Below are 72,089 nucleotides of genomic sequence, written 5' to 3'. Positions count from 1 at the left end.
GGTAGTTCGCCGCACGTGAAGCACACGTCACCTTCGTCGAGGGAGTCAAAGCAGTACTCGTGCGGAGAGATCCACATTCCCGGCTCCTCGTCCAGATAGCCAGCCTTGTGGAAAGCGTACCGGATCAGGTTCTTGAATCGGGGTGCGCTGAACTGGTAGAGTGAAAACGACTGTAGTGCCAGGAATCGATCGCGATGCCAGATATCCATGACACTGTCCATGGCCAGTGTGTCGGTCACAAAGCGTACAAAGGACTTGTACTGACGGAAGAAATGCACATCTAAAGGCTGAATCTTTCCAGTGCAACCACCAGGAATCAGTCTCTTGTGCAACGCAACGTCGGCAGGCTTCAGTGCGTTCGATAGATTGTCGTCCTTGTTCAGAGTCCACGAGTCCAATAGCAAAACGATCTTCTTCCGATCATCAGGCATGCTTGGCCAGAACACTTGCTCGTAGAAGTCCTTAAGGTCGTCCCTGTTCATGTTGGACGTTTTGCCAGCAAATGATTTGATGTTCGGTGGATCTGCAGGCTTGTTTCCCGGAAACTTTCCACTTGGTTCCGACACCAGTACATACATCGGCCGCAGAATCTCTCCGGCCATGGTGATCACGGGCATGATCATGTAGCTGTGGGTTGTTGCGCTCATGGATCCCACAACCGCTCGCACGACTGTTGTTCCTTTGGTACGGAGAGTGCGAGTACTCTGCAACAACTTCTTGAAGCTACTCTGATCTGCATTGGCAACCTGCGTTGGTGGGATGCTTTCGCTTGCAATGAGCTCGCGAGTCGCTAATACGAAAGCATCAGCCTGCTGCTGCAAGTCCAACTCTTTCAGTTGCCAGGTCCTGCCGACCCTGTGGGTGATTGCACGGTCCACGATGTTGTTGCGCTTCTTGAATCTGTACACCCACGACGGTGATGCCTTGAACTTGAGACTCTTGTTAGGGTCCAGTTCATTAGCTGTTTGCCTAGCCCAAATTCGCAACGTTCGATCGTGAATGATAGCAGTGTGCTGTTTCTCCGCGAACATGCCCCGAACTGCCTCATTGATCTCTGCCATCAGCGTCTTCTTGTCATCTTTGCCTTGTGTTGCCCCAAAGTGACGTAGCACGCCAATGTTCCGAATATACCTGAACTGATTCTGCAGAGTCGAGTGGGTAGCACGACCGGTCTTTGTGTTCCAAGGCCTACCTGTTTTTGGATTTACCGTCCAGTAGGCATAGGCTTTTGCCTTGTACTCGCGCCACTGCTCTGGTGTCATTTTGGAGTCTTCTGGAGGCTGATCCTGGAACTTCGGCTTCTTCACAGGAGAGGGCAGGTATTCTGACGCTGATGAGCCAGATGCGGAAGACGTATGAGACTGCTGCGATGACGAAGGCATCTCTGCATCCTCCTGCTCTTGGTCTTCCTCGTCTCCAAAATCCATGTCTCCGTCCCCCTGGTCACCATCACTGTCACCGAAGCCGAGCGTACGAATCTCTTCAACGACTTCCATCCCGCTGGTCAAAAGAGACTTGATGTGTGCCACCATCCTTTGCTCTTCCAAATTTGGATTGCGCTCATTTGTCCCGATCTCGGCCACCAGAGCCCAAACGACCACTTTCGGATCCATCTTACAACGCATACCTAAAAAACACAAAAACAACACAAATGTTAGCACAGAGTACAAATGCAAGACGAATTAGCATGAAATAATACGACTGCTACAACACAAATGTTAGCACAGAGTTCAAATGCAAGACGAATTAGCATGAAATAATACGACTGCTATGGTTACTCTCATAAACCCCATGTTAATGTTTGACGCTCCATAAGTCCTGAACGCGGCAACGTCTGACCGTCGCACTGTGTAGTTATCCTATTTAGGACTAGTGCTTTCCGAAAATGTATAGTTTAGCGTCAGACCGGCAGCAACGATGTGAAGTGTTACTTGTGAGCACTCGTGACATGGTTGGTCTCTAAATCGACGTCTCTCGGTACATCACTGATTGAATCTTGATTCATATCGCTGAATCCTTACAACTACGGTTATAACTGCCTGTAATGTTCTCACTATGCGTGGTCTGCCACTAAGCTGCCGGTTCCTCTAGGATTGATACTTCCCGTTTCCTTGTAACGCTGTATAATTCGTAGACAAATTGATCGCTGATTATCAGGAGTTTCAGGGAGATGAAGACCTGTGGTAGTGGCATGCCCACTTTGTGTAGCGCTATAATTGGAACACGATTTTCATAGTGACTCCACTCCATCGTTACATGTTCCCTCTACCATTCATCTCACCGCATAATGAAGAGTTCGATAACTAGATGATAACACTCATTCATACCCAATATTGCCAAACGGCGGACAAAATCTCTGACAATATTATGAAATAACTAGGTATACAATGTGTGTGTGTGTGTGTGTGTGTGTGTGTGTGTGTGTGTGTGTGTGTGTGTGTGTGTGTGTGTGTGTGTGTGTGTGTAGCGTGTGCGTGTTCCAGCGATTCATTCCCGTTGTGCCTACTTCCCGTTCTGCCTACAGACCCTCCAGCACTTTAAAGAAAATATTTTTAATTATCTTATCTCTAGGCAGAACGGTAATTCCCGTTGTGCCTACTTCCCGTTGTGCCTACTCTTTCGAGACGGGGAATTATGTGCAGGGAGGAATTTTTGTAGGGAACATTTCTTTAGTATTTCTAAAAGCTTCTGTAAAAACAACCACCACCTCTACAAGTTTCATCATACATGGAAAATTGGTTGACTCAGTTGCAAGAATGTTAGACATTGTATGTGAAACAAACATTAAAAAAAAAAAAAAAAAAAAAAAAAAAAGATCTAATATCAAGCAATTTCAGAACAAAATTTTATTTGGGTTTCCAGTAGTTTACCTCCAGCATGCTAAGACTTGCAGTACTAAAAAATGCCACAGTTCACATCCCCAAGACATGTCTGGCCAACTATTAAACAAACAACGCAAGAGGATGCATAAGGCGGCCTTTAAAAAGAGTGTTTGTCTCCATTATATCTCTTTCCTCGAATTGATTGATTCAGTTGCCAGTAACCCGTTTGACATTGTATCTGAAACGAACACGAAACAGACTTACTTCGGGCTAATATCAATTCATTTCACAACCGAATTTTAATCGGTTTTCCAGTAGTTTATCTCCAGCATACTAAGGCTTGCAGTACTAAAAAGTGCCACAATTCACATCCTCAAGACATGTTCGGCCATACATTAAACAAACAATGCAAGAGGATGCATAAGGCGGCCCTTTTGAAAAAAAAGAGCCTTTGTCTTTTACATCACTGCTCCTTCTTTGGCATTACCTTAACAGGTAATTTGTCTTCTAACACGATTCTATACTACATGCAATGTTACATATACTTATATTGTCAATGTAAATACTACATATCGTCAATGTTAATACCATATATCGTTAATATAGCCAATATATTTAAAACATCTCACCATCACTGTTCTAAATGCAAACAGTATGCAACTGCATCTGTGTAAGCCACCAAGTCTATTACATGTGATTCCAGACGTGCCTTCAATGATTTTATTTTTTGTTCAATTCGCTTATATTTCAGCTTTGGTTCCTTCGGCTTTTTTCCTACCTCCAACATCAGCATACAAGCTTCATTCTCACTCTGTTCTTGCTGCAACAGCTGTACAAATGTAAAAATATTTGGATGTTCTCTTGTCAGTTTTCTGTTTAATTTAGAGTGCCAGCCCTCTACAACATTATTTGTTCTTCCCTCAACATTATCATATTGGTTCCATATATCTCTGGAAAAGAGAGAAACATTAATTACATAAAACAAATCAAAGCTTGACAATAGACATTCAACAACGATTGGAAGTTGCATGTTAACGTCTGTCGTAGATAACGTTAAGGATAACGTCTGTTGTTTGTTGTTAGTAACACGGTAAATTTATAAGTATTCAGTTTTGTAATCATTACACTAGTATAGAGTTAATTTCAGATCTCTGGTATGAGCAGATTAAAATTTCGTATTGGCATGCAGATCTCAGAAATGATTTTTTATGGAATGAGAATAATAATTACGCTTACCACACTCCATTAAAGACACTATGCACCATTTCATATCCAGACACTTCTGAGCTCACAATTGTAGAACACATAGGCAATACAACAATGACAAACGAAACTAATGGAAAAACATAAAGGACTAAAATGACCGAATGAGTAGGCCTATATATGAAATACTAATCACTGCTAACGTAGATTTCGTTTCCCAAACGAAAACCACATATATTTGAAAAAAAAAATCAAACGAAAAACAGATAGTGAAATAGCGTAGAAAATAAGGTAACTACTATATCGTACTTACTTTGTGAAAATGGCGTCTGCATCGTCCAGCCATGTTTCGACTAAATAGTCATGAAACTTCTCTGCGTTTTGTACTTCCGGGGCATTTTCCTGGAGATGCAGGAACATGTCACCCACTTGCTCCACTGGCACAAGTGGTAGTGCAGCAGCACGTCTTATCCACTTCCTGACCTCTTTGTCTTCTTCATAAAAAGTGGACAACCCCAATGACTGAACTTTCCTCCATAAACATTGGGTGTAATGGAAGAAACACCCACGAATGGCTGCATCCGGAAAAACACCAGTAACGGCATTGATTACCGCTCTTTCAAAGTCTATAATCACTGTAGTAGGATTAAAGGAAAGACCATTTGCAGAAGCCGCATCTTTAATGAGAAGCAGCATCCTACGATAGTCTTCCTCTTTCTTAGAAGGCAATAAACAAAATAGAAACGGAAAAGTCTGCCCCAAATATGTCCCATGTATGGTGTACAGCTGCTGATATATACGGGGAGCTGCTTTAAAAGTACCATCCATCCAAACTGTCTTTGTGGTTGAAAGCTTCCGTAAATTTCCGGTTGTCCCAAAGACCTGCAGAATATAATATTAATATTTAGCTCCCCTAATATATTGATAATTATTAGTGTATTAGCTAATTAACATATTAACAAACTTATTAAATTCAAACAAAATATATATTTAATATTGAATTTTCTGACATGCTGCAAGCTTGAAGTGTGATGACCAGCATACTTAATTCTAGCTAAAAATTTAAGGATGCATACTTGAATGTTAAAGTTATCTAAAGCTCGTGCCCAGAATATAATACAATTGAAATCCCTTATTTGAATCAGTTGATTGTATTAGTACACCTCTGGCTCCAAAACTAAACTTTGAGGATCCTATTAAGTAAATTCAAACTAGATGATATTAATTAATGTCTGTAAACTTAACACTGCTAACATTAAGTACTTTACGAAAGTTATTGTAATTAAAATTGAATAATAATAAATTCAGTTACCAATAATCGATCAGAATCAACACCATCATCAATTAAGAGAAATTCCTCTCCTGTTAATGTCTGTCTCCACCTGCCCTCTAACCTAATACAATTTCTTGTTGTGGGAAGTTCAGGCCTTTCTGCGCTTCTACAGTTATACAGGGTATGTTTAATTCCCTCAAATGTTGGCAAAGCGGCTGCAACCTCTTCCTGTATCCCTTCCTTTGCAATCACTTCTCTGAAGATAGAAACAAATGAAATAAATAAAAAAAAAATACATGAATAGTTTCGTTAAAATTTACCTGCAAAATACATTCATCTGACTAGTGCAATAAGCTTGAAGTCAAAACTTGTAAACTGAGATTATTTGTACTGCTAACTTGAACTTGTATCACACGACTAGCGAGATACTAGGCCACTACCTTCAAGAAACTGACTTCAGTTTACCCAGATCAACTATTTGGTGTCTCTTAACGTAATGTTAAAAAACGAAAGAAAAAAGTAGTTAATTTTTAACTAGAAGATAGAACTAACCAATAAAATAACTACTCATTTAAAAAGAAAATTTAGTCTTACCTGTAAACTTTTGGAACTGCATCTACAGGATTCTCGGACACTTTACACTTCATCCTGTCTATTAAGCATCTTGCTTCAATTTTGCTCCTTTCTGTTTCATGAGAGTGTACTCCACTCTTTGATAAAACATCGTCACCCAAAACAACAACTGTCGCTTTGCACCCACGTGTACATTTCCAATATGTCTTTTCTTTACTACGTCTATTAATCCGGTATAAGAACCCTTCGTACGCGAGCACTTTCCCCCCGTATTTCGAACTGACAAATTCTGCCATTCTGTGCTGCTTACTATTCCTATTGATACTTATAAAGTGACAGATTAAAAATTTGAATTGAATTTTATACAGATTACTGTCTCGATCTCAGAACTTTCACTTTTCGAAGCCGTCAGGTGTTCTGAACGCTGATTGGCTACCGGTGAACACAGTAGCCAATCACCTTCAAGAGTACCAAACTGAAACAAAATCTTATAAATCCCTTTCCCTCCCCGATTATCTGACCTTTTGATTTGAGTTGAAACTCTACAAAAACATTCAATTACGATATTTGTATTTTGTATTCCTGCTATTTACATTGACAATATAAATATGAAAATAGAAGTATGTATGATATTATGGCATATAGTATAGAATCACGTATAGAAGACAAATCAGCTGATAAGGTGATGCCGAAAAAGTAATTTTAATGTAGGAGACTAAGACCCTTTCTTAAGGGCCCCCTTATGCATCCTGTTGCATTAGCCCTATTTGTTTAATATATGGCCATCAAACATGTCTTAAGGATGTGAACTGTGGCACATTTTACGTACTATGAGTCGTAGCACGTTGGAGATGAAATACTGGAAAACCGAATAAATTTTTTTTGTGAAATGACTTGATATTAGACCGAAGAAACTTCGTTTTATGTTCGTTTTCGTTTCAGTTTCAATGTCAAACTGTTTTTTTTTTTTTTTTTTTTTCAACTGAATCAATTTTCCATTTTCCTGTAGGAATTAAAAAGAAATAATATTCATATTTACTAAAGTAGATGCAAACAACCCTGCTAATAACAGAATTATATCCCAGCAATTTTTCCCAGAAGAAAAAGTAGAATAACATCTAAAATTTATGATGAAACTTGAAGAAATAGTTATTCTTCTTACATAATTTCTTAGAATTACGAAACAGATTATTGCGAATGCAAGACAAAACCCATGGAAAATTTCTGATAAAACTGACAAAATTCAAGGAACAGAATCATAGTTGCAGTTTAATAAAGAGATTTTTTTTTTCAGCGGCCATGCATCTAAAATGTTATATATAATTCTTCACTTTATTGAAATAACATTTTCTAAATACTGAAAACCCAACGAAACACATAAGACTGTTATAGTAATCAGATGCGTAGCTAGAGGGGAACGAGCGGGGCTGTTGCCCTGAGCGCTAATAGTAGGGGTCGCCGAAAAAGCAAGAAGAAAGAAAAAATATGGGAAGTCAGTAAACGACGCGTCGCCCTGAAAACGTATTGGCGTCCGATTAAATCAATATTGTTAGTTTGCAAAGAAATAGATATGATAAAAATTTTCTTGCTTGCTCCGCTCGCAACATAAACGTTTCAATAAGAATCACAACAAGCTTTTACTTATTACGTTAAAAAGTTATTATATATGATTTGTTAGTGTCAGTGTGATAAGCAAGGTGCCTAGTAATGAATTATAGTCTACACAGGAGTGTTTTCAAAATCAGAAACGGTCAAAGTATGAAATACGTGTTCGGCGTTTTGTTGGTGATGAGTTTGCTTAGATAATCACGCTTCTCTACCCAATCGGATTACTCACGACGGTGAGAATGAAAACTCTGAGAAATTCGCAAAGAAGGCTCCTTCTGAATTTCCATTACATTTCACAGAATATTTTTACCGTAAAATAATCGAAATTAAAATGCTATTTGTGTGGTCACATACAGAATAAAATCACAGATATTTACGACTAGCAGCGTTCACCCCGCTTCGCTGCGGTCACCCCGGAACGCAATAAACTTTGTTACTTAGATAATTTTTACTTTTTCGCTTTCAAGTGATATGATAAAAACCATAGAAGATTGCAGTAAATGTTAACATTATATCGCCTGTCATTTATGTTAACCCGCCCCGCTTCGCTGCGGTCACCCCGCAACGCAATAAACTTTATTACTTAGATAATTTTTACTTTTTCGCTTTCAAGTGATATGATAAAAACCATAGTAGATTGCAGTAAATGTTAACATTATATCGCCTGTCATTTATGTTAACCCGCCGAGTGACACGATCATGCGGGTTGCATATAAATACGTTTATTTTTACCTATGATGAACTAACAAAGGATTTGTACGTTATGGACACTTGAATGGTCAATTATCTCAAGACACTGGTAATTAAAAATTAAAGTGATATGATAAAAACCATCTAGGGTCCAAATCCTAATAACCCCCCAAAAATGAAAGAAATTGGTTCAGCCGTATTAGCGTGATGAGGGAACAAAGGATTTGTGCGTTCTCTTTTATATATAAGATTATTAGGAAGGCTGGAACCACGTGTAATAGGCTTGATGGCTTACATAGATGTGGTTGCATACTGTTTACATTTTGAACAACGATTATGAGATCTTTATTTAAATTACATTGGGTATATTGACGATATGTGGTATTTAGTATTTACATTGACAGTATAAATGAAATGAAATGAAATTTTTAAGTTTTACGTCCTACGGTAATGCTGGCTAGGCTAAAGGAGACGGTGATGATGAGAAATGAATGAAATAGTGGAAAGTAGGAGAAAACGGTAGAACACCGAGAAAACCAACGCACACGGTGTTTGTCCACCACAAAGCTCACCTGGCTCGAGCTGGGATCGAACCATGGACCCCATGCACCAGAGGTGAACGCTCTACCCCTGAGCCATTGCGGTCCCATTTTTTTCTTTTTTTACAATATAAGTACGACATATTGCGTGTAATACAGAATCATGTATAGAGGACAAAGCACCTGATCATATATAGAGGTGATGCCGGAAAAAGATCTGTGATGTAGAAGACAAAGGCTTTTTTTAGAAAAAGAAAAGAGACCGAATTATGCATCTTCTTGCATTGTTTGTTTAATATATGGCCAAATATATTTTGAGGATGTGAACTGTAGCACCTATTACGTACTGCGAGCCTTAGAATGTTGGAGATGAACTACTGGAAAACTGAATAAAATTTTGTTGTGAAATGACTTGATATTAGACCGAAATAAGTTTATTTTCTTGTAACTGAATCAATTAATTTTCCATTTCTCTGTAAGTATTAAAAAAACACATCTCTACTAAAGTAGACGTGAATAACGCTGCTAATAACAAAACTGTACCTAGTCATTTTTTCTGAGAAGAGCAAGTAAGATAACATTTAAAATATATGATGAAATTTAAAGGAATAGTTATTCTTCTTACAGAATCTATTAGAATTACTAAAGAAAAAATCCCTAGAAAAGATCCCTCCCTGCACAGAATTCCCCGTCTCGAAAGAGTAGGCAGAACGGGAAGTAGGCACAACGGGAATTACCGTTCTGCCTACAGATAAGATCATTAAAAATATTTTCTACAAAGTGCTGGAGGGCCTGTAGGCATAACGGGAAGTAGGCACAACGGGAAGACACCGTTCCAGCACAATAATCTTTATATATATATATATATATATATATATATATATATATATATATATATATATATATATATATATATATATATATATATATATATATATATATATAAGTGAATGTATTTGTGAATGTATGTGTGTGTGTGTTCCAGCATAACTCTAGAATGTCTGGAGCAATTTTAAGCAAACTTGGTATGCGTATTACTTACAATCTAGAAAATAATTAGTATTGTCACGGTTAAAAAAAAAAAAAAAAAAAAAAAAACTAGCACACTCAGCGGAAGTGTGAGGGGGAAGACATAAAAATGATCGAAAATAACGCATATTAGTGTTGAATCCATAGTTTTCAGAATCCATCAGCTGATTGGTGATAATTCTGACCAGGGCCGGTTCTAGACATTTCGTAAATGTAAGCAAACAATATTTCGGCGCCCACACCTAAATGATAATAAAAGATTAGAAGGTTATAATGGACAAAAATTCTTTAAATAATTGTTACAATTGCAAATTGCTTCAATATTTGTAGTCTTCCTGTGAATTTTAACGAAAAATGGCGGAATTATAACTAATTGACGTTGGATGAATACTGAACAATGTTCAAATTTTAATAATTAATAGAATTTTTATTAAATAAGCACAAAACACACTATGATATATACTTAAGATGTATTTTGACAAATACAATTGAAAAACTCATGAGCTTCAAGTCAAATGTTAACACAGGTTTGATTTTGACAAAGAGGTATGCTCTTATGCTTCATTAAAAGCATTTTTACACAATACTTTCTAGTGATACAATTATGATAATTCGCTTAATTTCTCGTTTCTTTGTTACTGAAAAGTTCATGTTATAAAGACACTTTTCTAGCTTCTGATTTGGCAAAATCTCTTATTACTGCATTCGTATCAATTTCATTGAGTATGTCATTTTGAATGGCCATCAAAGCTAGTCCATTTAATCGTTCTTGAGGTATAGTTGATCTCAAATTATTCTTCATTAATTTTACCATAGAAAAACTTTGTTCATTACTGGCCGCTGACACTGGGAGAGTGAGAGGTATTCTTAAACTTACTAAAATGTTTGAAAATTAATCCACATATCCACTTTTTCATGGTGAAAGAAAAAGCTTTGGCAGGAGCGATACAGGAGGTCAAAATAGGTCTAAATATTTGGAGCTCGCTGAAGACATCATTTCCATCAAAGTCACATTCCTCTTCACCACTCAACATAGTTTCAAGATTCATACGTGTTTTCTTCAAAGCCCCTTTATCCTATGTTTGCAGATGGTGTATTTGGTATAGAAATTCAAAGCATTTACTGTGGTTTTCCGTAAGTTGGAATTATTCTTTCGGTAATGTGTTTGCTTTGTCCAGCATAACATTTAAAAAGTTGACTTTAAAAGATGTTTTGCTGCCTCAATAGGTTCATCCTCACTTTTATATGCTTTGGATGGATTTGGGTTTCCTTTTCAAACTCAGTACTGATTCCCATTTTCTCTGCAAGCTTTGTTGCGTCTATAATTACACCATTCATTCCATCATCAGACCTATTTTTTTTTTAAGAATTCCTTGAACACTTTAGATGAAATTCATTGAACTTTCTAGATCGGAGGTGACATTTTGTAACATTTCACTAACCGTGTTAATTTTAAACAGTATCTCATGGCAGATGACTATACAGCAAAGAAATTTGAAACTCTGCATTTTTTTTAAAAATAATTTCCAAAGCAGTGTTTCTGCCAAAGGCGTCAAATTTTTCGTCTTGGAAGGCTTCATACACAGCATCAAGAAATTTGCCTTGGACAGTACCTTAATGGTAATATGGCTTAAATTCTACTCTCCCAGTGTGTGCTGCTGAGAGGTTTTTACTGTCAATGTTGGTGAATGTTTAGTTAGAATGCACCAGCGGTAATTTGATGCTGAAAAGAAGTTGTACATTTGCTGAATTTTACGGATAAAAAAGTCTACTGAAAGGGGGCGGGACAAAGCATCGTTTACTACTAAATTTAGGGAACGGTTCCCACATGGGAGAAAAGAGACCCGAGAGTTAAGGTCAGTATTCCCTTTTGAACTTCACTATGCTTTCCTTTCATATTCGAGCTATTGTCAAGGTGTGCAATCAGGTATGATTGAATATTATTTTACATTTTCAAGCTTTTTTTACACTGTCTTGAATCTTGGTAAGCAGAAGTCCGATAAATTTCGTTTTGCATTGTTTTACTTAAGTAATGTACACGTGTTTCGTCGGTAGAGACCCTCCTCACATTTAAACATAATATTGTCAAATTTTGCAGTGTGTGTTCTACCAGTTAAAAAAAATCCATTGTTACTTTTGTTAAGAGTTTCATTTGTACTTCTAAACGTCAAACTTTGAGTGTCAAGAAATTGAACAATACAAAGTATGCGTTTCGGAACTTGATACCAATGTTCTGTTTCGTCTTGAACAAGGCGTTTATTCTCTTTATCATTTGTTTTATCCAAACGTAATCGTATGCTCATCTCACGCCATAATAGACAATCCGCCATTTTGAATTTTACATTTTGGTATCCGATTCCTACATAGCGACGTCGAGTGTCTCTATATACCCAATTTCAGATCCATAGATTGAATTTGGTAATTTGAGTCCGCCATGTTGGATGCGCCATCTTGATTTGTAAGCTTTGATATCAGATTCGCATTGACCTACCTTTCAAACCTTTATATACCACGTCTCAAAAGAATTACATCAATAGCTTCCTATTTTGTCGATGTTTTCTGCAGTTTCAGAGCGTGACTTGTTCTGATCTTCAAATGGTCGCCACGCCCCCTACAGGCCCCATTCAAGTGAATTATTTCACTTTTGAGGTATACTTAGTGTGACCTTTCCAACGACCCCCGCGTACCACTTTATGTACTTCCCTAGTTAGAGATTAAATTAAATACATAGTAATATACTCAAAACACACAAAAATAATATCTGATTGCCTGTTATTTCTTTCTTTCAGGATAACGAACTTGAAATGCTGAAGCCTACGCTAGTTTGGATTTATATACTGATTTCTGCAAATACCACAAAAATTAATTTCAATTTTCCAGACGAAAAAAATCGGATAGCCATCATCAAATATTGTTTTCAAATATTACAAGAGAAACTGACAAATTTTAGACTGATTCTAATTTTGAACAATATTACAAATAATGAGCTGTTACTAATAACTATACAGAAGGAACTCAATACGCCTGTATCAATTTATACTAATGCACATAGTGTTGTTGAGCGGCATGTAGGGAAAAACTTTGATCCACATACGTCAACTATTAAGGCAGACTTAGTTTTACTCATGTCAGAAAATCTTCAAATTACTGAATGTGTACTTAAACAGATAGGGCAACATATTATCCCATCCTGGAATACAAGAGCTACATTTATTGTATTGCTTGATAATGAAATAAGTACAGAAGATGATCTGAGATCCTTCTTTGACACTGCGTGGAAACACAAAATACTCAACATATTTGTGGTAGTCAAATCAACATACTTTAATCAATTCTATCAGCATAATATAAATCTATTCATTCTATCGTATAATCCTTTCCACACGAACGAGAATCTGTATGCAGAAACTGTAGAAGACAGAAATGTATACTCTAGAAAGTATCATTTCAGAGATACGCTGAAGAATTTGGAGGGATATCCACTGTTAGTATCCAGAGTAAATTCTATGCCACGTGTTGGACTTACCAAAGGTTCTAATGGTCATTTGATCTATCAGGGATATACTGGTCTAGTATTTCAAACCATTAGTCACTTCATGAACTTCACAACAATCCTTGCTGTTGATTACGAAGGAGCCAAGTACGGACTCAAATTATCCAACGGAACCTGGACTTTCCTCATGGGAGATCTCGTGTATAACAAAGTCGATGTGGGATTAGCATCCTTATTCTTTTACGAAGATCGTTTTGTGTCAGTTGATTTTGTGCATTGGTTACTTCCAGCAGAATTGTGTTTTTTAGTACGGAAAGCAGAACGGATTCCACAGTGGATGTCTTTCTTTATTGTATTCAATTATAAAACGTGGTTATCCATTTTGTCACTTTTCGCATTCAATACAGCACTCATGAAGTGTATTCCACAAATAGGAGTTATGTCTCTCAGAAATAATACCGAGCTTTCAAAATGCTTAGCGGTAGTGCTATCTGTCCTTTTACAAATTTCAGTCAGTCAACCAAAAAATACTGAATTGAGGATGATATTCTTTCTTTGGGTGTATTTTAGCTTGATATTAAATGCCTTGTATCAAGGATCGATTGTGAGTATGTTAACGACGCCTCATTACTACAAGGAAATAGATACCTTGAAGCAACTTCAAGATAATATTAAGATCATAACGGGTACTCCATCCGTAAGAAAATTCTTGAAACAATCTGATCTATTAGACTTATATCAAAAGTATGAAGCTTCTTATAGCTATAAAACTAACATGTATCGCGTTGCATTTGAAGATGGTGTTGGCTTATTATCAAACAGAATGAAACTTAAATATTTAACAAAAGAGTTGTATTCATATTCAGCAGGCAATCTATTCCACATTGTTAAGGAACCTCTTCTATTCGCTCTCTCTGGATTTGCACTACCTAAAGGTTCACCCTACTTGACCAAATTTAATTTTGTTATCCAACAGTCATGGTCTTCCGGCCTTTTAATGAAGTGGCATAGAGATACGATGTGCTTCAAAATTAACTGTGAATCATCATCTGACAAATCACCAGCTCCAATTGAACTCAAACATCTTAGAAGTGCATTTTATGTTTTACCAGCTGGTTATGCTTTAAGCTTCACTGTTTTTATTGTTGAGATACTTAAATTGAAATTTCATTCATACTTAGAAATACATAGTATTGTATGAATGTTTACAATGACTCGATATCAACCAATAGTGAACTTAGGAAGTTTTACGTAGAGGCCACTAAAATTTTGACAGGTCCGTTCGGGTTTATATATATTATTATAATATTATATATTATAATATATATATATATATATATATATATATATATATATATAATAATATTATATATATATATATAATATATAGCCTATATAATATATATATAATATATATATATATATATATATATATATATATATATATATATATATATATATATATATATATATATATATATATATAATACGTAGGCCCTACATTCACTAAGTTTCATACAGCACAAGGCCAATTCACTGAAACTGAACAACATGAATAAAAGATCACGGAAAGAAAAAGATTAAAAAATAAAAGAATACCAAATAAACTAACAAAACAAACACAAAACAGAATGTTCACCTCTCAATATACAATACTATCATCAGTTGACTTCTAATATTTCGTTCAGAAGTAAAAATGTTACGACCTTTTGAAACAGTATTGTAATCATACGCTTTGCGCTAGTCTATAAAACAAGAAGCGCTTAACAATTGATAATCTTGGTGTCTCGTAAGCTTGCAAACTGACGGAGTAAATTTGCCATGGAGGAACCCGAAAGTTGATCCGCGATGGTAAGAATTCAGAATCAATTTTACCATTAATAATCTTATATAGATGAAGTAAATCAACAGTGTGGCGTCGTTTGTCAGGGGTACAAAGTTTCATTAAAGACGTTAATTCCTGTCTCGCGTCACCACGTAACTCTGGAATTCTTGGGAACCTGTATGGCAAGAAAGAAGTTTAGAACGGAGTTGTTAAATAGATTAGATTAGTCTTCTATACAGATGAACATTATTCAATGATCGGGGAGATTATATATATTAGCATTAGATAGATCCTGGGTTCGAAACCCAGCCATCATTCTTATTAAGATTTTCTTAGGATTTCTAGGTAAGGTGTGGTGATGGACAGTATACATAGACATTACAGACATTATGTAAATCCTATTATACAGTATATAGACAGTTTATTTTCTTAAGATATAAAATCTTAAACGACTGTTACTTTTGTTTCACTTAAACCAAGTGAAAATACCTTTCAACATAAAAGAAGTACACAATAGTTTTATAACGAAGATATGTTCCAAACTCACTTTAGTAAACTATTTGTTACTAATAGTTGATTTAAATGTTGGTACTTCATCGGTAATCAGTATTCCTGGTTTCCTTTAGCTTCGTCAGTGATATTAACTAAATAACTGTTAGTTAAATAGAAATAAATGTGCTTATTCAATGTGTTTTTTTTTTTTCGAACTACTCATAATCATAATGCCTGTAGGTAACATTCTCTTGAACCTTGATTAGCCTAAGTTTTGTCTCGTTCAATAGATTTAATTTACCTAGATATATACAGTACAATTTGAAATGACATTGGGTTTAACCATGCTTCCTAGTCTAACGCATTTGTCATAGTTGAAACGTTTGTCTTCCCTTGTTCCTTTCCAATACCGTGCCGTGGGGAGGGCGAGCAGGGCAAAGGCCCCGGGCGCCGAAGCAAGGGGGCGCAAAATTTGGGAGACAAAATGAAAGATATATATAATGGAGGAAAAAAGTGTTCAAAATCAAGGAAAAGCAGAATTTATTTTTGAAAATTTTCTTACGCTTCGCGCCAGCCATAGTGGCGCTTCGCGGATGGTTTGTCGATCTCACTTATATGTAAGGAGGAGGGCGCCGTCGTATACTCTCGCCCTGGCCGCTGATTTTCCACGGCACAGCATTGTTCGTTTTTCTCCATTTCTTTTATTGCAAGAATGTATTCTTGAGAATGTGCAACCTAAGTACTCATTATTTGATTTATAAAAGCTGTAAATTGTTTATGTAAGTAAATCTGTAAAATGAGATAATTATAAGGATCTGTTGTGGGAAAAGAATACATTAAATAAATTGCATATTATCATTTTCTGTATTATTTACTTTTAGTTTTTCATTGTAAAGAGTAAATTACGGCTTTCGTTTAGCCTTTGCTGTTTTGCACGAGAAAAGGTTCTCTTTTGTGTTACAATGTATAATAAATATTCAATCACAACCTCGACCCATTTGGTTACCTGTACACATTTATGACAAAATTATGTTGATGGCACCCGTTATATATCGACGTTATGGGTAAGCAGGATAACATAATTATACAATGAACGGGGCTCCGCCCTTTTTCAAATTTTGTAGCCGAATTTTGGCAGCTGATGGTTTTGAAATTATTTTGTTGTATCCTAATAATGTTCATGGTGTATATGTTCATGTATTTTCTGACATCAAGCGACAGCCTATTGCTTTAATCGACGTATTTATCGGGTGTATTATCTAATTCCAATTGCACATATTGCATTCTAACCAGTAGCTTACACAGGAATTTATGTCGGGAGGGGTGCAAACTCAATATGAGGGTATTTTATATTAAAATTCCTAAAATTGTCCCTAAAATTAGGCTAAATTTACATAAAAGTCAAAATTTCGGGGGTCAAGACCCCCCAGGATCCACCCCTGCGTACGTCCCTGATTCGAACTATATAACTAGGTGAATGAAATATGAACTAGCCTTGATTAGCTAAGCGTCGGAACGGGTAGCTGGGTGTGATTGGGCAGATACTGTCGGTAGGTGGGGCTGCCGAAAGTCAGGAACCAGAATCGCCGGTTTATCACATGCTTCGTTTAGTAGCCCTCACGGTGAAGAGAAAAGCGTGCCAGTGACTGTTGTGCAACGCATCATTATCAAGTTCCTCACCCAGGAAAACGTCAAACCAGCCGAAATTTACCGCAGACTGCAGGCTCAGTTCGAGAATGATACCCTTTCGTGGGCAAGAGTGAAGGTGTTGTGCAACAAATTGAAGCAAGGCCGTGAATGTGTTGCAAATGAAGTTCACCCGCGTAGCCCTCGCACTAGTGTGTGATCCTATCGGTGGATTTCTTATACGAACGACCATCAAAATAACCTATGACTGCGGCCTTCAGGATCAAGTTAAGCTGCAGTATCGACGCAAAAGACAAGGCTGTCCCATCCGCCAGGTGTTGATCCTTCACGACAACGCCATACCCGACACAGCAGATGTTACGCAGCAGAAACTGGAGGCAATAACACACTGGAAAACGCTGTACATCCACCGTACAGCCCAGACTTATATTCATGTGATTTTTACCTGTTTGGACCTCTCAAAGAAGCACTTGGGGGCGAGCGATTTGCGACCAACTATTAAATGGAAACATTCGTGCGCAATTGGTTGGCTACCTGCTCAGCTTCATTCTACGGGAACGGCATAAAAACCTACTGAAAAGTTGGAAAAAATGTATATGTAAAGGTTGTGGCAATGTCTGTTTCCTACAATATATATATATATATATATATATATATATATATATATATATATATATATATATATATATACCCACTCAGTTAAATAAAGCAAATGAGGCCGAAGGAGCGTTCGACTCGATCCAACAGCTACCCTCAACCAATCGTAGACCGCCACGTTGCTCACAGGACATCATGACCTGGAAAACGGATGGAAATGGAAAACGGTTAGTTCGAACAAGTTGAGGGAAGAGCTAGAGGCGAGTGCTTCACACACGGGGATAAAAAGTAAGCAAAAACGTATTTGTGTTTCCGACATTTCTGCTGATAAGGGGCAAAAACAACAGTTTATCAATTTATACAATATTAAGATTTCCTTTTATTTATTTATTTATTTATTTATTCACAAAGTATTGATTTTGGTTATTCGTATGAGTTGGAAATAGAAAATCGGTACTTAAACTCTTAAATAAAAATAATGAAATACATGTTTGAACATTTTTGAAAATTCTGCTCCTAAGAGCGAACATTCAAATTTCCCTTTCCTTATTGAGAAAGTATCCAACGTGAGGACGGATTTACATATGTTGGAGGTATGAAAATCGGTATATAAACTGCTAATTAAATATAAAGGAACACGTATTTAAATGTTTTTTGAAAAAATACACATCTTAAAGGTGGAATTTTGCAACTTGAATTATTATATGAAAGAGAGCAAATAATTCACTCATATGTACCCAGGTCATACTAATATATCTAGAAGCATGAGATTTGGATAAAAACGCATTTTGTTACGAGAGCAATGAATAAGAAAGGATTTTTAGAGAGAATTACATACGCTAAAGGATGTAGGGAATTTAAGTATTTTGTTCAGAGTAATGTACCACATGGATTCCTGAAGTTAAGAAAATGGCACTCGGTATGTAAATTCCTCATTAAAAATAAGCTAACATGTTTTCCAGGCTTTAGGAAAATAATCATTTCAAGGAGAAAAGGTCTTCTCTTTCATCATTGAAAGCAACATTGTCTCTTGTTCATGATCGCAACATTGGAAGACGTAATGTAACGAGTGAAGATTAGAATTGAATTTTGGAGCATACTTAGTGCTTATCTTAACCTATACTTCAATCACCACTTTGATTAAAGGGTGTATCTTAAAGAAATACAGAATTAATGTGAGCGATAGGGTATCTCACTAGCACCTCAAGTGAGAAAAATGAAACTGCATTACAAATAATCTGATACATGACCCAGCATTTTCCAAATTCCGCTTTCAAGTGCAAGGGAGATGTTTTCGCCGAACGTTGTCTTGTGTTTGTAATAGGATCATGGAAAACAGCTTTACTATTTGAAATGAATTTTGGAACACAGTTATTGCCGACCGTAAGGGTTTTTTATCATGTCACATTAATAGAAGTATCCTAAGAGTATACGGGAGACCAAAATTTATGCCAAAGAGTATTTTATGGATGTTTACAGTTAAGTTTTCATTAAACAGTGCAGTGCGTATTCTAAGAGAAGAAAGAAGTTTAAATCTTTTTCATAAACTTATTCTCCCAGTGTGAAGAACGAGCATTTTAAAATTCTTATTCACGAATTTTCTCGTTGAAAATGGCCTGAAACTAAGAGAAGCATTACTCTATTATTGTTTACTTCTTTCTAGAATATGGTACAAGGAAAATCAAAAATAAATCAAGGACCAAAGGATATAGTATACGTAAGACCGTCTGAGTTCCAGAAGAAGCTGGACGCTCATACTTTTAGGGATTATTCATTGAGTATCTACGAACTTAGAAAGGGGGTAACAAGCCCACTTTCATTTACTTATCCACTGATACGAAAATAAGAAAGAACGTACCTATTTGCCCTTGTACTTTATATGCTATAGCGCATTACATTATATGCAACAAGGATTTTGGTCTGCATCATGATATAAATTTAAAAATATTTAACATTTTTCGAATCGAAATCAACAAAATTTATTCTAGAAAGTAAAAATAGAATGTTAAGCACATATAATGAAGACAACGCAGTGATTTAATTTGGTAACGTATAAATATATAATATGAAGTATCCTCGCGCACGGAAGACAGGGAGTTCTCATGTGTACTATTACCGGACCAAATAGAATAGCACTAACCAGGTTGTGGCTTGAGCTATGTAAATCTGATAGGGGTTGATGAGAGAACAATATAAAGAAGTGCAGAGGTTTTATTAAACGCCTGCAAGAACATGGGTTTAGAAGTAAATGCAGAGAAAATTAAATAAATGAAAATTCGCCGTGACCGTAATACTGCAAATTACGAATGCATTAAAGTATAAAATAATAGTTTCAACAAAGATGATACTTTAAAATATCTAGGATCAATATTAACAGACCAAACCCATATCCACGAAGAAATCAAATGTCTACTGAAAGCAGAGAATTCGTGTTATTCAGTCCATGATCTTTTGTCGAAGAATTCTGCCGAAGAATTTGAAGCTTAAAATACAGAAAACAATAATTATGCCTGTTGTACTGTAAGTTTGCTAAACATGGTCGCTTATTGTAAGGATAGAACGCTTATTTTTAGGGAAAGTCCTTGAAAATTAAATTCTAAGACGAATATTAGGCACCAAGACAGACGGGAATAGGAAATAGCGGAAAACTCATAACAAGGAACTGCATAATTTATATGGTTTACCTAACATTGTTACGGTCATTAAGTCTGGGATACTCAAGTGGGCAAGTCATTCAGCCAATGTGGAATTAAGTAGAAACCCTTTCAAAATTTTAACTGGAAACTCAATCGTAAAAAGAGCATTAGGAAGACAGTGACGTACACGCAGGAACTTATTTCGGGAGGGGTCCAAACTCAATATGAGGGTATTTTATACTAAAAATCCTGAAATTGCCCCTAAAATTAAGCTAAATTTACACAAAAGTCGAAATTTCGGGGGGGGGCCGGACCCCCACGTCCCTGTAGAAAGATCTAGGTGCAGATGAGAGGACAATATTAAGGTGGATTTCACAGAAATAGAAATACAAAGAGGAAACTGAATTCAGTTGAGTAAGCATAAAAGTCAATGGTGAATTATTGTAAATGTGGCATTAAAACTCCTTCTTCCATAGACCATAGTTAGTTAGTTAGTTGTGGTGCATTTCAAGCCTCCCTAATTCAAGTACAGCATGTATTTTCTGTATCCAGCTTAAATAAGGTGGTAACAAACATATTAATCAGACTACCACACACAAAGAAAATGTTCTCACTTCTTCACTCGTTTCCGGTCACAAGTTCAATTAGGGAAATGGTAAGAGTGCCGTGGCAGACTAGAGGCTTGGGGTTAGGTTACTCCTAATGTTCCGTGGCAAACAGTAGGAGGGACACCAGAGAACTGGTACTGGTCCGCTGGTTTCTGCCGAATTTATAGGCCTCCAGGCGGCGGTTGCGCTGCTTCTCCAGTATCGTCTGCTTTGTAGGACGGGCCAGAAGTTCTTTGTCTGCTGGTTATAGCAGACCCACGTGGTGCGTAGTACCTTGACGTAAAACCATGCGGTAGTGTTTGTAAACACAAGCGTAAAGCATTGTTTGTACACAATACCACATGGGATATTACAATATACATATATTATCAGAAAGTGAGTGCAGTTAAGGAGAGATAATACCATGACTGTGCATGGGTAATAGCAAACTAATTAATTACGATTTTCATTATTGTTATTTTTTGTAAAGGGTGCAAATAGTATGTGAGTCACTTTAGAAACTTTAATCCTCTGGGTCTGTGGTCTAAATGTGCATAGGACCACCCCATAGCCATATGGTGTACAGGACCGAGACATGCACGTGTAGATGTTTGGAGGTCCATCTTCGCTTTCATGGGTATAAAGTTACCAAAAATTTCAAAATTTGTAGGTTTCTGATCTAATGTATCTCCTTTAATGAGGTTTTATCACGTTATGGTTGAGTATGACGGTCCACTGTCTTTCATACGACAGGGACACATTGATGCACACCTCTAAAATTTCGACAGAGGGATGTATAGGCCTCACCTTTAAATTCTGAAAATTACTAAACTTTAAAATTTGGTATGGTAACGTATAATCAAGGTAATATATCTTTGTAAAAATCAGTGGTTCATCTCGTTCGCTTTCATGGGGAAAAAATTGCCAAAATATAAATTTAGAAGATTTTGACTTCATAGGTCCTCTTGGATTATGGTTTATTACGTTATGGATGAGTATATAGCCCCCATTGTCTTTCCTTCGATATGAGTACAATTGCGCCCTTATGAAATTTCGGGAGGAATGTGTACCCCACCTTATTAAAATTTAGGATAGTATAGGACCATGATAAAGTTTGGTTGCTTCATATTGTTCCCTTTTATGCAAAAAATATTGTCAAAAATTAATTTTTGGAACTTTCTGTCCTCTTTGATAAAGTCAAGATCATTTTGTATTTTAACAGATATGTATAGTACTTTAGATTATTGCTAAATAATAATAATAATATTTCGTTATATGGAATTATAATGGAAGGCCTAGGTATTAACACAGTGGAAGGTCAATTGGTTTGATTCTGGTTTTATCTTTTGAGAAGGCAGGTCAAATTTCCTGTACAAACGCATATGACGTTATCCTTAGATTCATGTCCCGTATAGTCATGAAGTTGAAAAGGATCGTAAAACTTTAAGTTATCCATACGATTTTTCATTAGGTTTGTGTCCTTCTTTTATTGCCTATATTAAACTACTTAAACGTCTCCTTTTACTATTTTGACAACACTAAAATATTTTTTTACCTGAATGAATCGATTCACTTGGTCGAAGGAAATACATTTTCCTGTTGAAAAATAAGTTGTTGTTTTTTTTTTAATCCGAAAACAGAATTTCGATTCAAACTTTTTTACAAAATTTTTTGTTAAAAATTTTCGATTGAAAACTTTTATTTTTTTTTAATTCTGAAACAATTTTTGAACAAAATTTTAGTTTTCAGAAAAATTGTTTCTAAAATTTTAGTGCTGATTTTTTTTTTTTGTAGTGAAAATTTGGTTTTAAAATTTTCTGAATTAAAAATTTGAGCATTTTTTCCAATTTCGAAATTTCGTAAAACAACGGAGTTTAGATTACAAAATTTTTTGTTTATGAAATTTCACTGCATATGTAATTTTTACCGGTAACTGTGATTTCAAAAAATTAATTCTAAATTCGGTACATGTAAAATTTTACCAATGAAATCGGTTTTTAAAAAATGATTATGAATTTCGGGATGTGAAATAAAATACAGAATTTGTTCAATGAGCATGTTTTACCAAAATGTTTTTCTTCATGTTAGCGTATCCTCATCGCCAAAAGTACCTTTACATCGCCGTGACGGCTATGTGACTGCGCAGTACCCAAAGAAGGAATGGTTGCATAAGAATATGTGATTCATTTTGAAGAGTTTTTATTTTTACTAGGTATAGGGAGGAAAGACACAGATTTGAAGCATCAGTGCATTGTCATCTCTGAAAAGATTCGTATTCTCAGTTTTTCAATTTATTGTCTTGTTTGTCAAGTTAAACACCACAACATCTATTACTGATAGCATAGATCGGCTTACTTTCTAAAATTGCCTCTGTAGCCTATTTGTCAAAATGAAATTGATTACGCTGAACATGAATATATTTCGCTGTCGTAAAGCAAAGGCCGTAATAAATGTAAATAAGGTTCTTATTATCATATAAAACATAGAAGTATTTATGTTCTGACGCCTGATTAGTGCCATACTAAAAAGTTCGCCTAACATATGTTTCGTGCTGTAGTCAAACCTTTAGTATAAAGCTGATCTTACTCAAAACGACTCTGCATAAGGTGGAGAGTGAATAGACCAGTAAATCAGATGGTCTGGTGGGATTGCTAATCTTATTATTTTAGTAGTACCTTGGTGATTTTCTGTCTTTGATCTGGTGGGGAAATGTAGTAACATACTGGCAGCACTGGAAGAATGTGGAAGTAGCGACGGAAGTTTATTATTAGAGGTAAATAATTTTGTTATTGTACAAGGAGTATAAGATGAAATAAAGTATTGCGACACTGATATTAGTTCGTGCAAATTGAGAATATCCGGGCAAATTATTGTGGCTATAAAAATAGTGTTTCCTTGCAAAATATCGGCATTTAATTGTATTCTATTAAAGACGTTACGCACTCCTGGTAACTTGCATTTCATGATTCATTGGAGCTGGAGAGAGCAAATGGGAAAGACGATAATGTCAATCCAGTTGCTGTTTGCGTTCAAAGCAAAGTTTTTCTTTTTTTTTTATCTATTATAGTGTACAGGGGTTAAGCTCCCCAGGTAGCTCCTCAAAATTGCAAAATTTACGAGGAAATTGATAGTTATACGGTATAACATTTAAGTATCATAGAAATGATACATGCAAAGGGTATCATGGCACGGTGATTAATTACAGGGAAAATGAACTGTATATTATGAACTATGTGAAAATGAAATCTGGCATTACTTGAGCAGACGGTTCTACCAAATGTTCACACATTTATTGCATTTTAAGGTTTCATTTTGCAGAACATGCACTAAATGAGGAGCTAGTGCATAAACCACAAACAAACTTGTGCTAGGTGGTCACTGAAAATCACAAATGCTATGTAACAGAATCAGGCCAGGAGCACAGTAGGATTGCCCCAGCAGAGCGAGGGGGTGCGTTAATAGGGAACAGGCGCGTCAGCGACTGGGGGCATGCGCATAAACTAGGTTAATGGAAGGATACATAATATGTCCGCAATAATTTTCACTTTAAAAACTGTTAGATAATAGTAATAATTCTTATTTTCAAAATGGCTTCACTGGTTTCCCAGGTAGAACTGGCCCGCTGCGAGAAGAAGTTAGTCTGTTTTGAACTTTTACTTCTCTTCCATACTTCGCACAGTTGATTTTAGGTTTTAACATACCTGCAAAAACTTTATATGACGTTCTTTATCACACAATTCTCTGTAATAAAATCGTATGTTTGCATGATATCCATCACAAATGTCCATTGCTAACACAAATAGAACATTCCTGCCGTTTATTTCTACCTTCTTCGCATTCTTGTATTCTTGCGCTTCAGTAAATAGTTACAGTTAGAATACGTTCACTACCATTCAAAATGTATGTCAATATGATATCTAATGACAAAAATTACTTATATTCACACTCTACTTCTTTTACGAAAAGCGTTTCACATTGTATTTTACCTATAAATTTTGTTTTCGGTAGAACCGTCTGCTCGAGTGCACCCAATCTTCCAGTTTAACGTCTCACAATTATGCCCTTTTCAGGCTAAGGTAAACGGATAATGAAAGGAAATGAATTGATGGAATAATCGGTGAAATGAGAGTGTGGGAAGAGATGGGAGTGCCCGAGAAAATAGACACGATGTTGTCCACAAACTAACATATTCGACGATCGAACCAGAAACCCCATGCACCAGAGGGAACCGATCTACAACAGCCACCATGGCTCCCTTCGACTATAGAAGGTGTGTAGTGATACCGTGTTAGGTAAACTGATAATAGAGCATGTGCCAGTGTTCCAAACCCACTGTCTTAGTAACTAGCGTAGGAAGTTTGTAATGAGATAGGCGAGAGAAACGTGCCGGTTGATTCTAGTGACACTTGAGAGAGCCACACAACTTATCGGCCATAAATTGCTATCCTATTTTAGGTGGGCATAACTTTGTAAAACAAAAAAGGAAATACGTGTAGCATTTAGTATCTCCCCCCAAATCCATCGACGGCTCCCAAGCTGGCACTGTGACTCACAGTGAGCTGTTCTAAATGTTCTCATATATGCGTGTACCCATAATCGTTTACGCGCCTGTTCGCTGCCGCTAGGTCCCCCCTGGTGCGCTCTTGCCTCACTGGGCTCAATAGCATTTGTCCTTTTTCAGTGGCCAACTAGTTGGTTCGCGTTTTATGCCGTACCTCCACACTGTATTTGTACTCGTCGTAATTACAAATGATATATAGTAATCGCTACTAAGTGAGCCAAAGTCACTACCAAGTGGTCTGAGGGAGAAGCTAAATAATACAGATTTCGCAGTAAGATTGTATGAATAATCAAAATATATTGATGTATCATGTGAAATCAGTATAGAAAGTGATTCCAGAAGTGCCTCAAAGCTGTATCACACGCAAGGCATGTGTTTCTATTAAATGTTTTTCCACTATCCTCAATTATGAATATACCACCGTCGCTGTCGAAATTTCGGGGGGGGGCCGGACCCCCACGTCCCTGTAGAAAGATCTAGGTGCAGATGAGAGGACAATATTAAGGTGGATTTCACAGAAATAGAAATACAAAGAGGAAACTGAATTCAGTTGAGTAAGCATAAAAGTCAATGGTGAATTATTGTAAATGTGGCATTAAAACTCCTTCTTCCATAGACCATAGTTAGTTAGTTAGTTGTGGTGCATTTCAAGCCTCCCTAATTCAAGTACAGCATGTATTTTCTGTATCCAGCTTAAATAAGGTGGTAACAAACATATTAATCAGACTACCACACACAAAGAAAATGTTCTCACTTCTTCACTCGTTTCCGGTCACAAGTTCAATTAGGGAAATGGTAAGAGTGCCGTGGCAGACTAGAGGCTTGGGGTTAGGTTACTCCTAATGTTCCGTGGCAAACAGTAGGAGGGACACCAGAGAACTGGTACTGGTCCGCTGGTTTCTGCCGAATTTATAGGCCTCCAGGCGGCGGTTGCGCTGCTTCTCCAGTATCGTCTGCTTTGTAGGACGGGCCAGAAGTTCTTTGTCTGCTGGTTATAGCAGACCCACGTGGTGCGTAGTACCTTGACGTAAAACCATGCGGTAGTGTTTGTAAACACAAGCGTAAAGCATTGTTTGTACACAATACCACATGGGATATTACAATATACATATATTATCAGAAAGTGAGTGCAGTTAAGGAGAGATAATACCATGACTGTGCATGGGTAATAGCAAACTAATTAATTACGATTTTCATTATTGTTATTTTTTGTAAAGGGTGCAAATAGTATGTGAGTCACTTTAGAAACTTTAATCCTCTGGGTCTGTGGTCTAAATGTGCATAGGACCACCCCATAGCCATATGGTGTACAGGACCGAGACATGCACGTGTAGATGTTTGGAGGTCCATCTTCGCTTTCATGGGTATAAAGTTACCAAAAATTTCAAAATTTGTAGGTTTCTGATCTAATGTATCTCCTTTAATGAGGTTTTATCACGTTATGGTTGAGTATGACGGTCCACTGTCTTTCATACGACAGGGACACATTGATGCACACCTCTAAAATTTCGACAGAGGGATGTATAGGCCTCACCTTTAAATTCTGAAAATTACTAAACTTTAAAATTTGGTATGGTAACGTATAATCAAGGTAATATATCTTTGTAAAAATCAGTGGTTCATCTCGTTCGCTTTCATGGGGAAAAAATTGCCAAAATATAAATTTAGAAGATTTTGACTTCATAGGTCCTCTTGGATTATGGTTTATTACGTTATGGATGAGTATATAGCCCCCATTGTCTTTCCTTCGATATGAGTACAATTGCGCCCTTATGAAATTTCGGGAGGAATGTGTACCCCACCTTATTAAAATTTAGGATAGTATAGGACCATGATAAAGTTTGGTTGCTTCATATTGTTCCCTTTTATGCAAAAAATATTGTCAAAAATTAATTTTTGGAACTTTCTGTCCTCTTTGATAAAGTCAAGATCATTTTGTATTTTAACAGATATGTATAGTACTTTAGATTATTGCTAAATAATAATAATAATATTTCGTTATATGGAATTATAATGGAAGGCCTAGGTATTAACACAGTGGAAGGTCAATTGGTTTGATTCTGGTTTTATCTTTTGAGAAGGCAGGTCAAATTTCCTGTACAAACGCATATGACGTTATCCTTAGATTCATGTCCCGTATAGTCATGAAGTTGAAAAGGATCGTAAAACTTTAAGTTATCCATACGATTTTTCATTAGGTTTGTGTCCTTCTTTTATTGCCTATATTAAACTACTTAAACGTCTCCTTTTACTATTTTGACAACACTAAAATATTTTTTTACCTGAATGAATCGATTCACTTGGTCGAAGGAAATACATTTTCCTGTTGAAAAATAAGTTGTTGTTTTTTTTTTAATCCGAAAACAGAATTTCGATTCAAACTTTTTTACAAAATTTTTTGTTAAAAATTTTCGATTGAAAACTTTTATTTTTTTTTAATTCTGAAACAATTTTTGAACAAAATTTTAGTTTTCAGAAAAATTGTTTCTAAAATTTTAGTGCTGATTTTTTTTTTTTGTAGTGAAAATTTGGTTTTAAAATTTTCTGAATTAAAAATTTGAGCATTTTTTCCAATTTCGAAATTTCGTAAAACAACGGAGTTTAGATTACAAAATTTTTTGTTTATGAAATTTCACTGCATATGTAATTTTTACCGGTAACTGTGATTTCAAAAAATTAATTCTAAATTCGGTACATGTAAAATTTTACCAATGAAATCGGTTTTTAAAAAATGATTATGAATTTCGGGATGTGAAATAAAATACAGAATTTGTTCAATGAGCATGTTTTACCAAAATGTTTTTCTTCATGTTAGCGTATCCTCATCGCCAAAAGTACCTTTACATCGCCGTGACGGCTATGTGACTGCGCAGTACCCAAAGAAGGAATGGTTGCATAAGAATATGTGATTCATTTTGAAGAGTTTTTATTTTTACTAGGTATAGGGAGGAAAGACACAGATTTGAAGCATCAGTGCATTGTCATCTCTGAAAAGATTCGTATTCTCAGTTTTTCAATTTATTGTCTTGTTTGTCAAGTTAAACACCACAACATCTATTACTGATAGCATAGATCGGCTTACTTTCTAAAATTGCCTCTGTAGCCTATTTGTCAAAATGAAATTGATTACGCTGAACATGAATATATTTCGCTGTCGTAAAGCAAAGGCCGTAATAAATGTAAATAAGGTTCTTATTATCATATAAAACATAGAAGTATTTATGTTCTGACGCCTGATTAGTGCCATACTAAAAAGTTCGCCTAACATATGTTTCGTGCTGTAGTCAAACCTTTAGTATAAAGCTGATCTTACTCAAAACGACTCTGCATAAGGTGGAGAGTGAATAGACCAGTAAATCAGATGGTCTGGTGGGATTGCTAATCTTATTATTTTAGTAGTACCTTGGTGATTTTCTGTCTTTGATCTGGTGGGGAAATGTAGTAACATACTGGCAGCACTGGAAGAATGTGGAAGTAGCGACGGAAGTTTATTATTAGAGGTAAATAATTTTGTTATTGTACAAGGAGTATAAGATGAAATAAAGTATTGCGACACTGATATTAGTTCGTGCAAATTGAGAATATCCGGGCAAATTATTGTGGCTATAAAAATAGTGTTTCCTTGCAAAATATCGGCATTTAATTGTATTCTATTAAAGACGTTACGCACTCCTGGTAACTTGCATTTCATGATTCATTGGAGCTGGAGAGAGCAAATGGGAAAGACGATAATGTCAATCCAGTTGCTGTTTGCGTTCAAAGCAAAGTTTTTCTTTTTTTTTTATCTATTATAGTGTACAGGGGTTAAGCTCCCCAGGTAGCTCCTCAAAATTGCAAAATTTACGAGGAAATTGATAGTTATACGGTATAACATTTAAGTATCATAGAAATGATACATGCAAAGGGTATCATGGCACGGTGATTAATTACAGGGAAAATGAACTGTATATTATGAACTATGTGAAAATGAAATCTGGCATTACTTGAGCAGACGGTTCTACCAAATGTTCACACATTTATTGCATTTTAAGGTTTCATTTTGCAGAACATGCACTAAATGAGGAGCTAGTGCATAAACCACAAACAAACTTGTGCTAGGTGGTCACTGAAAATCACAAATGCTATGTAACAGAATCAGGCCAGGAGCACAGTAGGATTGCCCCAGCAGAGCGAGGGGGTGCGTTAATAGGGAACAGGCGCGTCAGCGACTGGGGGCATGCGCATAAACTAGGTTAATGGAAGGATACATAATATGTCCGCAATAATTTTCACTTTAAAAACTGTTAGATAATAGTAATAATTCTTATTTTCAAAATGGCTTCACTGGTTTCCCAGGTAGAACTGGCCCGCTGCGAGAAGAAGTTAGTCTGTTTTGAACTTTTACTTCTCTTCCATACTTCGCACAGTTGATTTTAGGTTTTAACATACCTGCAAAAACTTTATATGACGTTCTTTATCACACAATTCTCTGTAATAAAATCGTATGTTTGCATGATATCCATCACAAATGTCCATTGCTAACACAAATAGAACATTCCTGCCGTTTATTTCTACCTTCTTCGCATTCTTGTATTCTTGCGCTTCAGTAAATAGTTACAGTTAGAATACGTTCACTACCATTCAAAATGTATGTCAATATGATATCTAATGACAAAAATTACTTATATTCACACTCTACTTCTTTTACGAAAAGCGTTTCACATTGTATTTTACCTATAAATTTTGTTTTCGGTAGAACCGTCTGCTCGAGTGCACCCAATCTTCCAGTTTAACGTCTCACAATTATGCCCTTTTCAGGCTAAGGTAAACGGATAATGAAAGGAAATGAATTGATGGAATAATCGGTGAAATGAGAGTGTGGGAAGAGATGGGAGTGCCCGAGAAAATAGACACGATGTTGTCCACAAACTAACATATTCGACGATCGAACCAGAAACCCCATGCACCAGAGGGAACCGATCTACAACAGCCACCATGGCTCCCTTCGACTATAGAAGGTGTGTAGTGATACCGTGTTAGGTAAACTGATAATAGAGCATGTGCCAGTGTTCCAAACCCACTGTCTTAGTAACTAGCGTAGGAAGTTTGTAATGAGATAGGCGAGAGAAACGTGCCGGTTGATTCTAGTGACACTTGAGAGAGCCACACAACTTATCGGCCATAAATTGCTATCCTATTTTAGGTGGGCATAACTTTGTAAAACAAAAAAGGAAATACGTGTAGCATTTAGTATCTCCCCCCAAATCCATCGACGGCTCCCAAGCTGGCACTGTGACTCACAGTGAGCTGTTCTAAATGTTCTCATATATGCGTGTACCCATAATCGTTTACGCGCCTGTTCGCTGCCGCTAGGTCCCCCCTGGTGCGCTCTTGCCTCACTGGGCTCAATAGCATTTGTCCTTTTTCAGTGGCCAACTAGTTGGTTCGCGTTTTATGCCGTACCTCCACACTGTATTTGTACTCGTCGTAATTACAAATGATATATAGTAATCGCTACTAAGTGAGCCAAAGTCACTACCAAGTGGTCTGAGGGAGAAGCTAAATAATACAGATTTCGCAGTAAGATTGTATGAATAATCAAAATATATTGATGTATCATGTGAAATCAGTATAGAAAGTGATTCCAGAAGTGCCTCAAAGCTGTATCACACGCAAGGCATGTGTTTCTATTAAATGTTTTTCCACTATCCTCAATTATGAATATACCACCGTCGCTGATGCACATGCTTCTGACGGAATCATCCCCCACACAGGCCTCCTTGCTTCTCTCTTGCTCCGACTGTTTTTAGGTTTGTTCGTCTTTTATACAATGTAGTTTGTAATGTCCACACGATGTATTTCAAATCTAGTGGTAGTGTCGAAGTTATCGTCCCTCACAGTAATAAGATAACAAACTAAGTTTATGATCCTACTCCATATTTTCGTTATTTCTTAATAAGACAGAGTTTACAACACTGAACAGTTGATTAGTGTAGGGCAAAATTAAAGATAATTCTGGGAAGGCAGACAAAATCCAAGCAAGAGTATCATGTGCGTAGCTGTGGTATATGCCTGTGAACACCCAAATTAAAATATATGTTTGTTTGTTTCTTTTTTCAGTTGTTCTGCGTTATAAAGTTTTATCTGTAATGCTTCAATTTATTGAAATAACATTTTATTTACTTTTAAAGAACTCAAAATCTAATAAAACATGTAAAATGTCACAGTAAGAGTGCAGATGAGCTTTAATTACTTAGAAAAATATTGTGGCTACTGCTAGGACAACAAATAACATCGAAGCAGCTCAAAATTTAAAAGATATAATTTAGATTTAAAAAAAAAAAAAAAAAAATTACTTCCCTACCCTGAAAATATTTACATAATTTACACTTGTCAAAATAACCAGTAACATAAATTTTCATTCAATTTGTCTAGATAAATTTTCACATTTCGATTTTCTAAATAACACTTACATTGTTTAATTCACACTCATTATTATATTATTAAAACACACTTCAGTAGCATTTAAACATAATAAATGATGGGTGGCGACGGGTATAAAAAATTAAAAAAAAAAAAAACTATCATTACCATATTCACATTTTGATCTTCATAGGTACATCTATATTTTACTTATTTAGAATATATACGCGAAACACGAGAACTACAAAAAACTCAGCATTCTACAACTACCATATATATTTCACATTTTGATCAGTATGTCCGTTTTTTTAAGTTGGTCCGAAAACATGTTTGACGTCGTTGATCATCGCCATTTCGCAATCCATCACAATAGTCAGAGCATCAACTATTATATTCAGAGAATCACACTTGTCGACAATTGCTGATAGAAATTCATTGTAAGTTTCTTGTGTCGCATTCGACAGAAATCCATACACACGCGTCACAGCTGTCTCGCCTATTGAAACCCGGATGATATGCAACTGACGAAATATTGCAGGAGCCATTGCGAAGTTTCTATCCATAAACCATGTGTCCGATAACGCGAGAAGCCTCAAACATTCTTCAGGAGCGCAAAACACTACTCTTCTTGTGGCAGCAGGCCCATTATCGTGGATAAGGAATGGCATGGAATTAATTCCCCCAGTTGTTGTCCAATCACCTTCTAAAACCAGGTCGTGTATTGTAGCTGGTTCTCTTGGAAGTGTCCCTCTCTTGTGCCTTCGAAGATTTCTCTGAATAGAAGAAAGTTTACCAATATGAGGCATTACGTCCTTTTACATGCACTACAAACTATTTGCGCTGACTTCATTTGGTCTAAACGTTGAGTTCATAGCCTTCATTCGTAACTTACAGGCTGCAATAGCTTCTTCGTTGCTGGGATGATTATGTTGGAGCGTGGACAAAATCCAAGAGAATAAAATCCAAAGAACAGTATCATGTGCCTATGAACACTCTAATTAAATTGTATGTTTGTTTGTTTCTTCAATTGTCATGCATTCTAAAGTTTTATCTGTAATTCTTCAATTTATTGAAATAACATTTCATTTATTTTGAAGAATTTAAAATCCAATAAAACATGTAAGATTATCACAGTAAGAGTGCAGATGAGCTTTAATTACTTATCACATCCATATGAAAGTATGAAAACTATGCATGTGTGTACAAATATATAGTAAAAGCATGTATTAACATCTTAATTTTATTAGATATAAAATACACTTAAGAGAGTCAGCATATTGTTGTAAGACCATTCATTGGAGTATTTTAATTTCACCTTTATGAGGTGGCATACAAAAGTCTTGATTTGTTTGTTGGCAGTGTTTTATGGATATATTTTTTAAAAAAATTCTGATATACTGATCAATTTTGGTCAAGAATGATCAAAATGTGAAATATGTACTGTAGTTGTAGAATCTGCTTTTTTTTTTTTTGTTTTTTTTAGTTCTCGTGTTCCGCGTATGTATTCTAAATAAGTAAAATATAGATGTACCTATGAAGATCACAATGTGAATATGGTAATGATAGAATGCTGAGTTTTTTTACCCATTGCCATCCACCATTTATGTTTAATTGCTATTGATTTTTTTTTTTTTTTTTTTTTTTTTTTTTTTTTTTTTTAATAATGTAATGATGGTTGAATTAAATAATGTAAAGGTGTTATCTAGAAAATCGAAGTGTGAAAATAAGTCTAGACAAACTAAATGAAAATGTATATGTTATTGGTTATTTTAATAAGTGTAACTGATGTAAATACTTTGAGGTTAGAGAAGTAAATTTGCTTTTATCTAAATTAAATCTTTTTAATTTTATTTCTGCTTTAATTCTCTTTGAAGAAAATAGAGTCACATGTTCTATTTTTAAGACTGGGCTACTTTGCTGTTATTTATTATCTCTGATTTAGCAAGTCAGTGCTTTCATTTTCTGGTTGACTTATGTGAATACACTCTTTTTAGTCAAGATATTTTTGATCACTCTAAATTGGATCCACCTTGGCATGCCCTAGCAGTAGACAGAATGTTTTATGAGTAATTAAAGCTCATCTGGGATATAGTATACGTAAGACCGTCTGAATTCCAGAAGAAGCTGGACGCTCATACTTTTAGGGATTATTCATTGAGTATCTACGAACTTAGAAAGGGGGTAACAAACCCACTTTCATTTACTTATCCACTGATACGAAAATAAGAAAGAACGTACCTATTTGCCCTTGTACTTTATATGCTATAGCGCATTACATTATATGCAACAAGGATTTTGGTCTGCATCATGATACAAATTTAAAAATATTTAACATTTTTCGAATCGAAATCAACAAAATTTATTCTAGAAAGTAAAAATAGAATGTTAAGCACACATAATGAAGACAACGCAGTGATTTAATTTGGTAACGTATAAATATATAATATGAAGTATCCTCGCGCACGGAAGATAGGGGGTTCTCATGTATACTATTACCCTCATCTGCACCCTTAGTGTGCCAATATTACATCTTTTATTGGATTTTCAATTCTTGAAAAGTAAATGAAATGTTATTTCAATAAATTGAAGAATTACAGATAAAACTTTAGAATGCATGACAATTGAAGATAGAAGCAAACATACACTTTAATTAGGGTGTTTACAGGAACATACAACAGCTACGCACATGATACTGTTGCTTGGATTTTCTCCGTGCCTCACAGTTGATAGGTAGGCCAACTAGTTTTGTACAGTAATACAATATGGATGATAACGTAGGTAGTGAAGAATAAAGGAAGCAGAAAAATAGACATTTGTGGAATACAGTTACAACTGAAGTACGAAAATAAAACAGGAGTAATTGTGAGTAAGCTGTTTTAACATAACCACAAGTAATTAGTAAAGTAACATTTAAAACAGCTTTATGTTCCTCAGATCAGCGGAACCGTAGCCGTGTTGAGTGCAATCTTCATATCTTTTTTGTGTATATTTTTGTATTCTGAAGTGTTCCATTTTTACGTGGAGTTTTATAAAATGCCAAGCTGAAACCATTATTTTAGAATACTTTTCTTGCTTTAAATGATACCCTAATACTTCATTGGTTTTAATTTCTGTTCTATGCTACTTTAGTACAGCGTAGTGACATTTACGGAATATGAATTTTTGTCATTTCGAAATGGACTCTGGTTACATTACAAAATGATCATTAAGGGTGTAATTGTATGTGTGAGTGGTGCGCGTTAATTTTAGAAGAGCTTAACTGTTATAAGGTATAAGTACAGCGTCCGGACATATGCCATAAAAACTAGAGTACAAAGAACAAACCAACTTGTGCTTGGTTATCACTGAAAACTGCAAATACTATCTAACCTGAGCAGAGTAGGTAGGCCCTAGGGGTTGCGTCCCTGGGAAGCAGGCGCGTTATCGACGGTGAGTATATCTGTATACTACGATGTCACCCCCCCCCCCACACACACACACACACCAAAATAAAAAGTTTTACATATTTTGCTCATATTTTAACAGCACATCATAGCTTTCCACCATTTCAAGTCACTGTTGTCGGAGATACTAGCATTGTTCTCAGCTCTTAACTAATGCCTTCAGTGCTACATATTACATACTTAAAAGGAAGTTTTAATTTGTTCTTCTGCAACGTTAATACTTACACAACAGGTAAAATCCACGTATTTCATCACTTGTTACGACCTGCTGTTCTCAGCTGAAGTAATACATTTCGTACGTAAATTTTACAAATTCGTATTCTACTATAATAGAATAGGATGTTAATTTCTAGACGCATGACTAAATAATTGTGTACAGATTGATAACATGCGTAAAAACTGATATATCATAAAAACAATTAGTCACGCGAAGACCTCCTACCAACCTGGACTATAGGGCTTCCAGTAAGAGAAAGTCTCTGACAGTTCGCAGCGGCGTTGCCACTGCTCACATCTTAGTGCTTTGGGATCGAGCGAAAAGACGTCAAAAATAAATACACTTATGTACCTACACAAATAGGCGCTTCACATCATCTAGACTATGAAATTGTTACGGCAGAATGAAAAACGTGTATGTACAATACGCGATTATATTATTCCCAAAATGAAAAGATAAAGCCTAAGGAGGTAATCAAATATAATAATAACCATCGCCACACAGCCTATTGTTATTGTTTAAAACAAAAAGCGTCTCAACATTTTCCGTCAATTTTATCTTGGAAAAAATATTTCGAAATGAATATATAACATTCATATATTGGCTGCTAATGCTTATGAGTAGGAAAGGTGCAGACAAGGTAGAGGAAATATTAGGCCACAGACTTTTATCAATTGGTAGTGTCCCATGATTTGCCTAGTGAGAATAAGAGAAAATCGCTGGAACCCAGTCACGATGGCTAGCCCTGATTTTGAACCCAGAACCTCCCGAATGGTAAGTCAATACTTTACTACTGAGCCACGGGCGCTCGGTGTAAAAAATCCTTTTGCTACTGAATTACCTTCTTGAAACATCTGTGTCGGATGGGATGTTTCTTTCTCGAATAATATTCATAAATACGCCGTCGAATCGCATCCTCTTAAAAGACGTCCAGAGCGGTTTTTGGTACACGGTTTTGGTCGCGTCCTCCCGGACGTTCGGAGCACCTGTGCAATATGAAAGTCGAGATTGTCTGGATATTTCTCCCTTGTTATTCTTTTCACCGTTGTGATTTTGAAAGCAGCGTCAGCTCTTTCAACTACTTCCGTTAGTGGAAAAAAAGGAACTATTATGACTTTCGTGCTCCAAATATGTCCGCAAATTAAATACCAACTCTCGACATTGGTTGTTCAAGGTAGCATCTGTGCCAAATTTACTTTATTATTATTATTATTATAGACTACTGGAAAATAGATAAGCGAAAGCAAAACTAATACAAACCCGATAAGACACTGAAAATGGAAATACATACAAAAACACGCCAGTGGGGGGGGGGAATTAGTCTCACACCAAACACTGGTAGATAATCACAAAGTAACATAGCCAATTAAAATAATATTGTACAAATATTTGAGTATTTAATTTAACAACACAAGCTAGACAGCTATATCTTTTTCACTTCACTTTCAGAACTTATCAACTTGAAGACTTAGACGTAAATGACAGCGAGAAAGACAGATCTCAAAACCGGCAACGTTGTAACACATGTTTTGTTGTTTTTCATAAAAACCAGCTCTTACCAAAGTGTTGCCATAGACACAATAAACATACTAATTCTAGAATCAGATGGCACACGACTTCGTACTTAACTGAAAATGAGTGTATTTTATTGTACTGAAATCAGTCAATAGCAAATTGTAGCTGTTCTCTAAATTATCATTGTACATTTATTTCAGCAATATATATTTTTTGAAAAAATACAGTCTATTTTGATGAGTTTCGCTTTTTTCCTGTGTTGAGGTCGTGTCAAGAAGAGAAAGGAGGTGGAAAGAACAAGTAGCGGGATGACCAGTTGAATTTGAGGGATGGTCCGGAAACGCGGTTTGGTATTGTTTCCAAAGCCCCACTGCTGGGTTATTTCTCTTCCACTCTTCTCCTCTTCCCTCCTTCTGAATGAAAGCTTATTTTAAGGAAAGTTTGTTTCCAAGGAAGTCATAATGGCAGCCAGGTAGCAGATTGATGCATTGGTTCTTCATCTTTGGAAGATGTGGAATTGAGTTCCAGTACTGTCGTGTACACTGGCGCAACTCCCAGGGTGGATGGGGGCGCGGACAAAATCCAAGCGGATAAAATCCAAGGAACAGTATCATGTGAGTAGTGCCTGTGAACACCCTAATTAAGTTGTACGTTTGTTTCTTTCTTCAATTGTCATGCATTCTAAAGTTTTATCTGTAATTCTTCAATTTATTCCGGTGGGAGGTAACGAAAAAACACCTCAGCATTCTAACATTACCATATTCATATTTTGATCTTGATAGGTACATTTGAATTAAATTTTTATAAAAGAAATCATACAACACTACAAAAGCACTACGTGTGTGTATGGATTTCTGTCGAACCAGACACAAGAGACCTACAATGAGCTTCTATCAGCTACTGTTGATAACTGATTCTCTGGATATAATAGTTGACCCTCTGACTATTGTGATGGACTTCGAAATGGCGATGATGAACGCCGTCAAACATGTTTTCGTACCAAGTGTAAATGTGAAGGGCTGTTTCTACCATTTATTGCAGTCTGTGTGGAGGAAAATTCAGGAATTAGGCTTAGCAATGTGATACCGGGAAGAAGAACTTGATAAAACTTACATGAGGGGAACTTTTCGTCCAACTTAGCAGCCGAGTGATAATAGCCGACTGAGGATTAGGAGAGTACCAGCACCATACCCGCCAGCTGTATGAAATGTTCATGAGCAGACAGTACAGGGTGTGTCAAGGACAAATAACTTCTGTGAAGCATGGAACAACGGCTTTCAGCGATTGATTAGACATAAGCATCCATCAATGTGGAGTGCAATCCAAGGTATTAGGAAGGATCAAGTTCTGGCAGCCACAGTGATAGAGCAGGCAAAATTTGGGGAACCACCAAAGAAAAGGGTAAAAAAGTCAAAAGTTTATTTTCAAAGAAGAATTCAGAATTTGTGCACTAGACTAATTGGCAATAAACTAAGTGTGAGTGATTTTCTGAAAAGTGCATCACGTTGTATACATTTAGATTGAAGCGTACTTGGTATGTGATTGACGTACATTAAGTTGTAAAACTATGTATTTTCATTTTATTTATATTATACATGTAATAAGCATATAAAAGCCTCTTTGGTAGTGTTGTATGATTTCTTTTATAAAAATTTAATTCAAATGTACCTATCAAGATCAAAGCCTTTTTTGTAGTGTTGTATGATTTCTTTTATAAAAATTTAATTCAAATGTACCTATCAAGATCAAAGCCTTTTTTGTAGTGTTGTATGATTTCTGTTATAAAAATTTAATTCAAATGTACCTATCAAGATCAAAGCCTTTTTTGTAGTGTTGTATGATTTCTTTTATAAAAATTTAATTCAAATGTACCTATCAAGATCAAAGCCTTTTTTGTAGTGTTGTATGATTTCTGTTATAAAAATTTAATTCAAATGTACCTATCAAGATCAAAGCCTTTTTTGTAGTGTTGTATGATTTCTTTTATAGAAATTTAATTCAAATGTACCTATGAAGATCAAAGCCTTTTTTGTAGTGTTGTATGATTTCTGTTATAAAAATTTAATTCAAATGTACCTATGAAGATCAAAGCCTTTTTTGTAGTGTTGTATGATTTCTTTTATAAAAATTTAATTCAAATGTACCTATGAAGATCAAAGCCTTTTTTGTAGTGTTGTATGATTTCTTTTATAAAAATTTAATTCAAATGTACCTATCAAGATCAAAGCCTTTTTTGTAGTGTTGTATGATTTCTTTTATAAAAATTTAATTCAAATGTACCTATCAAGATCAAAGCCGTTTTTGTAGTGTTGTATGATTTCTGTTATAAAAATTTAATTCAAATGTACCTATCAAGATCAAAGCCTTTTTTGTAGTGTTGTATGATTTCTTTTATAAAAATTTAATTCAAATGTACCTATCAAGATCAAAGCCTTTTTTGTAGTGTTGTATGATTTCTGTTATAAAAATTTAATTCAAATGTACCTATCAAGATCAAAGCCTTTTTTGTAGTGTTGTATGATTTCTTTTATAAAAATTTAATTCAAATGTACCTATCAAGATCAAAGCCTTTTTTGTAGTGTTGTATGATTTCTTTTATAAAAATTTAATTCAAATGTACCTATCAAGATCAAAGCCTTTTTTGTAGTGTTGTATGATTTCTTTTATAAAAATTTAATTCAAATGTACCTATCAAGATCAAAGCCTTTTTTGTAGTGTTGTATGATTTCTTTTATAAAAATTTAATTCAAATGTACCTATCAAGATCAAAGCCTTTTTTGTAGTGTTGTATGATTTCTTTTATAAAAATTTAATTCAAATGTACCTATCAAGATCAAAGCCTTTTTTGTAGTGTTGTATGATTTCTGTTATAAAAATTTAATTCAAATGTACCTATCAAGATCAAAGCCTTTTTTGTAGTGTTGTATGATTTCTGTTATAAAAATTTAATTCAAATGTACCTATCAAGATCAAAGCCTTTTTTGTAGTGTTGTATGATTTCTGTTATAAAAATTTAATTCAAATGTACCTATCAAGATCAAAGCCTTTTTTGTAGTGTTGTATGATTTCTTTTATAAAAATTTAATTCAAATGTACCTATCAAGATCAAAGCCTTTTTTGTAGTGTTGTATGATTTCTGTTATAAAAATTTAATTCAAATGTACCTATCAAGATCAAAGCCTTTTTTGTAGTGTTGTATGATTTCTGTTATAAAAATTTAATTCAAATGTACCTATCAAGATCAAAGCCTTTTTTGTAGTGTTGTATGATTTCTTTTATAAAAATTTAATTCAAATGTACCTATCAAGATCAAAGCCTTTTTTGTAGTGTTGTATGATTTCTGTTATAAAAATTTAATTCAAATGTACCTATCAAGATCAAAGCCTTTTTTGTAGTGTTGTATGATTTCTGTTATAAAAATTTAATTCAAATGTACCTATCAAGATCAAAGCCTTTTTTGTAGTGTTGTATGATTTCTGTTATAAAAATTTAATTCAAATGTACCTATCAAGATCAAAGCCTTTTTTGTAGTGTTGTATGATTTCTGTTATAAAAATTTAATTCAAATGTACCTATCAAGATCAAAGCCTTTTTTGTAGTGTTGTATGATTTCTGTTATAAAAATTTAATTCAAATGTACCTATCAAGATCAAAGCCTTTTTTGTAGTGTTGTATGATTTCTGTTATAAAAATTTAATTCAAATGTACCTATCAAGATCAAAGCCTTTTTTGTAGTGTTGTATGATTTCTGTTATAAAAATTTAATTCAAATGTACCTATCAAGATCAAAGCCTTTTTTGTAGTGTTGTATGATTTCTTTTATAAAAATTTAATTCAAATGTACCTATCAAGATCAAAGCCTTTTTTGTAGTGTTGTATGATTTCTGTTATAAAAATTTAATTCAAATGTACCTATCAAGATCAAAGCCTTTTTTGTAGTGTTGTATGATTTCTGTTATAAAAATTTAATTCAAATGTACCTATCAAGATCAAAGCCTTTTTTGTAGTGTTGTATGATTTCTTTTATAAAAATTTAATTCAAATGTACCTATCAAGATCAAAGCCTTTTTTGTAGTGTTGTATGATTTCTTTTATAAAAATTTAATTCAAATGTACCTATCAAGATCAAAGCCTTTTTTGTAGTGTTGTATGATTTCTTTTATAAAAATTTAATTCAAATGTACCTATCAAGATCAAAGCCTTTTTTGTAGTGTTGTATGATTTCTTTTATAAAAATTTAATTCAAATGTACCTATCAAGATCAAAGCCTTTTTTGTAGTGTTGTATGATTTCTGTTATAAAAATTTAATTCAAATGTACCTATCAAGATCAAAGCCTTTTTTGTAGTGTTGTATGATTTCTGTTATAAAAATTTAATTCAAATGTACCTATCAAGATCAAAATATGAATATGGTAATGTTAGAATGCTGAGGGTTTTTTGTTTTGCCCGTTGCCTCACACCGGAATAAATTGAAGAATTACAGATAAAACTTTAGAATGCATGACAATTGAAGAAAGAAACAAACGTACAATTTAATTAGGGTGTTCACATGCACTACTCACATGATAATGTTCCTTGGATTTTGTCCGCATTGCCAGAATTTAGCTTGGATTTTGTCCTACACTCGGGTGGATGAGGGGGACGATGCCAAAAAGAATGGATTCGACATTAATATCTGTCATTTTTGATTGTTTTTATGTTACCACTCCATTTTTCACAGTAATAGCTTGGACCAAATCCACTGTACTACTTGCATGCCTCTACTCCGGCTCCATCAGTCCCCAAGAGATAATGACAACTAATCACTTGTGCAAGTGTAAAATCTCTAATGGGATAACAGCTTGTTCTTGAGGCAATAGAAACTTATATTTGTGGCATACAATCTACGTATGTTTGTGGACCTATTGTTAACGTTCATACTATAGAATGGGACAGGGTAAAGGTGTTTATTTTATTTTATTTCCCTAGAAAACGCTGTTTGTAGTCATACATCATGTTCGCCGGGGTATTTGATGTTGCAGCCAAAATATAGTAAATGATGGCGTAGTATGAATATCTACATTTCTCCGAAATATATTTGTGCGCATGAATTCTTGTTAGTCCCTGAAAATAGGAAGTTTGGCAGCAGTGCATTCGAGAGGGAGAGTCGGAGTATTAAAGCATTATCAAGACACCTCGCTCTTTGCTGTTCGAAATATTCGCCTCCTATTTTGTTACTTTGAGAAAAAAAAAATACTACCTTAGCAAATGCAGAGAACTTTATTCTAGTTAAAGAACAAACACACACACTTTTCGACCAAAAGAAAGAAAAGTCGTAAAAGGCAAAGGGAGTTGCTTCGGTGTTCGATCGCTATCAATACAAACAAAAGGAATTTTTATAGTTGCTTCGATAGTCGTGTGTAGTAAATTCCCTTTTTGTGTTCGGATTCAAAATTTTTGAATCTTGTTCGAATCCCACAAGAGCATTTCAATCCGCCTTTCTTGGTTTACAGTTTTTGATTTTATGACTTTTTTTTTCTGTCTTCAGGTATTCAAAGTTTAGAAAGTCGACAATTAATCATCTCTTGTATCTATCGACTTCCCAAACACTAAGAAAACAAATAAATTTGGACATTTTTCTTTTTTTCTCTCTCTCTCTTTTTAAGGGTACATAGATGGTACTAAATTATACCAAAATGGGCTAAAATATTTATTCTTCGCAGTGTACTAATTGACGGGAACTGCGAGGAATTTCCCCTGACAAAAGCCCACGTCAAGAAAATTCATCTCTCTAGAATTTTTCGAATGTTCCTGAGGATAGCAACTGAGTTCAATTTTTATTTTATTGACGGAAGTGCTACAATTAGGAACAAATCTCGTTAACGGGATGATCTACCTGTTCTCGGCACAAAAATTTTTATATTGGACCTTATGGGGAGAACATGGCTACCGAATTTCCTCAGTTTCTAAGGAACTAGGTATCTCTAATGGGAAAGAAAATTTTTGCAGCATTCTACAGAATTTTATTAACGGGTTGAAATACTTAAATTGTAACATATATTTGTCTGCTAGTTTAGCAGGAATAAATTATTAAAAAATAAATAAATTAGTTTCTTTTTATACAAATTATAATATGTCTAACTTTGGAACCAATTATGGTAGAAAGATAACTTTTTTTTTTGTTTTATTCCTTGAGAAGAAACGACTCTAATAGTTTTAATCACAACCATATCTGATACGCCAATTAAAAAATTGTATTTTAATATAAGTATTAAAGTCCACCTATCAAAGTTTGACGAGGGTAAGTCACGCCCCACTCTAAGCTTGGCCGCGGAAAGGGCGGGGGTTGGTGAAATGGAGGGGGAAGGGGGTGGATGTCTGAATGAAACAGGTTCTCGACCAGTTTCTGAGATTACCTGTCAGCTGCCAAATAATGTTAGCTTTATAGAGTTTGTCTCCCTCAATGGTTCCATACTAAAAGACTGGACGATGTGGTGTGAAGTATCCTCTTTTCCCCGTTACCTCTGGAAGTTCATCAAGATGAATTCTAGAGTGCGCGGGAAGAACAGTATATATCAGAAAACGCTGTTATTTTGGGAATTTTTTTCCTTTCCGGACAAATGTTATAGCATACAGTAGTGGCGAAAGGAAGGGGGGCAGAGGGGTGCCCCCACAGGATTCCGACAATGTAAAGTCCTGGCCCCAAAATATAGGTGTCCGTAAAAAAATGTCCCCTAAGTTCTTTTTAAAATAATGTCTTGGGAATATATTTCAAATTAGAGGTGTTTTCCTGGTAGCCGTCATTTTCCAATATGGCCGCCGCCCTACGTAAATCTCTCTCTTTCTCTCTCTCTCTCTCTCTCTCTCTATATATATATATATAGGCATATGTATATATAGAGAGAGATCGTGAACCAAGGCGCTTAGAAAGATAATTTTGGTGACAAACTATAGGTTTCTGAGGCCGATGAATTTAAATATGGCATTGTTTATTGCCACTTAGAAACCTTACAACCTGGCAACACTGTTGTCTAACGATTAACTGTACAAAGTTACAAATGCGTATATGCTCGCATTACTCTAGGATGTAGCGTACTTCCTTAGGACTAACCGAAACCTACTTTTTCTGGTAGCTTTCATCACGACAAGACATATTTTACATGGTAACATGAGAGAACATTTGTCTAAATCCAATATGGCAGCCAATATGATGGCTAATTACTAGGCAATCAAGTAATGGACGTATTCAAATGCCTGTCGGTCCTAGTTGGCCTAGAGCCTAGAGAATGGGAGAAAGAGGCAGGATACGGTCTCATTGAAGAAGCGTCTCCTGAGGGGGCGAGGGAAATTTAAAATACTCCATTTTTTTTTAATGAAAAACACGGTTTTGCGTCCTTGTCCGCAGACAACACTGCACACCAAATGCTCTATAAGACGTTCTCTAAATAGCCCTGTTAGATCCAACCTGTATTGAGTGTAAACCGTGCATTTTCACGGGGGAACAGCGGAGCAAAAGCCCTGTTTTTTGTGATATTTCTAGTTTCTCGTGCTTACTTCGCTAAGATTAAGCACTGTAAGCCAATCTCCAATTATCCTATAGCATTGTTAATTTCAGATCATTCCCTCCGGAGGCACCACGCACAGGGGGGAAAGCGACTAAAAATTGCGTGCTCCACAGAAATTTCTGCGAAGATCTCAAGCACCCGAGGGTAAATTTCGTAGCTCTTGGGAGAATTTCCTACCTCCAAACGTCGGTTCGCGGGCCGGATCTGACACGCCGAGTTCTTTTATACAACCCGCGAAATTGTCCGTTATTGAATTATCCGATAATTATTTCTTGTGAAAATGTCATATATTACCTTTTACAGCCCGTGACGACAGTAAGATTTCTGTGATTCAGCCAATCCCTGTTCCCACTTGCAAATGCCTGATTTATAGCATTTACGCTATTAGTAAGCGCTACTGAGGTCAATAAGAGTTGAATTAGATTTTTGCGAGGGGCGCATTGTTATAGCATGTTTTCTAACGCACAAAGGGATGTTCTGAATGGGTGCTGCTATGTGTATGTTTAGCCAATGGAGCCATTTGTATCTTCGTGGCTTTGCACTCTAACTCCAAATAATAATAATAATAATAATAACAATGTAACTTTTGCCTCCTGAAAATAACCAGATGGTAAAGTTATGGTCGATACATTTTTGGCATTCGAAGGCATTTTAGAATGCTTGTCTATCATCTGGCTATCAAAAATAATGATCACCATTTTCTCTACATATTTTCTTACTGGGTAGAAACACCTCCTCGGAAGAGAGAGAGAGAGATAGAAAAAAAAAGAGAGAGAAAGTGGCCGAACTTGGGCTATTGAACATGAGGACAGAATGTTTACATTCGCATTGACACCTGCTGTGAAAACGGTCCCTTCATATCTCTCGGGACGAAAACAGAAGAAAAGGGTGGGCGTGGATGCCTTACCCTCGTCAAACTTCCTGATAGGTGGACTTTAATACTTATATTAAAATACTATTTTTTAATTGGCGTATCAGATATGGTTGTGATTAAAACTATTAGAGTCGTTTCTTCTCAAGGAATAAAACAGAAAAAAAAAAGTTGATCTTTCTACCATAATTGGTTCCAAAGTTAGACATATTATAATTTGTATAAAAAGAAACTAATTTATTTATTTTTAATAATTTATTCCTGCTAAACTAGCAGACAAATATATGTTACAATTTAAGTATTTCAACCCGTTAATAAACTTCTGTAGAATGCTGCAAAAATTTTCTTTCCCATTAGAGATACCTAGTTCCTTAGAAACTGAGGAAATTCGGTAGCCATGTTCTCCCCATAAGGTCCAATATAAAAAATTTTTGTGCCGAGAAAAGGTAGATCATCCCGTTAAGGGGATTGATTTACCAAAACTTTATGTATTTACCCTGTTTGTGTGTCCGTCCAAAAAAAAAAAAAAAAAAAAAAAAAACTGCTTGTTGGATCATTAGCAAATTTAGCCAGGATATAAAGAGTCGAAGTTAGGAATCTAATTCGCGTAGGGAGATAATATTCAAACCGGAATAAACGATTACCAATTTTTACGTTGATCACTATAGAACGAAAAAGGTAACAGACAGGGTTGGCTGGTTTAAATCAAGGTGGTTTAAACCAAGGTTTAAACCAGCTGGTTTTTTCAAAAAAACCAACTGGTTTAAACCAAAAAACAAAAAATTGTTCGTAAAAGTGTAAGTGTTTGTAAAATCTTGATGAACACACATTTGTGGGTTATCACGTTTCACTCCCGTATATTACACAGGCCTACAGAAAAAAAATTTTTTCTTGGTGCCTAAAATTTTAGAGCTGATTTTAACTATGTGTGGGGCGCTGAATCCAATAATGTAAGCAGTTTTTTTCTATCAGCTCTACTTTGGTAGATACAGGCTACTGTACCAGTAGTGTTATTTACGTTACAATGTATGTGGAAGAAATATTACAATCCAAAATAAATATGTAAATTATAAATGATGTAACCACTATTTCTGCATGCTTCTTGCAATAGTATACAAAATAAGCAAAAGAAATACAAATATTCTCGTAATAACAAGTTTGAATATGATCTTATAAACTCTGCAACTCAAATAAATCCTACTGTGCTCTATAGAGATTTCTATTTGGAAGAACGGCGCTCTTTTCTCATTAGTGCTGTTATCTGTCGGTACTAAACGGAAACTAGTCATATAGTAGTTCCAGGAACGTCCACTAGATTGCATTGGTATTCTACTTGGCTAGTGGATCGTAGTTGTTGTCTTGCAGGTGGAGTGACATGTTGGAACATGTGAGTTTTGTTCTGAAATCATAACTTGTATCGCGTATACTAAGGCTTTATATTTAACATCCGTGTTAGTGGCCTGAACATAAAATGAGTTCAAGTCGAAGAAGTTGTGTTAACCATCCTGATGTGTTTTGCTACATATGTGGTGAGTACACATTTAAAGACAATAGAAAACATATCAGTGACTTTGTAAAAAAAAGCATATCATGCATATTTTGGTGTACGCCTAGGGGACCAAGATAAAACGTGGGCTCCACATATTGTGTGTAAAATGTGTACTGAACACTTGCGACAGTGGACAACTGGAAAAAGAAAAAGTCTTAAGTTTGGTGTTCCAATGGTTTGGAGGGAACCCACAAATCATGTTGATGACTGTTATTTCTGCCTGGTAAATGTTACGGGTATGAATAGAAATAACCGGAACAAGTGGACATATCCTGATCTGCCTTCAGCAAGACGTCCAGTTGTTCATTCCGATGAAATACCAATCCCAACGTTTCACCACTTGCCAGAGCTTTGTGAGACTGAAAACGAACGTAGTGAACATTCTTGTGACATGGATGATGGAAGTGACAGTGATTATGAGGGAATGTCAACAATTCCTCAACAGTTTAATCAAGATGAGCTAAATGATCTAGTTAGGGACCTTAATCTTTCAAAAGAATCGTCTGAATTACTTGCTTCCAGATTGAAGGAGAAAAACGTACTAGAACAAGGAACGAAAATCACATTCTACCGAACAAGGGAAAAGGAGTTTTTACCATTTTTCACTGAAGACACAAATCTCGTATTCTGTCACGATGTTAGAGGTCTCCTAGAACACATGGGTCTTCCAGAATACAATCCAGATGATTGGCGCCTGTTTATTGATAGCTCCAAGCGAAGTTTAAAATGCGTCCTTCTACACAATGGCAATAAATATGGCTCAATTCCAATCGCTCATTCAACACGACTGAAAGAAGAATATGAAGCAATTGCTTTGGTTATGGAAAAAATTAAATATCAGGACCATCAGTGGGTGATTTGTGTGGATTTAAAGATGGTGAACTTTCTTCTTGGACAGCAAAGTGGCTACACAAAATATCCTTGTTTTCTATGTCTGTGGGATAGCAGAGACAAAGCAAACCATTGGTCAAAAAAAGAGTGGCCGCAGAGAGACGACATGGTTGTTGGTAAGAAAAATATTATTAAATGCCTATTGTTGAGTGTGACAAAATCATTTTGCCACCTCTACATCTCAAGCTCGGTTTGATGAAGCAGTTTGTAAAGGCGCTAAATAAGGACGGGCCGTGCTTTGCTTACATGGGAAACAAGCTACCTCAGATCAGCACAGAAAAATTAAAAGCTGGAATATTTGATGGTCCCCAAATAAGACAACTCATGAAAGATCCGGCTTTCGTGGAGTCCATGAATGAGACTGAACGTAGAGTTTGGACCTCATTTGTAGAAGTTATCAAGAATTTCCTTGGCAATAATAAAGCTGATAACTATGTTGAGCTAGTGAACCAGATGCTTAATGCATTCCAAAAACTTGGATGTAATATGAGTATCAAAATTCATTACCTGCACAGCCATTTGGACCGTTTCCCAGACAACGTAGGCAGTCTGAGTGAAGAACAAGGTGAAAGATTTCACCAAGATATTAAAACAATGGAGGACCGCTACCAAGGAAGATGGGATGCCCATATGATGGCAGATTACTGCTGGAACCTAAAAAGAGACTGTGCAAAGAAACATTCAAGGATGTCACGAAAACGAAGCTTCCGAAGTGTTGAATAGATCGTTTTGAACAAATTATTTTGATTTTTTATTCATAAAAACTATTATAAAATGTAGTTACAGAGTTATTATGTACTTGATGTTTGTGTTTATATGGTTTTCATTATTTTCAAAGTGTTCCAAATAACAGATTTAAATGTCATAGTTTTCTTTTCACTTACAGTAAAACAGCACCTATGCAATTTTCAACGTTGTAGCAGGTCAGTCTTGCAATTCCTATATCTCAAAAACTAAAGCTGTTAGGGGAAAACTAACGCCATATTTGGATTCAGCGTCCCAATTCTACTTCAAATCAGCTAAGAAACACCCGGCACCAAAACCACTGTAAGCCAGTGTTATTCGTATTATATTCAGACCTAAATTCCCCATTCATTACTCAAAAAGATTATACTACAAAAGAACTTTTTTTTTACAAGTTTATAAATGTTTATTTTGTGATTTTTTTGTAGTTGTTATTATTATGTAATTGCAATCGAAGAAAAATTCTAAATATTGTTTCGTTTCAATGTTTACTATTGATAAAATACATCGAAAATGCCGTACTTTGTGTGTGTGTGTGTGTGGGGGGGGGTCATACAGACCCCACGAGAGGCATTTAGTGAAATAAGTATCTTTGGTATCTATTTATGTATAAATGAGTCTGAGCCAAAGTGGACTCAAATAATTCGTATCTTTATTCCCTTTTCTTATTGATATGCAGATTAAGTCGGTGTATTTCTTTAATTTGGACCAATAAAAGTCGTTGTTAACTAACTTGAACTAAATTAGTTCTTCTGTACTCCGTAGTACTTTGAAATTGTCCATATGTAATTCTGTATAATGGTTTCACTTGTGCAACTGTTTATCTTTTTGTCCTTCTGAAATGACTCTTGACGGTTATATTAAGAAGCATGTAAAGATCAGTACAACGTATTTTTTATCAGGATTCCTTCGTGAGTGAGTCGGCAGACGTATCGCATTTGTGGCCAATTAGTCCTGGTTCCGAGTTCAAATGGAGGACAATTTCTGTCGGATGTAACTCGAGAAGCGGTTTTTATTCCGCTTTAAGCTTATGTGACCCCTTCTAGCATAACCCGGTTGTTGCATAATAACATCAAGGCGAAACACTTATTTTTGTCCATATATGATATGAATATATGGAGCAAATTATTTAAACCCAAAAACCTGGTTTAAACCCAAAAAAAACTGTTTTTTTTTTTTTTGGTTTTTTCAATAAAAACCATGGTTTTTGCCAACTCTGGTAAACATGAAGTTTCTCACATTCAATCTTGGGATAAATTCAAAAATAGTCTCACAAACAAAGTACTATTTTTATACAGTAACAGTTCGTAAGTGAGATAGTATAAAGCTAAGTAAACCTAAAATGTTTCTCAGTGCATTTCGCTTTTATTGTGAATAATGTATCTCCCGTGTATATTTTACAAATGTTTTCAGTAACTCTAGCTGCTCCGCAAATAAAATATAGATATGTTTCTTGATATTTGAGTAGTTTGACTCTTGACATATTTAGATTGTGAATTAGATAAATAATTGTTAATTGTAGCTGTGGGATAGATATTTGAGTACCTTAGGTGTGAACGTGCTTAATCTTATATTCTACAGGAATTCTTTCAACTCATTTCGATGCTCTCATTATACGCTGCTAAACTAGGGATATTAAGGTAGCTTCTTGTTTATCTGCGAAACTCTCTTTTGTGAGAAAAACAAGCCGGTAAACCCAGTTCAGACTCTTCCGGCTTGCAAAGGTGTGGAACACAGCCTCTGTTGCTGGAGCGCAGCCACCTAGTATAACGATCTTTATTTCGTGGGCGATGAGCTATTTGTCCAACAAATTTCGTTCAGATCCGGCAATCTGTTACCGAGAAATAAAGTACCACATTCAAGCTAAGCGAGCCTGTCCCTCTCCGAGCTCGGCCAGCAAACATAGCTATCTTTATTCATTAGATGGAGCTACTAGCCCACCAAATTTGGTTTAGATCCAGCCAATAGTTACCTAGAAATAAAGTACTATATTCACAAATACAACTAGAGTGAGACTTTAAACTGTCTATGCGTACACTGGAAGCTAAATCTTCACTTCACAAAAAGTATTGAACATGACTTCGTGAAAAAATACGTTAAAAAGTTGGTGCAATGTTCTTAATATCATTAATTCACTTGTCTGTCGGTTGGGCAAGTGATGAATAAATCCAAATTTTACATTTGTGTTCATCACTGACAGGAATGTTTAAACTGTGTTTCATAACTGAAGATCCCTGTCTAAATCTGGTAAAAGGAAATTTGAACCATGGGTGGGATGATACTTTGAATTTCAATAGATTAAACTACAGTTTCGCCTAGATCAAGAAATACGTACCCACCTGTTGAAAATGAGCAACGCAGTAAATATAATATATCTTCTCTCTTACAGGCACCTTTGCTATTTTGGCTAGCTCATTGATAAACTTGGAAAGACATATTACTTTAATTTGTTTCTGAGTATACATTTAAATTTCTTGAGGAAAGGGAAGGAGCTGTCGAGCAACAACTGGCAGACAAAAGTAAATTCACGTTATTAAAAACAGTGCATCAACTTTTCTACGAATAGAAAAAATGTACATCCTTCTTCAAATAATAAAAAGCGAATGTATTTTCTAATATACTTTTTCAAGAAGCTGAGTTCAGTATTTCTTGTATAGAATTTCATTTGCTCTTTTTATCATAAACGTCTTTGCATGTAGACATGAATCTACTGACGTGTTTCCAGTTTACAAGCAAGTAGAAGACATTGAGAAAGGTGCTAAAGAGTATCGAAATGATTTGAAGAATTTTCTAAATCCTTAGATATAAAGTATAAACCTTCGTATCTATGGTACAAGTAGAAGGACGAATAAAAATGTGCTATAAGAAGGACCAGCAGGAGAAGGTCTCTTACAGCTCGCATTAACGTTGCCACTACTCTCGTGTCAGGGCTTTTTTCGGTGCATCTATAGCAGCAATTTAACTAATGGTGTAAGACAGAGTAATGGTTGGTAACACTAATACCAAAGTAAGGGCTGCATTGTCCTTCCGCATGTGGTAAGAAAAGTTAGAGACCATCTCTTGTTGGCCGTGCTCTAACCTTTGTATCCATTAAATTTGCTCCTAGAAGATTCAAAGAAACATAAATGATCAGAAAAACAGTATTGTAGAGAAAGTAAGTATAAAATTTGAGGATTTTATGATTACGTTTCCTTCCCGCCCAAAACATTGTTCCTCCCTTAAAGAGTTTCGCTGATAAAAGTACTAAATTTTCAAACTGAATTATCAATATATTAAAAGTACTTCTTTACATTATATATGAAAGAAAGTGGTAGCGTTTCAGAACCACATTCTGTTTTAATCACCAGAAAAGCACTAACTTTTTATCACTTTTTCTTCCTAAACAAAGTACGTAAAAGATATCTCTTATGCATGCTGATTTATCTTTTCGCAGTAAATATAAAAAATGTTGAAACAATTACAATTTACAATCTAATAGAGGTATTTCAAGAGGACATGGGAATCGCTCTTAACGTCATCTATTTTCTTACTTTCAGCTGCTTGTACTCGGAAGAGAGCACTTAAATATCGGTTGCCTCTCTAATTTTTGTATTGCTGCACAGATCGAAGAAAAAGATGTAGACGAAGAAGAATTTATTTATATTTGTTGTATAGGAATGTTACTTGAAAATTGACCTAAGTACAGGTGAAAAACGAAATAAAACATTTTTGGTTAAGCTTCTTCTTTCCTAAAATAATAATAATAAAAAAAAAAAAATCCCATTTGTGACCTAAATTATTTTTATCCAGATTAACAAGTTGTTCTACAGGTCATGAAAAGACTCAAAACACATTTGCATGAATACGAGAGGGACGAGTGTGAAGCACTTTAACGCGATCTACCTCATGTCAAGTCTCGTATAAATGCATAGATCCTAGAATTCATCACATATTCCTTTATTGGTGAAGATGTTTCTCTTGATGATACCTATATAAAATGGTCAAGAGCTCCCCACGTTATGCTTATTTAATCATTTACAGGAGACTCGATATCAGATGCCTTCATTCCTGCTCCTTCAGCATTGATTGAAATATGATTCCTTTTTCGTAAGGACTGAAAGACTCCTCCTTAATCTGAATGAAGGTAATTTAAATTACAAATAGTAGGATAACATTGTTTTTAATTTTAGAAAAGATCAAGCTTAACAAAAGTTGTTTTGTTTTTTCTTCATTTGTACATAGGACAGTTTCAAATAAAATTTCTTACACAGCAAAAATAAATAAATTCCTTTTCACTTACATCCTTTTCTTCGATCTGCACTGGAACACGAAAAATGTTTTGAAGCGACGATCAATATTTAAGTGTTCTCTTCATAATACAGGCATTTGGATATAAAATAGATAGCATTACGAGGTATTCTTCTGACGTACTAAAATCAGGATTTGCCCAAGTGGACCCAGCCCAAAAATTTGTTCCGTTTTTCGGGTTGGACCCATCTGAAATATGCACTTAATTACGCAGGTAATAAGTTATTCTTACATCAGAAATGCGTATGTTATGATCTAACATTTATTGATTAAAAATACTTATTTTCAGTGGAGTTGATAGTGGCTAACACAGATAGGTTTCACTATACTGTCAAGTGAATACAACTTGACTGTTTTGGGCGTTTCTGAACACAGTTTATTCGTCAGCCATGGAAAGTGTAAGTGTACTTAATTTAGTACATGGTTAACAAGGTACTAAATATAAAATACTTTACACTGAATAGCCCTCTCCTCTCATATAGTGACTAGCACGCACCTTTCGTGCACGTGATCTTTGGTTCAATTCCCGATGAAAGAACATTGAAATTTGAACGCTTAACGATGATCCGGATTCCACGTTAAGCTACAAGTCCTCGTCTCATATAGCATCGATGTTGAAAGAGATGGTAAACTTCAGTCTCTGAACATCAAAGAAGCACAGGATTCAACCACGAGAATTGGAATATAGAAAAATCTTTAAGCAGTCTTTATGTATCAGTAAACAGAAGATGACTGTTAGTTACAACAATATTATCTTCATACGTAAATCAAATTAAGAAACTTAAGAGAATCCGAAAACAAACAATTAAACTTGAAAAAAATACACTAAACCCACATTGACTGAGATAGTTTTTTTTTTTTTTTTTTTTTTTTTTTTTTTAATAGAAATCCTGATTAAAATGCCTGTGTTAGAATGTAAAATGTGATTTTTTTCAACATTAATCATTTGTATATACTGCGAAAACATGCTGAAGCCGCAACAGAACCTTCCATGCTCCACGGTCTTCCGTTAACCTCTTCGTCTTCACGTGCAATTTTTCTGTTTTTATATCGTCCATTATTTGTACCCTCCCCATCATTTGTACCCTCTTTCGCCTCCTCCTTTCTTTCCTGCCACCATACCCTCTAGAATGTCCCTCATGATACAGTTCTTAGCCAATGTCCCAACCAGTTTCTCTTCTTTTCAATCTAAAACTTATTCTCTCCCTCACCATTTCTAACACCCTTCCATTCATTTTCCGCTCGACCCAACTAATTCTCTCTATTCTTCTCTAGAGGCGCGGTGGCTCAGTGGTATAGCGTTCACCTCCGGTCCGTGGGGTCCCTGGTTAGATCCTATCTCGCGCCAAATTGACTTTATGGTAAACAAACACCGTGTTCGTGGGTTTTTCAGGGTTCTCACGTTTCCTCCCACTTTATTTTTTCTACCATTGCGTTCATTTCTCATTCTCACCGTCTCCTTTACTCAAGTATTTCATTTATTTTTTTCGATCCTTCTCTACACTCACATTTCTAAAGCTTCCATTCGATTTTCATCATTTTAGCATAATGTCTACATTTCAGCCCCACACAGTACAATACTCCACAGTGTTTTTCTCCATACTACACAGTATTATGAGTCTTTATCCAAGGTCCCGCAAAACAAGACTTTTTTTTCTTCTAAAGAGTTTTTCGCCATTCCCCTCTTTACTTTTATTTCACGCTTGCACTTCATATCGCCAGTAATAATAGTAGCCAGGTATCGAAAACTAGACACCTGTTCTATTTTCTCTCCTCCTATTCTATATTTGACCCCGACCGCTTCGTTCCAATCACCATGGCTTTTGTCTTTCTATTATTTATTTTCATCCCATATTCTTCACAACCCTTCCTCAAGTTTTCTAACATCTTATTGATTTTCTTTTCAAATTCCGCCACAAGTGTCATATCTGCAAACTATGTACATCTAATCATTCTACCTTCTACCGAAATGCTGTCTTGATTATGTAGGCTCTTTTTCACTATCTTTTAAATAGATATTAAATAATGTATGCAAGAGATAGCGTCCCTGTCGAACTTCCCTTCCAGTTGTACTCTCCTTTGTTATTTTGTTCCCTATTCTAACACTTACTTCTTGGTTCAGATATAAGTTTCTTATGAGTGTTCGATTTTTCCATTCTAACCCAACCTTTAGAGCTCCCAACAACAATTCCCAATTAACGCTGTCAAAGGCCTTTTCTAGACCAATAAATATAATATACAATATATGTCTTTCTCTTTTTCTATAATCTTTCACCGATCATCCTTAATAATCCAATTGCTTCTCGTGTGCCCTTACCTCTCCTAAACCCGAAAACTATTCCTCCTCAGCTTCTTTTAATACAAAATAATAAACAAAGAAACGTAAAAAAAAAAAAAAAAAAAAATGGAGATGTATATGAAGTGAATTGCTCATGCGATGGAAAATGTATAGGACAAACCAAACATGGTATTTTAAGAATAAAGGAACATATAGGGGACATAAAGCACTCACAGTGGGCTTTGTAGTGGCAAATAAAGGGTGGGTATTCCCGGGGTTCTGTTTCCTGCCACTTCGTTCGTAATCATCATCATCATCTTCCTTTTCCTCGAACATAAACGTGGGACGTTAAACAAAAAGAAATAAATTATTGTTTATTACTTCGGTTGTTAAGCCATTGCCGCCTTTCATAAAGTGATGCGATTTTTATTTGCAACTGAATAAAAAAAATCAATGTGATTTTAATAGTATAGCTCGTGTTTTATTTCAGAAGTTTTGATTTCTGTAAAATACAAGCAAAATTAAAGGGGAGCGCTAACCTGACATGATACAAGATCTTAATATTCTAAATATGTATATGTAGATGTCCCATTTCAGAATTGAAGAAAGTTGCATCACTGGATAGCCAATAGGGTTTTTCTGGTTGAAGCGAGACGTCTGGACACTTTAGTCTTGTAGGCAACAAGCCAAAAGTATCTCCGCCGCGGCCCTATTCTGTCAAGTTCTGTTCAGACATCAGAGTATAGTAAACTCATGTGTGTAAATTCCTGGCATAAGTACATAGGTGGTACAACAGTAGAAGATTGAATTCGCATTATATGAGAGATTTGTTTTGTAAATTATTTGATAAAATTATACTGATTTGTGTAAGTGTGCTATATGGAAACAGTATACTAGTAATGAGCAGAAACAAGAAGCTTAACAGTTTTGTTATAAAGTTGGTGTCAAGCTCTATTGTCCAGCCGCTTAAATATATGTGATATCGTGTTTTAAACTATAAGATGCTATGCAGAATCGGAGGCGATTTGACGTATACTATTTCATCTGTTGTTAGCCTGAGAGCTTAATTTCGAGACTATATACAATTCATATTACAGAGCACTGACAGATGTATTTTATTGCTACTTCAAATAAAATTAAACGTAATTTAAATGAACTATAGAAATATTCTTCCAGTTGCCGTTCGTGTCCTCTTTATACAAATAACTACATTTTGAACATTCACAAGGTTCATGTTTAAGTTTTTGATCGTTGAAACAGGAAGAAAAAATTAAATGGAAATGGAGACCTGCATGATTGTGTCCCACGTAAGCAGAAAATAAGAAATATGAAATCACAGTGTGGATTGTCTTTCTGAAAATTCCTACACATAAAAATAAATAAATAAATGAAAAGAAAAAGAAAAAAACTGATTTATGTAAGTCTCCTGTTCAGTTTTATTACCTTTCTCCCATTAATTCATTCAAAAACCTGAAGACAAACCCCGAGTAAATTCGACACTATAAAGAAAACACCAGTAATGTTATTATAATTAGTGTATAGATATGTATGTAGTTCATTATGGAACACCACTGATACGTAATAGGCCTATATTAACAATATTATTTTAAATCAAACATGCTAAATATAACCAAAGATTTTGGCAACTTTTTTTTCTTTCTTTCTTAAAATTAGAAATTTGTTTTTAAAAGATTATTAATTTACAGAAGATGTATTGAATTTTATTTTGTAAACTTAGTTTTGTAAAAATGCTATATGGTACCGTATAGTATGGTATACGTAAGTTAATTACGTATTTTTCTCTTTTCTTTTCATGTTTAGAAGAACTGAATTTGTTCATGCGGGTCACTTCTCACAAAGCAGTATGTGTCGAGCACTTGTGGCTTCACATGAAGAATGTGTCTGGCTTCAACGACGAATTGTCCATATGTTGGATGCTGCCTTATTATTGTTTCTGCTTGTGTTGCAAGGAAGCTTAATGAATTATTATATGATATCTCATTATCGAAGTTCGGTTAATCCTTATTTTTGGTTCATAGCAGACTTCGTTTGTTTATTTGCGTTCGCTGGCACTTTATGGATATCTTACAAATACTTCCGAAAACAGAAGATAGCAGAACTAACAGTGAACGACTTTCAGCTATCTCCGAAAAGAGTTATTAAGAAATTTCCGACATCAAAACTGGGTGTTTTGCCTTTAAGTTATATTTCATGGCTCTTTTACAGCTGCATAATGTTAGGGAAAATAATTATTATTTTTAAATCAGAAATTCCAGATCAACTTAAGGGAGACGAAACATTCGGGCCTCAGTTACTTAAAATAACAATAGCCTTATCGGGAATAATTTTCCTGTTGTTGGTGGAAGGACATAATTATTCAGATAGAAATTCTTCTCGTTTTGTATATATCACATCAGTCTGTTCTAAGACTGGAATCGAGATACTAGATACAGTGTCCTTATTAAGCCTGTTATTCGTAAACGAAACTCATATGACCTTAACATTTACGTTAGAAAACGCTGTGATAGCTCTGTCTTCTATTAGTTTTCTATTACCCACTCTTGCCTTATATAAACTTAGTCTTTCCGACTTTGCAGTTGTACAGTTTCCTTTACCATTGACAGTTGTATACAATCTCTTGCACTTGTGTCTTGTAGATATTCCATATTTATGGATTCGTATTTACTTGTGGGTGGAATACCATAATTCCGCTTCATTATTTCTGATGAAAAATGTGTTGGGGATTATTTTTGTAGTGCGAAGTATATATCCTGATTTGAGTGCCTTAAGGCAGAGACATAATCGTCTTGCAAAAAATGATAATAAAGACCAAGTAGAAATGCAGACAATAAAACCTGCAGAAGAAAAATCTCAAGCAATGAATTCTGTTACCTCAAATCACAAATCAGCTGATTATGAAGAAGTCAGTTTAAAGGATTAACTAACAATTCGACAACGATTTCTATAACGAAATGATGTTTCTCAACTTGTGCCTTAATCATATCTGAGACTGACTGACGTACGAGATTCAATGTGTGATTTATTAATGTGGTGTGGTTATATTTGTTGTACAAATTATTATTATCGAAGTTAAGAAAATATTTATACAGGATATATTTCACTTTATAACGTGCTGCGTGTATTTCTTAAGTAGCTACGTAGCATATTTTAGATTATTTTTTTTTAAATATATACCTCTTCCCTGTTGTATCACTTTATTACTGATAATATGCAAAATATTTTATTCTTGCTAGATAAATGTATGGTAAGGTTAACTTCTTTCATATTATATTTTTGTACATTGCATTAGTTAAGATTAGAACAATTAACTTCTGTAATGAGAACCATAGGTGAAAAAGGTTCTTTGTGCAAAAATGTGATTTTTCAAAAACTCGAAAGAAAAAAAATGCAGATCTAACTTGTACCTATAAACATACATAGTTAATTTTAAAAATTTATTTAGAGTACAAAACCTTTCTATAACTAAAGTGTGAGTCTACCTTTCATATATTAAGGAGTGCGTACTTGCTCATAACTGCTTCAAAGTTGTGCAGTACAGTAAATTAGCTTACGCTACCATAAAAGAAACATGAAAAGTTATTTTAAGTAGCAGGAAATATATCAGCATTAACAGTTAGCATAATGCAGGAAATATATCGCTTGTCCAGTTCATCTATGTATATATATAATATTCTTGCTATGTTTTCCTAGACATACATTTTCCATTTGAACTTTCCAACTATAAGCACGTCATGTAGGTTTGATTTTCATTAAAAGTTGAAAGTAACTCTTTTCGTTACATTTTTACCGAACAAATTGTATTGTTGTAAGTGCTTCTTCACTTTACTTGTGATATCCAAAAGACGTTTAGGTGACACAATTCTTATAATTGCACTCGAACATGGACTTAAAAGTCCGATGGGTTTAACACTTGCTGCCGTTAAGAACGCTCATGTTTCTTTGGTCGAGTCAACATTCCTAATAGTTTGTTTTTTTTTTTTTCCGCTAGTTTCATCGAAATCACTGAACTATTAAACAATACTGGCAATATTTTATCATGTTGGCTGTTTTGATTATTCCGTGAATTGAAAAAAGAAAAAAAAGAGAGAAATACAAACATATTAACTGTAGATTTCTGACAATGAAAAAGAGTTACTTAAAATAACTTTTCATTGTTAAATATTCCACAGTTCCTTGCATTTATTTTCAAGACTGTGAGGGGAAAGTATATTTACACTGCTAGTTCCGTGGGTGTTGCATTTATTCAGTTATTTTTAGTACATTAGACAAGTAAATGAATATATATACACACTTTATATAAATGTATACCAATTCTTGAGTATGAATGAATCTCTAAGTTTTTTTTTTTTTTTTTTTTAACATTACATTATTCATTGTTATTGGTGTTGGTTGTAGCATGACGAGATTAGTACTTTAAAGTTGTTAGTGTTATGTTACCAAAATCACAATGGTATACTAATTGAAATGATGTTCAGAGTTAGGAGTACTGGTAATTCAGATTCGTAGAACTCAGTTACCAAGATTACAGAGCATATTTTTTGTCATTATCTGGCAGTTGGTCCTCGTTGAAATACCCTTCTTATAAAGAATTGAATTTATTTCAACTTTTGTTCATTGCAAGAAGTAGTCTCAAACTAATTAATATTATACATGTCAAAAGACACCCGAATTTCGATTCAACTGAGAAGCTTTCGGCAAAAGGTTATTGCCATTCTTAATCCCCCTGCTATTCTCAACGAATGAACAACGCACCCCCATTTTACAATAAATTTGTTCCTGACGAAGAAACACGCTTATTTACTTCGTTTTACCACTTCCAAGTTCTAGTACTGATAGTGAAGTTGAAATGTGAGAAACTCAGAGAAAGAAACGGAAGGAGTACAGAACGTAGATATGTTCGAGTTGTTAATCCTAGTGAGTCCCATGTTACACATGTGACTCTCCTTTAAATTTAATAGTTGTTGCCGTTGCAGTGTTCCCATATATTGCAACTGAAAAGTATAGGACGATCTTAATTCGTCAGTCCTCGTATCTTTTTGTAGCAGAGAAAAATAAGCATAAATAGTAAGTCTTCGATCATTTCTTTGAAAGTAGTTATATTCTTGTATGTAAACAAAAATCTAGTAGCAATATTGTATGTAAAATCATATTATGATTAATACACACAAAATATAAATGCCAAATGCTTCAACATTAGACTAAATACTTACCTTAAGTTGTTGCAGTAAGTTAAAATTCGTTTAAATCATCGCCGAGTGTGCCGGAAGTAGTGCTCATCGTAAAGGCCTTGTAGACAACTTTTTTCTTTTTCTTTTCTTTTTTTTTTTTTTTTTTTTTTCGTGCTCATATGTCTTCTATAGTTGTTACGTATTATAAATTCGTACAAATTCATAGAGGGAATTATCAAGTACAAAATATGTATTGATGTATGCCACAAACTTCGTTTTTCGCACTTGACATGAAATACAAGTCAGTGTTAATGAAGCAACTTATGCCAGAAACATAATTTGCTTAATGAAATAACATATTGATAAGATTAGTAGAGTCGGAAAAATCCTCATCGACACCGTGCCTTAATGAAAAATGTGTTCCACGTGTTCACTACTATTATTTATTATTACACTTCCTTCAGCACTCTATCATATGGCTTTGACTTTCCAGATATAAAAATTCAGAGCAACTGTTACGATAGTTGCCTTTCCCAGAAACCGCCCAGAATGCAGATTTTAACAGTATACATCCCGTCAGAGATTTTAACAAAATACATCCAAAGATTCAGAATTTATCATAGAGTTTAGGTCACGTGATCATAGTACTCATTCTGTAGGCTCTTCTCCGACATGTTATGTCATGCGACCAATAGCGTGTGGTTTCTGCCACTGGACTTTATAGTTTATTGTATTTTTAAAAGTATGTGTATTTCCTTGTAATCTTTTCTAAAATTATGGCTTGAAACAAAAAATATGGAATATAGTTTTTCACTAACAACCAAAATTTAATGTCAGGCTCGTTCATGTGTTTCAAAATAATTGGTAAAAGAAAATACTTTGAATGTTTATGCATGTTTGCTGGCGATTTTTTTTTTTTTTTTTTTTTTTCATTATAGTATTTGTACCGTAATTAGATTGAGTTCAATATTGTTATGATTTAAGTCAGCATTGTTTTTTCTAGATTATGACTCTTGTTTTCGTGCTGTTTTGTCGTTTCATTTCAGTTTTGACAAATGAAACTATTTTAGTATTGGGTAAAAGATTAAAAAGAAAACAACTATTTGCTACATTAGTTTAGCCCAGTGATTTCTAACCTTTTTTGACTAACGACACACTTCACAGGCCCTTCATGATGTAGTGGTAATGTAATTTGTATTATCATTAATAGCAAATCTAAGTAATATTGTAAGACTATGTGATATTTCTATGTAATACCAAGTGTCTAGAAATTGAATTGAGCATTGTTACTGCCGTTGTCTCAAAATTAGTTTTAATCAGTAGTATAAAACATGGTAAAAGTAAAATCTGCCGTATAAAACCTAAAAAGGCCTTCCGGATGGCATGATATTAATTTTTATCTCGCTGGCTGTGCGACACACTCATGTGAATCGACACGCCGGTTGGAAATCACTGGCTTAGCCTGTATTTACAATAAAATTACCGTTGAAATAACGTACAAATGCCCTAAATAGCAGTACTTTGTAGGAAAGTTAAGGGTGAGTTGTAGCTAATTGAGATAAAATAATAGTATTGAAGATAGAGTGTAACCCAGATGAATTTACTGTAAATGAAATCCTTAATAGCGGAAAATTCTAATATCGGTATGATTTGATAACAAACTCTTGATGCTTATCACCACTATCGGTGATGGCGTATGCGGTAGCATTTCCCTCTGATTCTTTGTACTTGATTTGCCCAGCTCATATGAGTTCAGTTTACTTTCCTATTGTTGCATCTTAACCTCCAGTACGCTACTTCTTTATATAATTGTATAAGTTTCGTTGTATTTGTCTGAAAGATTGATGTGCTTACTTTGGCATTAGACAATTGATGTAATAGAATTTTTTATGAACCACATCTTGAGACAGTGATAGGGCTACTTGAAGTAGTAGATAGTGAAGCCAGCATTTGAAAAGTTTGTGCTGAACTCATAACCCAACAACTTGAGCATGTACCATCTGATCGATCATAGCTCTCCATGGGCTGTTATTTCCGTAAACTGATTGTGAGCTGACTTCCAGAATTAATTAAATACAAGTGTTAATCTATGTATGCATATTTTCCTAACGGAGTTTGTATAACATTATTTTATAGCAGATTTTCTACTATTTAACTCAGGTATATAAGGATATTTTCAGCACATTGTACCAATAGCATTGAAAATCAATAACATTGGAACTTGTTAACATAATGCTGACATTTTTGTTACTCCAGTGTATTCTGTCAGAATACTATTTTCAGAATTAAACAGGTCAAAAAGTTGTATGTAGAACTAGGAATGAATAGTTTATGTGAAAAATTTTGTGAGGAACTTGTGATCTTTATGAAACGTAGGGTGCTGATTTGTATGTGTGAAAGGAAACTTTGGATGGAAGTTTATTGATCTATATGAATTGTGTTTTTTGAATTTCTCGTGCTTGTCAGTTGTATCGCAGAGAAACTTGTTTTTGTACATCTTACAAGACTATTTTTTATACTTCCTGAATATTCTAAAATGTTGCAGCATTCTATTCATATATTTCATATGTTAAAAAATATTTGTTGCATAATGTGTTTGACAATAAATAATAATATTTTCTTACAAGAATATTGAAAAGTTTAAAAGATAATAAAATAAATAAATAAGTAAAGTTCTAAATAACATAAATTTGTATAATTTTAATCTTTGCCTCATTAGTCTTATGATTATAAAGAAGTAAATACATTAAGTAATTTATATATGTATGTGTAATCAACTTTACGAAGTTCCGATGATTTTCGCTTGTACAGTTCTGTTTGAAAATAACATTTACCCTCAAATGCTTGCACGATATGTATAATACAATGTTCGGTCAGATTGTTTCCATGTAAGACGAAAAGTCTAAAGTACTACTTATGATTACATACATTAATGTTCTTAGACTGAAGAGTCGTAAGCTTTTTAAGTTTTCGTAAGTCTGTAAAATTTAAGAGTTGCTTTACTAAGTAAAATTATAAACACAGGAGTATCGGTTTTCAGTCTGCAAAAAAAGATGCTTCATATTTTAGTTGTCAAGCTTTTAAATCTGCAGATTCCGAAAACAAAAAATAAATAAATAAAACTATAAAAATAAAAACTCTTCAGTCTAAGAAGAATATTAAGGTATGTATTAACTTATAGTTCCAGTTTTCATCTTAGAATTAATCAGTCCGGACGAAGACTTTAGGACCATTAGATGTTGAACTATAAAATAATAGTATCATCAAACCCACTAGAAAGGTAAATAAAAATTTTATTATATTCTTATATTACATTACGAGAACGTAAATCAAAATGAAAACTCTGAACATTTTATACCCACGATTAGTTATTATTAAAACTACTATTCGTAGTAAGTCAAACAAAACATGCAGGGTTATTACAAATGATTATCTCGATTATAAACAGTTATAATGATACTTGAGTAGATAAAGTGGTATTAGTGAATATAGAAACGAGATACGAGGTTGTTATTATGTGCAACGTAATGTGCAAAGCAAATTTAGTAAGGATCCACCAGTGAGACCACAATTCGTAAGGGATAATCGGATTATCAGGCAAGAAGTTGCATCTGTGAGGGAGTAATCCGGAGGGGGAGTGATATTACTATTATCTAAGTACCATTTACACAGAACTATGGATGTTCGCAATCGGAAAGATCATTTGTAATAACCCTGTATAATCATGGTACTTAACACAACTCTATTGGATACATGTTCCTTTTGTTCACTCATATTTTCAAGTTCCAATATCTTCCAGCACTGAGACTATGTGAGACGTGGACCTAGTGTTTAACATGAGACACGAATCATATAAGTTCCCATAATCTAACCTCGATCAATCCTTTGTGTACTAAAACCGAAAATAATTAAGCTGCAAGGAGCTCATAATGGGAAATAAGAGACGTGTTATATAGCTTAATCTCACAACGTTCGTATGGTGTTCGGTCTGATTGTTAATGGGATTTCGGTACTTTCTGGCGTGACAAAACGTCTTGAAGACAGTGTAAAATTATTGAATAGCAAAACGCATGAGCCATAAATCATTTAACACTGGTAAATACAGTGAAACCTCCCTTAACGGACACCCCTATAATACGGACAGATTTTTTTGTCCCGGCAAAAATATATGTTCTCTTACGGAACAAAACCCTCCCTTTTACGGACACTCAGATACGGACGCGGACAGTCTTTTTTTACCCCCAAACGTTTCAATAACCTCTTCATAACGGACAGGAATTATTATTGGTTCTGCGATATTTGACAGTAGACAGAAAAGTCTTTTCCCCACAAGTGTATCTATCATCAAACAGAACAACTTCAACCTAAACTTGAAATGCTTCTTTTTTTCTGCCCGCAATAAACTACTTTCTGGTGGAAATCCTAGAAAATCTTCAATATGCACTAACACTCATGCTGGATTACTTGTATGGTCAAGAATTCTATGCGGATTTTCCCTTCCCTAACAAATTTAGTGCTTTTTCCTCTGGGCCGTGCATCTTTCCCGACGATTTCATAGATAACAAAAGAAACATTATTTATTTTGCGATAACATTTTTCAACGAGCAATGTTTTCTCTCTCACTTTTTTGGAAAAACAAAATTTTTCTTTTGCACAAATTGGTGTGTCAAACAGTTGAAAAATTAAAGAAATTTGCCATTAATCGCGGTGAAATAGAAGTTCTCCAATTGATCCAACAGTTGCAAGCAAATTTCGAACAGAAACTAGTGTCCGTAGGATGTACACGGCAGACAACTACTGGAGACTTTTCCCCAAGAAATTTGGTGAGTTTCTTCTCCACATTTTCAGTATTTAATAATAATATTGCATACTTTTTAAAGCTATTTTTACATTTAATATAGGCGATAAGTGAATTAATGGACTTTTTACAGGGTGATGACATGTCCTTAAGAAAATTACCATACACGCATTATCATTTACAGTATACGAACATATTAACACATTCCACAACAATAATATTATTTAACAGAAATGAATTTCTCCTTCATCCGTCCCAGTAAATCAGATACGTATTAAATAGAGTATTTTCATATTGAATTTTACGTATTTACGCTCATACGTAATGTATTTACTGTATATTACTGCATATAATTACCGTTGAGAAAATTAATTTTTTGTAACCTCTCAGTAACGGACAAAAATTCCCGTCCCATTGGTGTCCGTTATTCAGAGGTTTCACTGTATTCAGTTCTCAATAGTTGATAGTGTAGTAATAGCTGATTCACGTAAACAATATGTGAGATGTGTTTTGTGAATGATATAGGGAGAAAGAAGTAATTTTATATAGGATTCAAACCTTATTACATTTGTAATTAAGTAAGTTTACAACGAATATTAAATCATCAAAGTTTACTGATATATTACGTGAAAGAAAAAACTTTAAAGAGTAAGTGGATCAAAGATAAGGAAACATATTTATATGAAAAGTAAGTGAAATACACGCCGGCCAATGCTTTGCTTAAGAGACTTATAGTTTCGAACCGAAAATCCAGTGAATTTTGAAAGTTTGTATTCAGGTTGATAGCGGATGTGACAAAATTACATGACACACATATTCGAGATAGCGCTAGAGAATTTCTCGTACCAGACGGTCACATGCTTCAAGCGAAGAAGAACATACTTGTTAGTAGTGAATATGCTGTTCAACTTGGAGTAATGAGTATTTGATAAGTTTTACAAAAGAACGAAATTTAAATAGAATATTACGCTTTTTTTTTTTTCAAATAAAACAACGATAGTTCTTGTCTTTTCTTCTACACTAACAAGAATTTTAGGAATGACCCAAAAATGCATCAAAAGATTGCGATCTTGACCAGATTTTGGATCAAGGGCCACAAAATTTTTGAACGGCTTCTAAATCGAGTTTTCGTATTTTTTACGGCATAAACACATCATACTGAGTTAAATGATAGTTTGGGTTTGGCTACACTATATGTACTTCTTCAGATATAAGGCATACAAGAAAAAATTTTAATTGAAATATATTGGATCTTTTGATAAAATATATGTTCCCCAGAAATATTGTGCCAAAATATCTGATTTACGTTAGTAATAGCATTTTATGAATATTAACACGATGATGGCTCATATAAGTTCCTATACTTACAAATAATGATTTATATATGCTGTAATACATGAGTCATTCCATGTCAAATCACCAAATTATAAAACATGGCCGTGCTTCAATGTCTCAGATTCTCTTCAAAAATTTTTCATACATAAATACCAATGAAATTATGGTAAATTATGTTTTTTCTAATTTTGGATGAGAAATGGGCCGGAAAGAAATTTTTGAAAAATGTGAATTTGGCACCAATTTCGAGGGATTTTTTTTTTCCAATAGCACAGCACGATTGCAGAGGGAATGACAGGATTGATATGGAGAGAGTTGAATCAAGGAACTGGAAAGTGGAGTAAAATATTGCATTTATTGGCTTAAATCCAGGGTATAAATTGTCTGCCAAATATAAATTAGCTTCTGTAACCAAGATGTACGGAAATATAGAAAAAAAGAGAAAAACTGTTGTCTTAAGTTTGAAAGTGACATCTCTATAGCCATGAGCACTTATTTGTTAAGAAAAGGACAGGCAAAAAAGATAGTCTGTGTAGTTAAATGGGCAGAATGGCGGACTGGTAATTCTTATACTGTTTTAACACCAGATCGAATCTCATCCGATCCCGTTAATTTTTTTACAAAACATTATGGAAGTGTATAAGTTTTATGTTAAGAACTAAAACAATATAATAAGGAAATAACTTTTTGTTTCCTCTGATGACGTATTTATTTAGAATTATTGTACTATTAGTAATAGCGATTGCTTTCAGTTTATGCTGTTGTATAGCTTCTTTTCTCATCCTCTTTTCTTTAAAAAAAAAATGTCCAATAAAGTATGAGAAATATATATAGACAGAAACATACATCTTAGTGATTTATCGTGATGAAATAAACAAGTTTCCCGTTATTAAAGAAGAAAACTATATAAAATTATTGAATTTGGTCTTTAGGTTTTTAGCATGCTCTATATATTCTTTATAAGACTATACTTTATAAGGCAAGATGTGCGATCATACTCACAAATTTAGCTAGTGAGTGAAAGATGTTTTCGATAGAAATATTTTACTGGTTTAGGTGCATGAAACACCAATACGCCATGGTCTCGACCTTCGTTTATTCCACATTATTATCCGACATATCATAGGTAAAAAGCAGCATCAATCGGCAAGAAGAACTGCAAGTTGTGGTCTTAGTCTGTTTGTGATGCTTCGGACTCGATCGCCTAGCACACCCGTCTGTACCATGACTCATACGTCTATCATTCAGTGCAGGCACGTATGCAGCTTTTCTTTTCGGAGGGAGCCCAACACGAATCCTCGTAAGCACGTAATTCTAATGTTTCAAAAATATCAATAATAATAATAGTAATAATAATGACAATGCAACAGTTCTGTATTTCTCTTAAACGTTTCTTACTTTTCATTTATGAACCGGTCAAACTGCATTCTAACACAAATGAAATCAAAAGATATTTCTAGAGACATGTAAGGAAAAGTATCTGCTACGTATATCACCTAACAGAAATAGCAAATGGCAGAGTGTATCGTTCTAATACAGTAATGTTATAAACAGAACGGAAACGAAATTGTAATCCCATTTAAAAGTGTTCTTTAATTCCATCTGGTATCAATGGCATTACGGTATATTCTTATAAGTAACACTTCCCAAGCATAATACTCCGATTTGATAAAATTTGACAGGCAGATACTACACATAAAATAAACGAATACATGTTTTTTTTATTATTTTCTGCGGAAAAACAGTTTTAGGGGCAAAAGCCCCCACCAAAAATTTGGAAAGTTGACGCCCGAAAGGCAAAAACAAGTGGACCAAAGTGAACGAACTTGTGCACAGATGTGGCAGACGTAAAATGAAGGAATACGTGTTTTGTATTTATTTGGAAAAAACGGTTAGGTGGGGCACAGACTCCTCCAAATCTTTGATGATGAAATATCAAAAGTGCTAGTAACAATATGTCAGATGTGTGTAAAGGACGAGGAATCGCAACGACACTTTGTGTATGGACAGTACGCAAAAACTAAACGAATACCTGTTTTTTTATTTTCTGCGGAAAAATGGTTTTAGGGGGGCAAAAGCCCCCATCCAAAATTTTGAAAGGCAAGAAGTGAACCGAAATGAATGAAATTGTGCACAGATATTGTAGACGAAAAATGAGGGAATACGGGTTTCGTATTTTCCTGAAAGAAAGAAAAACGTTTGGGTAGGACACAGACCCCTCCAAAACTTTGATCGTGAAATATCAAAAGTGCTAATAACAATATGTTAGAAGTGCTTAAATGACATGAAGAATTGGAACAACACATTGTGAAGGACAAAACGCAAAATATAAACAAATACGGGTTTATTTTCTGCGAAGAAATGGTTTTAGGGGGCAGAATTCCCCACCCAAAATTTTGAAATTTGAGGCTAAAAAGGCAAGATGTGCACCAAATTAAATAAAATCGTGCACAGATATTCTAGACGTAAATTGTAATTGTGTTTCGTATTTTCCTGAGAGAAAAAAAAAAAAGCGGTTGAGTGGGGCACGGACCTTCTAAGCTGGTGATTACGAAATATTAAAAGAGCAAATAAGTATACGTCAGAAGCTCCTAAAGAGTATAGAATTGCAACGAAACTTCGTATAGGGACAATTTGCAAAACAATAAATGAAATGTGTTTTAATTTGTACGGATAAACAGTGTTGGGGCCTAGAGCCACTCTGAAAAAAAGAGTAAATATTACCGTAAAAGTGCAGGAAGGAGTGGACCGAAGCAAATGAAATTGTGTGTAGATATTGTATAGACTGTATGTAAAGTAAGGACTTTCGTGTTTTTAAGATGTCCCTATCAATTTTGGCACATCAACAGCAAACAGGAAATTAATAGGCACGTGTTTTTGTTTATGCGGAAAAACATTCTAAGGGTTAAAGTTGCCTCGTGAAATACTATAAAATACCCTATACTGTTTGTGGTTGTTGATCTGCCAAATTTGAAGAAATTGATGGAGACACTTGTGAAACACAAGATGCTTTATTTTTAATACCCAATATCTACAGACAATTTCATTCGGTTCGGTCGACTCCTTCCGACACTCAACGCCTCGCTCAACAGTTTTTTTTCTTTTCAGCAAAATACGAAACACGTATTCCCTCATCTTACCTCTACATCATTTGTGAACAATTTCATTCAGTTCGGTCCGTTTCTTCTTGCCTTTCGGGCGTCAAATTTCAAAATTCTGGGTGGAACCCTTTACCCCCTAAAACAGTTTTTTCGCAGGAAATAAAAAAGCCGTATTTGTTTATTTTTTTGCTTATTGTCCTAACACAAAGTTTTGTTCCAATTCTTCATGTAAATTTAGGCACTTCTGACATACTGTTATTAGCACTTTTGATATTTCATGATCAAAGGTTTGGAGGTGTCCGTGCCCCACCTAACCGTTTTTTCCAGGAAAATACGAAACCCGTATTCCCTCATTTTCGTCTACAATATCTATGCACGATTTCATTCACTTCGGTTCACTTTTTCTTGCCTTTCAGGTGCCAACTTTCAAAATTTTGTGTTAGGGCTTTTGGCCCCTAGAACCGTTTTTCCGCAGAAAATAAAGAATTTTTAACATCTAGCAAATAGTGTCAAATTAAAGTAATACCTAGAGAGAGGCAAAGTATAAAGAAAAATGAAAATATAAGCATATACTTTCTAAAAGATAAATTAGTGTGCTTACATAATTATTTCAATAAAAGCTGAAATTAATAAATTTAAAAAAAAAAATATATCTGGTTTGATGTCGCACGATTATGCTCTTTACGATAAAGAGAAGACGGATGATTGATGAAAATGAATCATTAATAATTCGTGCATTAAGAATGTGGGAGTAAACGTGAAAATCCATGGACATGATGTTAATCATCATAAACTCACGTGGCTGAAGATCGAATCAGAAAATCCTCGTATAAGAGGGCAGTATTCTATCACTAAGTCATTCTGTCCTCTTTACTATTATCGTATATACAAGGAGAGTCTGTAAATTCGTTCAGCGCCTTTACGTCAGAAAGACTGGAGATAGGATGATACAAAAAACAGAGGTAGAAAAATGTCAAGGAGTTCATCGACTGGATTATTTTGCTTGCCTCTCAGGATCTTTTAACAAGAAACCCTGGCGATTGCTCGTCTCAAATATATTAAATTGATCATGTTATAGAAGTTGCTTTCTTTTCCACGTCTCGAAAAGATGTGAAATTGGTGTCTCGTCTCGAAGGTATATCTTTTTTCTATCGAAAAAGCTGTTTCTTCTCGTATCTCTTCACGAAAATTCTGTCTCGTCTCGTTTTCAACGCTATTCTCAATATTTCGTCTTAAATTTGTGTACAAAAGTGTTGAGCTTCCTGGCAAATATTTGAATTTAACGTCCCATCATTATGCCCTTTAGGCTAAGGAAGACGATGATTAAAGCAACGTGTATGATGATGAAGGAAACGGTGGAATAAGAACATGGGAGGAAACGGAAGTATTCCGAGAAACCTATGAGCACGATGTTGTCTACCACAAACTTACTAGGCCGGGGATTGAACCAGAGACCCCACGCACTAGAAATAAGCGCTCTAGCACTAGCCACTGTATTTGTGTATCTTGTATAATCTTCATTAGCTTCTATGACGGCTCTTAACCTCCTTGCTAAAGAGTTAAATAAGATTGCAAACATATAGATGTCCTTGTGCAATTTCTTCCCGCGTATCGGGAATTAGTTCCTATAACTATCAGCTCTCCTTGGTGGATGATCTGGCCAATTGTCTTGTAGTGTTTTCGTAACTTCTGCCTGGAGATTTCCATCGGATTCAGATTAGATGCTGTACGAACCCAGTCGAGCAATTCAAAATTAGGCTCCTGTTGAAACCAGGCTTGAACCAAATGAGAATCGTGAACTGAGCTATGATTTAGTTGAATTCCTACAATACTGTCTTGAAATGCATTTCTCACAGCTGGGAGCAACCCATATTCAAAAATATCCAGGTACTTCTGGCTATTCAATCGACCCTCTGTGCCATGTAACTCACCTACTGTATCTTTACATAACCACCCCCAGCAGGAAACAGTGACATGCCTTATTCGATGTGTGCGAAGCAAGTACTCGGGTCATATCGCTTCCTCATGTCTATAAACGAGCCTTGGCTCATCATCCGATGATGCAAATATCTTCTCGTCTGTAAATATTACTCTGTCCCAGTTACTATTCATATTTGCCTCAGCAGTGCTAGTCGGTTGACTATGAATGTCTGTCAACTGTTCCTTATGTACAGCTCGATAAGGCCTGGAGACCGGCATCGTTGAGCAGTACGAAAAGCACCAGGGAAACTAGATGCTAACACTAACTGTTGGGAAGTCATGAAAGGGTTTTGACGCCCGACATTAATATGTTCCTGATTTTGGTCCTGGGTTGAGATCCTGTGAGGCCTGGTGCCGGCTTTTCGAGCC

General features: G+C 35.0%; 2 protein-coding genes across 3 annotated transcripts; both read left to right on the top strand.

Annotated features, from left to right (window-relative positions):
* The first annotated feature begins 12,862 nt into the window (after positions 1 to 12,862).
* LOC145660937 (glutamate receptor ionotropic, delta-2-like) lies at positions 12,863 to 14,431 on the top strand. The gene has a single exon (XM_081726376.1). It carries the CDS (start codon positions 12,863 to 12,865, stop codon positions 14,429 to 14,431), a length of 1,569 nt encoding a protein of 522 aa, XP_081582502.1.
* A 14,500-nt stretch (positions 14,432 to 28,931) lies between these two features.
* On the top strand, positions 28,932 to 61,605 carry LOC145694868 (transmembrane protein 121B-like). Of its 2 annotated transcripts, none has more exons than XM_081771571.1 (2): positions 28,932 to 29,075; positions 57,139 to 61,605. In XM_081771571.1, the coding sequence occupies exon 2, from the start codon at positions 57,182 to 57,184 to the stop codon at positions 58,256 to 58,258; it is 1,077 nt and encodes a 358-aa protein (XP_081627697.1). In that variant the 5' UTR covers positions 28,932 to 29,075; positions 57,139 to 57,181; the 3' UTR covers positions 58,259 to 61,605. The 2 variants fall into 2 exon arrangements, with proteins under 2 accessions (XP_081627697.1, XP_081627698.1); XM_081771572.1 differs by lacking the exon at positions 28,932 to 29,075 and adding an exon at positions 29,117 to 29,250.
* Positions 61,606 to 72,089: the final 10,484 nt, after the last annotated feature.

Source organism: Thermobia domestica, chromosome 9 (assembly GCF_964235325.1).
Source record: "Thermobia domestica chromosome 9, izTheDome1.hap1.1, whole genome shotgun sequence".
NCBI lineage: Eukaryota > Metazoa > Arthropoda > Insecta > Zygentoma > Lepismatidae > Thermobia > Thermobia domestica.
This window is presented reverse-complemented; position numbering and strand designations above follow the sequence as displayed.

Coding starts and splice junctions, on each gene's coding strand:
- LOC145660937 (XM_081726376.1), top strand. CDS start 12,863: ATGTCAGAAAATCTTCAAATTACTGAATGTGTACTTAAACAGATAGGG.
- LOC145694868 (XM_081771571.1), top strand. CDS start 57,182: ATGTGTCGAGCACTTGTGGCTTCACATGAAGAATGTGTCTGGCTTCAA.